We start from the raw sequence: 72,089 nt of genomic DNA, 5'->3' as shown, positions 1-72,089 counted from the left end.
GAAAGTAAGACATAGTCTGTAACCAATGCTCCTTAAGATTAACACAAAATGATTGAGCAGAAAGTTGTGTCACAGTACAACTAGCAACTTGAAAGCACAGTACAGAACTATTGAGGCCAGTATCTATCTAACCTCCCACTTCTTCATCCTTGCTCTAACATTAGTGGGAGTTTAAGGAACAAATTCTACGAGCACTATGGACTTCCATTACAGTCGACTATGACAGTGCACCAGTCTTATTCTTCTTCTTCTCTCTTGTTTAGGAAAATTGGTACATTATCTTATGCAAGCCGGCATAATGCCAGCGCAGTGAAGTTGCACCCGAGAAAAACAGGCGCACACCATGATGAGTGAGACAGACTTGCGTTACTGTACCGGTCCAGTACATGCAGGTGGTGAAGCTCTTACTTTTCTATTACGGGTGGCACTGAGAATACTCTGTTAAAAGGGCTACTGCTTAATTAATTTAACTTTCACCCTACAGTGCAAATGAGTACTAGAAAAGGAAAATGAAGAAGCTAAATCTGATTATCTATCACTTCACATGGGATGTATTTGATTACATATGGGATGACTTTAGGTGCTTTGCTTTTTATTGAGTGAACAGTGATACACCCACACATGAATGACGTACTACTACTAAACTAAAGTTATTAAGAGAGGTAGGGAGTGTCCACCGTAATAACCGGATGTATGCTGTGCTTGCAGTTGCAATACAAACTACTGCTACTGCTATTCATGGTAGTATTTGGACAAAATTACAACTTCTTTTTCTTGCCTTTCCTACACTGGAAATGATGTGCGGGTGTGGTGTTACATGCTCTTCAAAGTAACACTTAGTTCATTCAGTGACCGTCTACTCTCTCTAGATACACATATGCTATCTAAGAGTCAGATAGTACCATGATCCAGGCATCCATCCATTCAAAGTATATGCGCACATACAGTTTCTGTTTCACCCACCCAGGCTGTTCTCCTTCCACCCATCCTTGCTTCATCATTCACCCAGCCATGCACCATACCATATTCTTTCCTTCCCAGCCACCTCAGGGACCAAGCAAACACATATCATTCTTCTTTGCCAGTCATCATTACATTTCTCCTCCTTCCACACTTACTTACACCCTTCTTTCGCTTTTCATTCATATCATCCATCAAGTTCATCTCAGATCTGATTGGGATTCTTCTCGCCAAAAACTTCACAGCTAACTCGAAGTACATTTAGAGGAGGCTACTACCTGGTTGATTTATAATACACCCGTGCAGAAAGCACACTCTGCAGTCTTCAATCTCAATAAGTAAGGAATATATAGCTTACCTCTGCCCGCCACCACCGTGTGAACCCTTAAAGGCACATTCGTGTCGTCCGGCACTTGCATCGCCACCTCCTCCCCAGAAGTGTTCTCCTCATCCACCACCACCACCTCCGAGCTGGCCCCGCCACCAGATGTTCCACCTACAAAGTACATTTAAGAATGTTAGAATACACCACTCACTACTATATAATATTTGGTCTAGGAATAAAGAAATGTGAAAAAAAACAGAAAACAATGTCATAATTTGTGGCTGTCTACTCTAAAGTAAAAAAATCCCTTTTTCCAGGGAAGGCCGTTGTCTTGCTGCACTTTTTGGCACAACTGATGAATGCTTGCTTTTTATTTTTAACATGCACCACTTTTTCTCATAACAGACAGAAGCTTGACTTCTAAGAACACGAGCAAGATCAAGTTCAAACCAGACGAGAGCTCGGCTCGACCAGAAGAAATGTGTTCAATTAATCGTCAGCACTAAGCACTTTTCCATTTTCAGTTAAACGTTTAGTTTTATGACAAACTTGATTTTAATAAATGTGTTTACTTTTAATAAAGCTTTTAAACTTAAATAGACTCTGTGGTTTTGGGTCCTCCAGACTAGAGTGGCTGAGCTAAAGGTTTTGCAATTTTTGCAAGCATGAGTCCGTGCCTCTGACACTTCTTGACTCTGACTCCGTACTCTTGTCCTGCGTTGGATAATCATCATTGGAGATCAATCATCGGTGACTTTGGGAGCTAAATGACTCTGCCACACTATCTAGTCAGTAAGGAGATTGGGGGTTCAACTACAAAGTCTGTTATCACTGAGGTATGTGGAAAGTCTAACAGCGCCTATTATAATTGATAAGCTAAGCAATGCATTATTTAGTGTCCATAGTTCTGTTTGTGCAGATTTGTCCCTGCAACAGTAGTAGAAAGGATTGTCCTCCTATCCAAACCAAAAGTAAAGTAGTATCCTATTCTTTCTTGGTGGTCATTCACCTTTTTATTGTTGGCAATTGTCAAAGCATAAACATTTAGAAGACTTGAAAAGACATCATGGACAATCCCAGAGGACTGCACTCAGTGCATAGAGCTATTGCTGAGTAGAATGGGAGTCCAATGGAATTGCCAAATGTGCAATCTTAGTTAGCTACACAGTCAGACTAATAAGAATAATCTAATAATACCACAGGGAGTCATAGTCGAGGCAGGATAAGAATTTAGATACAGTCTACAAGAAGATCAAAGACGATTTAGAAAAAATCGAATGAGGAACGCTAGGAAAAAATAGGCACTCTATATTAAAATTAAAACTTAACGGGGCCAGCAAAGGAGCCCTCACCTGCCCGATCCTGGCCTGCATCCTGTTGAACAGCAGCCTCCTCCTCCTGTGTCCTCTTGCCCCTGGGGGGAGCTGATGTACAACATGAAAGAAAGAAAGACCAGAAAACATGGATGATATTTGTCAACCAAATCAAACATTTCAAAACAACAATAACAAAATATTTTGGAGAAATAGCAAATAGACAACTATTCCACTGGATATATTGACCGATCTCATGTGGTCTACTATGTTATTAGTATTGCTTGATTTGCACGCGAAGTGACAGACAAAGTCCATCGTGATTGCAGATCAGTGACAACACTAAAAGGTTTCCTACTACATTAACCAGTTATTAAAATACTCAAACTATCAATCCACCACCACTATTTCTTCTTATCACCATGTGTACAAAGGAAGGACTGGACTTCAGTCTGTAGGGGCTGATTTAGAAGCCCCTTGCGGCTCTTTTGCTCCATTGTTGCATGACTTTTGTGACGCAGCGGCAGAACAAAAGAGGCGCCATGGTGTGGCATATATTAACAACGTGACGCATATGGGAGATGCATCACGTTGTAAAGCCCTGCGCCATCAGGGGGTGTTCCGGTGCAAGGGAGGGCGTTCCTGCGCAGGAACGCATCCTAAAAGTGGCTGAGGGAAATCTACAAGATTTCAATCAGTCACTTTGAGGACAATGATGCGTGACTCAAACCCTGCGCCTGCTTGAAGCAGACGTACGGCTTGACGCAGCATTGGGGAGATAGGGCACCCCAGAGCATTGCTAGAGCTGCGCCATCGTTGCGACGCAACTCCAGCAATGCGCCGCCTTTATGGCACAGATGCGTAACGCTTTGATGACGTTTTGGGCCCATGGTGCGCCGCATTGTAAATACGGCGCACCATGGGTGGTGGTGGCGTGGCGCACAATTACTGGCGCATCCCTGCTACTTTGCAGGGATGCGCCGGTAAATAAAAATCTGACCCTTAGTGTCTAGCATAACGCAGTTCTTTAAACTACACTCATACATAATTTCAAAGGCCAATGAAATGAACACAAAAATCGAAAACAAATAAGCATAGTAGCAACGCTACTGAGAAGGAGAGCAGTGCACCTGAAATGCACAGAACATTTTGAAATATAATTTACCTACAATGTAATCAGCAGCATTAATGCTCTTGGTAAAAAACAAAAAATTGCAATATAATAGCACACAGAGCAGGAGAAAACAGAGTAGTAAAGAAATAGCTACTACTACTCACCAAGCCCGGGGATCTCAAGGCCGAGCAGGTTGAACAGATCGCGTTCCCGGTCCAGGAGATCCGTCCAACGGTGGGTGGCCTGGTTGTAGGTGCGCCGGACCCGAGAGTGTTGGTACATGGCCCGGCACACCTTCTCCCACCGCTTCCGGCGCTCCTGGATCCCGTACCCCCGAGCGACCTTACCGCATGCCATGATGGTCCTGGGGAGGCGGCGCTGAACATAAAAAATTAGTGCAGCCACCTCATCCGGGCTGAAGATCTACCGGGGTGCGACCTGCTCCCCCCTCAAACGCCCGCATGGGAGCCGGGCACGGGGTGCGGGACCCTTCTCCTTCTCGGGATGCTTCTCGGCTCCCTTTACCATGGTCTGGGCAGAAAGGAAGCTAAATGTTGTGTCACAGTACAACTAGCAACTTGAAAGCACAGTACATAACTATTGAGGCCAGTATCTATCTAACCTCTCACTTCTTCATCCTTGCTCTAACATTAGTGGGAGTTTAAGGAACAAATTCTACGAGCACTATGGACTTCCATTACAGTCGACTATGACAGTGCACCAGTCTTATTCTTCTTCTTCTCTCTTGTTTAGGAAAATTGGTATATTATCTTATGCAAGCCGGCATAATGCCAGCGCAGTTAAGTTGCACCCGAGAAAAAAAGACGCACACCATGATGAGTGAGACAGACTTGCGTTACTGTACCAGTCCAGTACATGCAGGTGGTGAAGCTCTTACTTTTCTATTATGGGTGGCACTGAGAATAATCTGTTAAAAAGGCTACTGCTTAATTAATTTAACTTTCACCCTACAGTGCAAATGAGTACTAGAAAAGGAAAATGAAGAAGCTAAATCTGATTATCTATCACTTCACATGGGATGTATTTGATTACATATGGGATGACTTTAGGTGCTTTGCTTTTTATTGAGTGAACAGTGATACACCAACACATGAATGACGTACTACTACTAAACTAAACGTATTAAGAGAGGTAGGGAGTGTCCACCGTAATAACCGGATATATGCTGTGCTTGCAGTTGCAACACAAACTACTGCTACTATTCATGGTAGTATTTGGACAAAATTACAACTTCTTTTCCTTGCCTTTCCTACACTGGAACGGACGTGCGGGTGCGGTGTTACATGCTCTTCAAAGTAACACTTAGTTCATCCAGCGACCGTCTACTCTCTCTAGATACACATATGCTATCTAAGAGTCAGATAGTACCATGATCCAGGCATCCATCCATTCAAAGTATATGCACACATACAGTTTCAGTTTCACCCACCCAGGCTGTTCTCCTTCCACCCATCCTTGCTTCATCATTCACCCAGCCATGCACCATACCATATTCTTTCCTTCCCAGCCACCTCGGGGTCCAAGCAAACACATATCATTCTTCTTTGCCAGTCATCATTAAATTTCTCGTCCTTCCACACTTACTTACACCCTTCTTTCGCTTTTCATTCATCCCATCCATCAAGTTCATCTCAGATCTGATTGGGATTCTTCTCGCCAAAAACTTCACAGATAACTCGAAGTACATTTAGAGGAGGCTACTACCTGGTTGATTTATAATACACCTGTGCAGAAAGCACACTCTTCAGTCTTCAATCTCAATAAGTAAGGAATATATAGCTTACCTCTGCCCGCCTCCACCGTGTGAACCCTTACAGGCACATTCGTGTCGTCCGGCACTTACATCGCCGCGTCCTCCCCAGAAGTGTTCTCCTCATCCACCACCACCACCTCCGAGCTGGCCCCGCCACCAGATGTTCCACCTACAACGTACATTTAAGAATGTTAGAATACACCACTCACTACTATATAATATTTGGTCTAGGAATAAAGAAATGTGAAAAAAACAGAAAACAATGTAATAATTTGTGACTGTCTACTCTAAAGTTAAAATGTCCCTTTTTCCAGGGAAGGCTGTTGTCTTGCTGCATTTTTTGGCACAACTGATGAATGCTTGCTTTTTATTTTTAACACGCACCACTTTTTCTCCTAACAGACAGAAGCTTGACTTCTAAGAACATGAGCAAGATCAAGTTCAAACCAGGCGAGAGCTCGGCTCAACCACAAGAAATGTGTTCAATTAATCGTCCGCACTAAGCACTTTTCCATTTTCAGTTAAACGTTTAGTTTTATGACAAACTTGATTTTAATAAATGTGTTTGCTTTTAATAAAGTTTTTAAACTTAAATAGACTCTGTGGTTTTTGGTCCTCCAGACTAGAGTGGCTGAGCTAAAGGTTTTGCAATTTTTGCAAGCATGAGTCCGTGCCTCTGACACTTCTTGACTCTAACTCCGTACTCTTGTCCTGCGTTGGATAATCATCATTGGGGATCAATCATCGGTGACTTTGGGAGCTAAATGACTCTGCCACACTATCGAGTCAGTAAGGAGATTGGGGGTTCAACTACAAAGTCTGTTATCACTGAGGTATGTGGAAAGTCTAACAGCGCCTATTATAATTGATAAGCTAAGCAATGCATTATTTAGTGTCCATAGTTCTGTTTGTGCAGATTTGTCCCTGCAACAGTAGTAGAATGGATTGTCCTCCAATCCAAACCAAAAGTAAAGTACTATCCTATTCTTTCTTGGTGGTCATTCACCTTTTTATTGTTGGCAATTGTCAAAGCATAAACATTCAGAAGACTTCAAAAGACATCATGGACAATCCCAGAGGACTGCACTCAGTGCATAGAGCTATTGCTGACTAGAATGGGAGTCCAATGGAATTGCCAAATGTGCAATCTTAGTTAGCTACACAGACAGACTAATAAGAATAATCTAGTAATACCACAGGGAGTCATAGTCGAGGCAGGATAAGAATTTAGATACAGTCTACAAGAAGATCAAAGACGATTTAGAAAAAATCGAATGAGGAACGCTAGGAAAAAATAGGCACTCTATATTAAAATTAAAACTTAACGGGGCCAGCAAAGGAGCCCTCACCTGCCCGATCCTGGCCTGCATCCTGTTGAACAGCATCCTCCTCCTCCTGTGTCCTTTTGCCCCTGGGGGGAGCTGATGTACAATATGAAAGAAAGAAAGGAAGACCAGAAAACATGGATGATATTTGTCAACCAAATCAAACATTTCAAAACAACAATAACAAAATATTTTGGTGAAATAGCAAATAGACAACTATTCCACAGGATATATTGACCGATCTCATGTGGTCTACTACGTTATTAGTATTGCTTGATTTGCACGTGAAGTGACAGACAAAGTCCATCGTGATTGCAGATCAGCGACAACACTAAAAGGTTTCCTACTACATTAACCAGTCATTAAATTACTCAAACTATCAATCCACCGCCATTATTTCTTCTTATCGCCATGTGTACAAAGGAAGGACTGGACTTCAGTCTGTAGGGGCTGATTTAGAAGCCCCTTGCGGCTCATTTGCTCCATTGTTGCGTGACTTTTGTGACGCAGCGGCAGAACAAAAGAGGCGCCATGGTGTGGCATATATTAACAACGTGACGCATATGGGAAATGCATCACGTTGTAAAGCCCTGCGCCATCAGGGGGTGTTCCGGCGCAAGGGAGGGCGTTCCTGCGCAGGAACGCATCCAAAAAGTGGCTGAGGGAAATCTACAAGATTTCAATCAGTCACTTAGAGGACAATGATGCGTGACTCAAACCCTGCGCCTGCTTGAAGCAGACGTATGGCTTGATGCAGCATTGGGGAGATAGGGCACCCCAGAGCATTGCTGGAGCTGCGCCATCGTTGCGACGCAACTCCAGCAATGCGCCGCCTTTATGGCACAGATGCGTAACGCTTTGGTGACGTTTTGGGCCCATGGTGCGCCGCATTGTAAATACGGCGCACCATGGGTGGTGGTGGCGTGGCGCACAATTACTGGCGCATCCCTGCTACTTTGCAGGGATGCGCCGGTACTTAAAAATCTGATCCTTAGTGTCTAGCAATATGCAGTTCTTTAAACTACACTCATACATAATTTCACAGGCCAATGAAATGAACACAAAAATCGAAAACAAATGAGCATAGTAGCAACGCTACTGAAAAGGAGAGCAGTGCACCTGAAATGCACAGAACATTTTGAAATATAATTTACCTACAATGTAATCAGCAGCATTAATGCTCTTGGTAAAAAACAAAAATTTGCAATATAATAACACACAGAGCAGGAGAAAACAGAGTAGTAAAGAAATAGCTACTACTACTCACCAAGCCCGGGGATCTCAAGGACGAGCAGGTTGAACAGATCGCGTTCCCGGTCCAGGAGATCCGTCCAACGGTGGGTGGCCTGGTTGTAGGTGCGCCGGACCCGAGAGTGTTGGTACATGGCCCGGCACACCTTCTCCCACCGCTTCCGGCGCTCCTGAATCCCGTACCCGTGAGCGATCTTGCCGCCTGCCATGATGGGAGGCGGCGCTGAACATAAAAAATTAGTGCAGCCACCTCCTCGGGGCTGAAGATCTCCCGGGGTGCGACCTGCTCCCCCCTCAAACGCCCGCACGGGAGCCGGGCACGGGGTGCGGGACCCTTTCCCTTCTCGGGATGCTTCCCGGCTCCCTTTACCATGGTCTGGGCAGAAAGGAAGCTAAATAATAACGAAAATAGAATAGGGAAGAAGAAAGGAAAAGAGTTTAAAAAAGTAGTTTAAAATTAACTAAAAGTAGCAGAAAACACAAAAATATAGAGCTAGAAAAAAAGAGGGATAGATAATAAGTAAAATAGATTAAAATAAACTTCAAACAAGCAAAGGATGGCAGAGATTCAGAGAGGATAGAAAAAGCATGCCCAGTACCATAGCAATGAATGAGAAACAAGATGTTCACGACCGCGTGGGTAAGTTCGCGGGAGATTTTCCTCGCGAACACACGCAAAATTGTACTAGCAAGCCGCACAATTTGCGAGATTACACATTGCGCCCGGAAACCGAAATACGCCATGCAAACAAGATGGCCGCGCCCGTGAACGACCGTGAGGGTAGCTTTGCGCCGTTGCGCTACAAGCTGCTCGCTAAAACGCACAAAACCTTGCGAACTAACACGCCGTAAAAAAACAAATCGCATATTCGCACGAATTCGTGACTTCCGAATTCTATCTCGCGCACGTTCGTGCCCCGCGAATCCCACAAAATTGCAGAAAAACGAGTTTTGCAAAACTGAAAGCACTCAGCAGGTGCAAAAGTTCAAACTCATCATTAGTAACCATTCACTGTAGTGCTTCCTGACTGAGCCCCTCCAGAGTTCAGTTGCTAGTTGCAACAATTGTATGACCCTCACAGAAGGCTCATAGAATAGCTACAAGTAGGCCACAAAGGTCCTGGAAAAATAATTGCACTGCAACAGAAAGCAAATTACAGATAAGGAAGCAGGTGTCAGACTGGAATTTTAAAACAGTGACACATTAATAAATCAACCCCAAATTAATTCATGTCAGTTGAAGCAGGGCAGGTGTGCATGCTTTTCCCCCCCATAATCTACAGTGATGATGAACCAGAGGGTGGCATGGGTGAAACAGAGGGTGGCAGTGGTGAAACAGAGGGTGCTGGGAACCTGTGATGATGAACCAGACATAGAAACAACATAGTCGTGACCGTTGCGAGCCGACAAGTAAATTCGCAATTGCGAACTGGTACAAAACCCTCGCGCACTTGCAGAAACCCTTGCGAACACGTAAAAAAAAATCCACAAGTTCGCGAGAATTCGCGGATTTTGCGGATTGCGAGTTCGCAAATATGCAAATTCACGAACGCCAGATTCGCAAAATTCACCCATGCTTAGTAATGGTACCTACTGTGAATGTCTCTGTTAATCTAGGGGTCTTGAAAACCTTGAGTTAGAATGTGGCAGGATTAGCTAACAAACTGTCAAATGATAATTGGTTGGACTATGTTAGGGAGTTTGATATAATCTTACTTCAAGAAACGTGGTCCATGAGGAGATTTGTTTGTGGTGGCTATTGCTGCTTTTCAGGAGTTGCTATATGTTGTGACTTTATTGTTGCCATTCGCCCCTAGTTACACCTTTCCTATTGCTCAGCCAGGAGCTGGAGTGCTTGGTGATGTAGTGGAATGCCAAATGCTTGGTGATGTCATGGAATGCCTCTGTGTCTGGTGAGGTGCTGAGTGTCTGTTAGAGTGTGCAGGCTGAGCAGAAGGGTGGGTGCTCCTGGTGGGGCTATACTTCCTAACTTATAAATACGTGCTTACTTACCTGAAACTTGCCAACTGGATAACTAGTAACTGAATCTTAATAAACCAGCTTCTACAATGGCATGCATCACTCACAAAGCGCTTCACCACAATACGCCCCAGTACCTATCACAAAAATGTACTCTTACCCTATCTGGAGGACTCAGACATTCTAGGAGTGTTGATAACCTACTCCTGAAACCATCATGTTTCAGCAAGAAAAAAACATTGAACCGGCATTCTCTGGACCAGCACCAAGAATGTGGAACTCACTCCCTCCTTACATCAGAAAAATCTCTTCTATCATCCTGTTGAAAAGAGAAGCAAAATCATTCCTGATGTGTAAATTCCTCCCGTAAACTCACACAGGATCTATTCCAGCGCTACATCCATATTCTTGCCTCCTTTCCCCTTCCAAGGAACCCCTCGCTCCTATTACCTGTTGCTCAGATTATCCTTGTCGCCTGTGCCCTTCCGATCTTTTGACTAAACACGTTGATATTATGTACTGCCTTATTTATCTTGCGACTTGTTTTTATTCATTATGTGTACTCTCTGTAAAGCGCTCTGATACCCTACCCTGGGCCTGGTCCACGCTATAGAAAACTCTAAAAATAAATAAATACATAAAGGCAATCTACTATACGACTATACTTTTTATATATTATTACACAATGCCCAGATCGTTGACATGCACACAGGCAGTACTTGATAATTGGTTTAAAACAACCTTGGGTTGTAGTATTAAGCTGCTAAATTCTGTCTCCAATCTGATCCAGGCCTTTCATCTGGTATGTGATAGCATCTTCGATTTAACCCTCATACATTCTTATAATAATGATTTCCTAAGTCCATCTAACCCCAATTTCATCGAGCATTTTGATTTTCTTGAGCAAAGTATTGAGGGAAATCGGCCAAGGATGAGGCGGTTAAATGTTATACTTGCAGGGAATTTCAATGCCAAGCTAGGAAGTGATATCAGTGTTTATGATATGAGTTTGTTTGATGGAGGGGTGTGGGGGTCAGCCAACCTGGGGCAGGGTCATTGGGGCACAGTCTGTATCTTCATATCTCTGGGTATGATTTCTGTAATGCTGTGGAGCTCAAAGGTGCGGACCCTAAGAACATCCCAACCTCCATTATTGGTCATCGCCAATCGACTATATTCTTGTCTCCAAACCTCTTTTACTGTGGGTCATCAATAGAGCAATTGAGCATAAACGTGTTTATTGTTCATAGCCCATTAACGATCGTGTGGGCAAGTGGCAATCCTCCTAGAGAAACAGGTCATCTCGGAGTGTAGCCACAGTGTTTTAGGGTTATAGAAAATGGTCGAATATTAGTGTCGGGTGGGATAAACATGGCAAAGGCTTTTTCCAAGCTATGTGTAACTCATTTGTTATTAATTGTTTGATATTTATCTCCTAATCTCAATGATGGTTAAGGAACTTGTTGATCTGGGCTTAGCAGTCAGAGATCTCTTGTTGAAACCAGCCAATTGGCAAGAGGCAGTGTCCCAGCCCTAGTTTAGTAGAAGTTGTAGAAGAGCATCTGTCCAACTTCATCGAGCCCTTCAGGCTAAGCCCAGAGACCATGCATCTGCATCAAGGCTTAGATCTAAGTATAAGCTTGCACTGAAGCATAGGAAATTAGAAATCCAGCAGGATGCTTGGCCCAGTTTAGTTATTGCCTGTAAGATGAAACATACAAAGTTTTTTTTAGCTCACCACTAATGGTATTAGATGGAGTAAAGATAGTCAAAATGTACTTTGCTTAAATATCAGTCCGGAACAATGGGTCAGCCATTTCAGTAGGATTTATAAACCTGGTGCGCCCAATAATACCTCTTGTATCTTATCTTCCCTTCCCCCAGAGATTTTTCACTGAATATTAGTTTCTCATTGGCTTAAGTAACTGAGGTTATTTCTGTGAGCCTCATTAACAAGGCACCTGAGCCTGACGGCATCCCAATGGATCTATATAAACTATGACTGGGCATAGCAGGCGGAGTTGCTCTACGTGGAACACCATGGAGTTGGCCAAAAACTGTGCTATGCACCTCCCACCCCCACAATAAATATTTTCTAAATGTAATCTACAATTAATGTAAAATAAAACCGCACTTACCTTAGCACAGCGTCTCTGGCTGCCCTCCTCTTCCTTGCCGTAATTCATTTATTTATTTATTTATTATTGCTATTTATTAAGCGCGAACGAATACCCGTAGGCGTCTCGGCGCTAGTGACTGATTACGGAGTCTCAGGATGGTAACGCTGAGGCGTTATTGGGTGAAGAGCCATGTTTTTAACTGTTTACGGAAAAGCCTGAGTGTGGGACTTGTCCTGATTGATTGTGGTAATGTGTCCATGACTTAGGGGCGGACACCAAGAAGCGTCGATCGCCCCAGGAGACTGTTTTTGTGCGGGGGACCACTAATTGATTCAAGGTGGTGGAACAGAGTTGTCTGGAAGGGATATAGGGAATCAGTTGGTTCTTCAAAAACTGCAGTCCTTCATTTTGGAGTGCCTTGTAGACTATACATAGGGTCTTGAACTTAATCCGATTACGGATCGTCAGCCAGTGGTAGTTCCTTATTATGTCTGAAATGGGTTGAAATTTAGGAGTTCTGGAAAGGATTCTGGCAGCCACATTTTGTATAGTTTGCAGTTTAGTGGTCACACGGATCTGAGCATTTACAAAAAGGCCATTACAATAATCCAAGGAAGAAAGGACTAAGGAGCTTACTAGAGTTTTTCCGGCTGAGTCAGGTAGAAAAGGAAGAACTTTTCTTACTAATTTTAATTTGTGACAGGCTGCGGCTTCAGTTTTATTTGCATGGGCCATAAAATTAAGGCCTGCATCAAAGACCACTCCCAAGTTTCTTACTCTGGGAACCGGTTTAGGAGGAGCACCAAAGGCTGAGGGCCACCAGACTGAGGACCAGACTGTCGAGAGTGGTCCAAAAATGACCACCTCCATTTTGTTGGAGTTGAGCTTTAGACAATTAGAAGCCATCCACTCTCCAATTGCTAGCATACCTCCCTGAAAAAGTTCTGCCACCCTCTCTCTGTCACTGTTTATGGCTAGAACCAGCTGCGTATCATCTGCGTAGGAGGTTAGGCTCATCCCATGGGCCAAGATGACTTTAGCCAGGTCCGACACATAGATATTAAACAGTGTCGGACTTAGGCATGAGCCTTGAGGAACCCCACACGGCAAAGACAGCTGAGGTGATTGAAAAGACCCCAGGGTGACCGCTTGAGTTCGCCCCGCCAAAAATGAGGCCAACAGATCTTTTGCAACTCGTTGGATACCTATTTTTCCGACACGGTCGACCAAGATCTTATGATCGACCGTGTCGAAAGCAGCGGATAGGTCGAGCATCACCAGGACAGCTGTAACTCCTTGGTCCCGGATAACTCAAATGTCATCGGCTGCTTTTATTAGTGCTGTTTCTGTACCATGGAATATATGGAAACAAAATTGGGTACTATCCAGCTGATGGTGTTTCTCGATGAAGTCAGAAAGCTGTTGGTTCATGGCTTTTTCAGCTACTTTTGCTAAGAATGGGAGGCTCGCTATGGGTCGATAGTTTTTTAATTCGTCCTTATCCAAAAGTGTTTTTTTTTAAAGTGGTTTTAAGAGGGTCTTTTTCAGTATGTCAGGGTAAATCCCCGATCTAAACATAGAGTTACAGATTTGTGTAATAACTGTGACAAGAGAATCCATCACTGGGGGCAATACTTTAAAAGGACAGGGGTTCATGGTAGGACTGCGCATGTGCAGTCTTACCATGGCGTATGTCCAACCTTAGGAGATTACTGCGAGGAGGAGGGCAGCCCGGGATGCCGCAATAAGGTAAGTGAGGTTTTATTTTACATTAATTGTAGTTTGCATTTAGAAAATATTTATTGTGGGGGTGGGAGGTGGGAGGGAATGGGGTTGAACTCCGCTCCGCTGCAGAGTCAGACATTTTGCAGAAACTTTGCGTTCTCCGCAGAATGTGGAGTATGCAAAAATCTGCAAACTCCACCAGCGGAGCGGAGTTCAGTGCCCAGAGTTAATATAAACTCAATATTGAGGACAGAGAAAGGCAGCACGGCTCAAAAAACGGCACCACCCAGTATAGTCACTCATGTATGACAACACGTGTATTGCTCACCTCAAACGACTAGCTGCCAGCCACATGGTCGCTAATTAAATCCAATTTCAACAGAAAGATGAGAGGAAATTGTATCTTTATGGGATGTTTCAATGTTCAATAATATTCCCTTCACTGTGTTCTTGTGTACAAAGAAAGATTCTTTATTTCGTTAACCTCAGTCACAGATAGACACAGCCAATGGATTTCGCGCTGTAAAGGGCTTCTTCAGGGCACGTACTGTGTTAGCACTATATCATCAGTAGTCATCCATGACTACTTTCTGGACGTGGGACTAACCCGTTATACACTTCAACGAACATTGGACTTGGAAACGCTGGGAACTATATGGATAACGTGATTTGATTTGTCCTTCAACCCAATATCCTAAGGTATTTCTGTGCATACATGATGAATTACTAATTTCCATGAGGGACCAAGGAGCAGTCTAAGTGCAATTTAATGCTGTCGTTTCTGAATTGGATTTTGAGATAGTGCTAACAAAGTACGTTGCCCTGAAGAAGCCCTTTGCAGGGAGAAATGCGTTGGCTGTGCCTATTTGTCACTGAGGTTAACTATATAAACTCAATCCTGATTTTTGGGCCCCCTTGATTACTAATTGCATTAACGAGGCATGCAAAGTTAGCTTGCTGCAGTCTTTGAAATCAGCTGTGATATACCAGTCTTTAAAAAGGGGTAACAGGATGATCAGAGGTGCTATGGGCCAATCTCCCTTTTGGATTCCACGGTTAAGATAGGAAGGAGGATTGTTCTTGATAGACTAGTGGCCTGGGCTGGAAATAGGAGCATTCTTTATACATTACAGTGTGGGTTTCAAACCGGTCTGGGGACTCTGGAACATTGTCTTAACCTTCATTTACTGCCAAGTAAATACAATATTGATAAGCAGGGGTCCAACACTTCCAACTCCCCCACTCAATGCTTGTAACTCAGTAGAATTTACCACCCATAAATATAAATTTCCTATTCTGCTAAACCTCGAGAATTTGGGAGGTAAGTAAGGAGCGCACTGCTCTCCTTTGCAGCCTCTGAACCATCCGAATAAAAGATACATTGAAAATTAACAAGACCACAGCATGCACCATTTAGAGCAATATGGCCAGATACAATACTATTCAATAGGAGGCCAATTCGTTAGTGATCACGTGTCTGATGCACTGTTGCTGTCCTTGTGTTAGACATGGGATTCAAGTGCAGATTCAGCCCTCCTCTGTGTTTTCACCAGATTAGGGCCCAGATATACTAATGTTTTGTAACATGTTTGTGTCACTTTTGCCACATCTGCAATCTGTTACTGTAACCGAACATTTTTGCGTAATTTTGTTCTATTGTTTAATTTTGCTTTGCAAAAAATTAGACCACTCTATTGTGCAGCAGAATTGTAATTTGGTGATTGTACATGTCCTGCAGAAATAAATATGATGAAAGTTGGTCTGTGTGCATACCATCCCACTTCCTCATAGATTTGTTCCTTTCAAGGACAAGGGCAAGATGGGAGCATGTCACATATCAGACATGTGCTTAACTCAGCCTGGCCCTACTAGTCCTTCAAAGGTACAAGCCTTTTTGTCAACTTCCAATTGTACGTGAGTGCGTACAGCTCTCTGTTGCTGCTTCCTGTAAACCCACTGAAAACAGACACTTCCTTGTGTGGTTTTACTTTAAGGGCTTGGTTGACTAGGCCTATTTAATGCAGATTGTACTACTGAATAGCGACACGAAAAACATCATGATACAAGAATATTAAGGACAGAATATTAAAGGAATACATATTGAAAGTTAAATGCAGTTAGGGAAGTATAGGTTTATTGCTCTTAACTTCATATCTATGTACTTTAAAGATATATGTACTGCATAGGGACATAGAAGTGGTGTTAAACATGGAAAATGTAGGTTGACTGACCTGTCGATGTTTTTTTTTTTCCTTGGTATTCTGCCCCAACAATATTGTGGGTTCATATTTAGGGTGCACACATTTAATGCTATGGGGTATAAATTATGAACCACCAACACAGCAGATCGTTGGAACGAGGATCTACATTGATGCATGCAGAGCCACCCTAGCCAGACCTCACAGTATATCTGGTATTATGAGCAGCTTCTTTAGAACACTGCTGGCCTATTCTTTCCGAAATATATCAGCTACTCACTTTTCTGTCTCTTTTAGTATCATTAGCATTGATCCTCTCTTTAATCTAAACTCTGTATCTCCCTTCCGAGGTGCTTATGCACACTGTGCAGGAGGTCAGAGCTAATACCATAATTATAAGCTCTAGTACATAAAATCAATGCAATGTGAAAGAAACCATTAAAGTCAAGCATGTGTGCACTTAATAAAAAAGCCTATTCTTACCCACGGATCACATCATTTAAATTGTAAATAGTTACTCCAAATGGTTACTAATCCTGTACCTCCAGTGTTTCACGTAATATGATTTTTATTGCCTGGAACTGACTTACAGTAAACACATTCATCAGATAGATGCAGAAATAAATGGAAAACCATTACGCTTTATTTGATGTCTGCACAGTCAATGTTATTTCCACAGCTTTTCAAAGAGAAATCGAATTAGAAATAAACAACATTCTGTTTGATATAGCGTTTACTACTACACATTTTACTGCTTCTAATTATAGTAAAATACTACCCAACCGACTGCTACTCTTATTAACAGCATCAGAAGGATGAATGGATGAGTCAGCACGCCGGGATTTCAAGCTGTGATTTACAGATAGCATTCAGATCTTAGTTCAATGGGATAGCTTACTGGCTTTCAAAATTATGTAGGGAAAGCACACACATCAAAAGACACTTCTTGTAGACTGCAGACATCTTGCAGATAGGTTCACCATCTCTAGTGGCTTTCGCAGCTAGGACTATCAATGTCGATTCACCAAAACGCCATGGGTATCGAAAGTGACATCATATACCCTCTTACCTTAATGATGTCATGGGAAGTGACATCATATGACCTTTGACCCTGTCTCGTCCCAAGAGGTGATGTCACATAAACTTAATCCTGATGCCATCACTATAATTACCATGGCTGAAGTTACATAATTGCATAATTAAATTATTCTAGAGGAGAACAAAGGGTGGGGCTTTCTCTTCCCTGAGATTTTTTTTAGCTAAATTAGCTTTAATATTGCATTTTAATTTAAAAAAACACTCACTAAATATTTGTATTTTGTATTTGTATTTAATTTATTTATAAAGCGCTAACAATCATCCAAGGTAGGATATCACGGCGCTGAGGTTTGGTGCTGAGGGGTACGGTAACCGCATTGATTACTGATTATTCTGGTTTAGGGAAGAGTAGTGTCTTTAATTGTTTCCTAAATGATAAGAGACATTCTGTCAGTCTGAGATTGGGAGGTAGTTCATTCCACTTGGTTGCAGCTAGATAAGAGAAAGCCCGCTCTCCCATCCTGACAGTCTTCACGTGGGTAGTGTTTGCTCTTCCTGAAGTTCTGGATCGAAGGTTCCTCGATGGTCTATGGAATTTGACTTTATTGTGTAGAATGGTAGGGCCTGTATTGTAAAGTACCTTGTGTGTGATACACAGTAATTTGAAGTTGGCTCTTTGTCGCATTGGGAGCCAATGTAGTTCTCGCATGCAACTTTTGGCCGAATCATATCTCTTCTTATTGCATACAGCCTTTGCCGCGGCATTTTGCACTTTCTGCAGTTTAGAGAAAAGATAGTCTGCCATTCCAACAAACAGAGAGTTGCCGTAGTCCAGTCTGCTCATCAGCAGCGACTGGACCAGGGTCTTCCTACACTCAGTCGGAATCCAGGGGAAGACTCGTCTGAGCATTTCCAATAATGCAAAGCCTCTGCCACAGACAGTGGAGACATGTGATTTCATGGACAGAGCACTGTCCAATACCACACCCAAGTTTTTCGCTTTTATGGTAGGATTTGGGGGCAAGCCCAGGTTACTTGGCCACCAGCTGTTGTCCCAGAGCTGGGGATTTTTGCCAAACAGGAGGATTTCGGACTTGTCTGCATTTAATCTCAGACAGTGCTCTTGCATCCAATTGGCCAGCTCAGTCAGGCATTTTAGTAGTCGAGTTTTAGGATCATCTTTCTCATCAATGGTGACCATCAGCTGGGTGTCGTCAGCATAAGAACACATTTCAACACCCCACTTTCTTCCAATGGCTGCCAATGAGGAAACAAATACATTAAACAGGGTTGGGCTTAATGAAGCCCCCTGAGGAACCCCATATTTAATGTTTCGCGGGGGAGAAATGAAATCACCCAGACACACTGATTGTGTTCGATCCGCCAAAAAGGATTGTAGCCATCCCAATGCCTTGTCTCGAATACCTTTCCCTTCCAGGGCTTTCAGTAGTTGGTCGTGTGGTACAGTATCAAAAGCCGCCGATAAATCCAAGAGTATCAGGACGACTGTCTTACCCTGATCCACCTGGGCCCTGATATTATCCGTCACCGCTAAAAGTGTTGTTTCAGTACTGTTGTTTGCCCTGAAACCTGTCTGAGAGACATCCAACAGTTCATTGGCTTCCAAATAAGTGGATAGCCGTCTATTGACCAGTTTCTCCAGCACTTTTGAGAGGTAAGGTTACTGGGATATTGGTCGATAGTTGGCAGGGTTGTTTACATCTAATCCTGCTTTTTTTACTAGTGGGGTGACTAGGGCCTGCTTCCAAGATCTTGGAAATTTAGCAGAGCATAAGGAAAGATTGAGTGCTTTCGTTACGGCAGGGCAAATTACAGGGGTTAGCTGAGAAAAAATGTGGTGCGGACATGGATCTAGTGAGGATCCTGAATTAACTTCGAGCATGACTTTGCCTACCTCGACTTCTGAAAAAGAGCCAAAACTTGAACAGGTAACTTGAGTTGTGGTTGGCATACTGCGCTCAATAGTTTCTGGCCTACAATTAGGAAAAGAGGCATAAATGATATCAATTTTCTCACAGAAAAAATCATTTAGTTTATTGCAGTTCTCTTGTGATGGAGTAAGTTTTACTGAAAGATTTGTTGGGTTACATAATTCCCCGACAATTTTAAAAAGTTCCTTTGAGGAATTTTTATTCTCAGTGATTCTACGTGTAAAATACTCAATATATATCAATATATCAAGTCCTTTCATGGTGTGCCAAGCTACTGAAATCTGACAGTCCCATGAGTTCACTCAATTATGTTTTTAAAATATCCCATGGGTGCTCTCTATGTAGAAAATGACCTCCATGTATAGAACCACCATTTTGCCATGGTGTCCCTTTTTGCCCAAACACTACATACAATATGCCAGTGCCAGAAATGTTCTAATACTACTTCTCTTGCACTATGGAGGTCACTTATGTCAACGGTTATGTCTAATATGTCAAGGGGGTACAAAAGGGAGCAGTGATGGCTGTTCGGGCTGGACTGTTCCCAAGAGGCACAGGGTCAGACTGATTTGCATATCAGTCCGGTATATTTACCGAATCGGAAGAGTTACCGAATCGGTAAAATACCGAATCGGAAAATAAGAAGTGGTAAAAACGATGATTGAGATGTAGGTAAGCACAGAAATACCGAATTAGCCTCAAAATCGGTATTTAAGAGTCGGTATTTACCATGGATTGGAATCAGGTGGTAACCAACTGCAACCCATAAAAAAGGACCCAAAATGCAATTCTACTTGCACAATGGCGGCATTTTATGTCATTGCACGACGGCTACGGCGACAGCAGGAAGGAGAGAGGGAATGGCAGAGAGAGGAGCAGGTCTACAGACAGAGGATCACCCTGTTCATGCTCACAGAGGCAGAGATCCTCCAGAGGTACAGGCTGGACTCAGACACCATTTTGGACCTCATCAGGGACCTCCAACCACTGTTGGAGCACACCACCCCAAGGGCACACGCTATCCCACCGCACGTGCAGGTGCTATGCAGCCTACACCTGCTTGCGTCTGGCAGCTATCAGAGTGTGGTTGCTGCGGTAGGTGGGGTGACCCAGAGCAGCTTGTCAAGGTTTTTCCACAAATTCCTTGACGCCATGTTACAGAGGATGGACCAATACATTTCATTTCCGGCAACCCATGCGGAATTGGTACAAACAAAAGCAGACTTCTACCAGATGGCACGATTCCCCCATATCATTGGCTGCATTGATGGCAATAACCATCTTTATGGTTAGCCAAGGGGACTCTTCTTGTTCCTCTTCATTGATGGCACGCACATTCCCATTTGCCCCCCTGCTGACACAGAATACATATACCGGAATCGGAAGTCAACACACACCATCAATGTGCAGGTGATTTTCAATGCAAAGTGCGCCATCACTGACCTTGTGGCAAAATTCCCTGGGAGTACCCATGACTCCTACATATTTCAAAACAGCGGCATCTATGCACGGCTGACTGCAGGGGAATTTGGTGAAGGATACCTCCTAGGTGAGACACAGTGTCAGACCCCCATATTACCAATTGCAGTGTGAAGTACATGTATGCATGTGAGTAATGTTACCCCTTATCCTTCTAGGAGACAGTGCATATGCCCTCTGCTCATTCATACTGACCCCCTACCTCAACCCCTCAACACCCAGACAGAGGAGGTATAACCGGGCCCACAAAAGCACAAGGAATGTAGTTGATTGGACCTTTGGCATATGGAAAAGCAGATTCAGATGCTTGCACAAGAGTGGAGGTGCAAGGCAGTATACCCCCATCACCTGCTGTAAGATCATTGATGCCTGTGCCATGTTGCACAACCTTGCGGTGAAGAAGGGCACTGAGGTGGAGTTGTCAGACTGCGAGGATCATGACAACGACATTGCTGTGCCAGAAACCCAACCTGCTGGAGTGTCAACTCCAAGTGATGGCAGATACAGACGTGAGGAGATTACAGACAACTATTTCTGAGTGAGTAAAGATACACAGACAGGTTGTGAATGTGAAAAACTGAATTTTATGTTGCCACAACGTTCATGCACTGATGTGCAACAAAAAAAATTATTATTTAAACGTGGGGACTGGTAATGTCCCGGGTTGCCTCACCCACACTGTCAATGTCATTTTCAGCCGCGCTTCCCAGAGCCACTGGGATGTTGCTCACTCCTTCTGCATGGCCTGCAGGCTCAGCTGAGCGCCTGGTGCTCCTGCGTGGCTCTACAACAGCGCTAGCCAGGCTGCTAGGGCTACTGCTGTTGTCTGCCTCAGCCACGTCCAGGGCAGGATTAACAGCAGTATGAGAGATGATCATAGCCTCCAGGGCACTGGTGATCCTAGCCATCCCCCTGGTTACCTCCGCTGTGTTTTGCGCGAGGCTCTCCTGCATGTTGACGCCTCTGCCGCATAGCTGGGAAGTTGCCGTGGCCAGCCGGTTCATAGCCCTGTTGTGCACACGCGCATCCCTGCGCCTTGTGTGCTCCAGGGTTTCCATTTTTGCACACAGCTGGTTGATGGCGGTGGTCATGTGAAGCATTCCCGATGCAATGTCACTGTTGGTCTTTGGAACCTCCCTGTTGCTTTCCACTAACTCACCGATGACCTTGCCCATGTCTCCCATTTGCTGATTTAGGATCCGGAATTGGCGGTGGCAGGACTGAATAGATTTACCCTGCATGCGCTGGATGCGCACCATGCTCCCCTCAAGGCCACGGAACACAGTGCCCTCTCCAGGTGGACCTGCACTGCTGGGAGTGCGTTGGCGGTAGCAAGTGGTGCTGGACTGATGGGTGGACTGCTGTGCAGCAGGAGTGACTTGTGTGGGTGCTGGAGCCTCACCCTCAGCTCCCGCCATGACTCTTAGTGGGGCCACAATGCTCCTCCAGGCTGATGAGGTAGCAGGTGCTGGCAGGGACTATGATGGGTAGTTCTCAGGTGAGAACACCAATGGGGGGGATTGAGAAAGGTGTGGGGAGTGGGGAAACACGAGGGGATGAACAGTGTCATCCTCATGGAAGATGGCAGTGGTGTCTTCCTCCTCCTGTGAGGCATCTACGGTGCTTGGCCCTGCCTCCACACTCTCCTCCCTCGCTGGTGCAGTCCCTTGTGATATAGATGGTCCACTGCCTGATGTTGCCCCTAGGTATAAAGAAGCGTATGTAAACTGAGTGCTAATGTGTTACAGTCACTTCAATAAATGCATTGCACATTTCACTTTCATTACTCTCATTTGCTTTCAGTGCCTTGCTGATTTCTGTGCACTTACATATGGTCCTACATTTGCTGACTACATTTCCCATAATGCATTGCTCATGTATAGTGCTAGCAGTACTGGACTGGGGTTGGCCTGTACACAAAGGCTAAAGGGAAGCTGTTTGCTTGGGGGTGTCATGCTGCGCAAGCCTCTTACCTTTTGTAGTTGCTCTGGCTGAGCTGTCCACATCTCCTACTCCCACAACACTGTCAGGCTTGATGGTTGAGGCCACCAGTTCCTCCAGGTCAGTCAGGGGGGGCGCTGGGTTCCTGCCTCCACCGGTGACACCAGCCTGCTTGTGGATCTCTGCCATTTTTTTTTGGTGAAGCTCCTGATGTTGTAAAACCTTTTCTTCATGTCCTCTATGCTCCTGGGGGTCACACCCACAGCATTCACCTTCTCTCCTATGGCAGTCCACAGTTTTCCGTTGGCTGACTCTGGTACAGTGAGGGACTACCTGCCAAAGAGCTGTTTGTGGACCCTCAGCACTTCCTCCACCAGTACCTGCAGCTCCATGCTGCTGAACTTGCCAATATTACTGTCTTTCACTACAAACAGAACTCTCCCTGCTGCTCTGCCTCTCTGCTCAGCTCTGACTGCCTCTCCAGAACCTTCTAATGAGTTGCAGCTGCCTGGGTAGCCACTCCCTGGTAGGGTGGGGGAGGGTGGTGTCACCTGATTGGCTGTTTTCATTAGTTTCACTTTTACTTGCTTGCCGATTCGGTATTTACCGAATCGGTATTTACCGATTCGGTATTTCCAATGCATTCCTATGGGCCTTTTGGCCCATAGGGTTGTATGGCCATTACCGATTCGGTAATTACCGATTCGGTAACTACCGAAAGTCCGATACAGAATTTTTCCGATTCGGTATTTTATACCGATTTTTTCCTACATTTCATTTACCGATTCTTGAATACCGATTCGGTAAAATTCGGTATTTAAGAATCGGTAAATGACTTTTACCTACATATGGCCCTAAAAGTGTAAAAGAAAAACAGGCAGAAAGCCTATTCCATCGATGCACCGTGGATCTGCAACAAAATCCTTAGAGCCATCGGACTGCCCGAACACTGCTCTAACTTAGAATAAAGTTGAAGATGAACCTCTTTCATGAAAACGTCATCACAATGCAGTCATACACTTCTTCTCCTAGAGCTCACTCATCTCTCCTGTGGCTCGTTGACTGTATGCTTCCCTTTGACCCTGTACAGTGCTCCGCTGCCTTCTGGTTAGGTTTGTCCATATACAGTGGTGGGCGGTATTTAAGCAGGGAGGAGGGCGGGGGGCCACAGATACACACTCGCTCCCACACATGCATTCACACACATGCACACACACACACACACTCACACACATCCCAACACACATTCACAGCACTCACTCAAAAATACACACATACACACATGCACGCACAAAACATCAAAAAACATAAAACCTACCTTCACAATAGCTCTCCGGGAGGGAAGCCTTCAAGGTCCCAAGGGGGTTTCAGATTGCTGCCTGACCCTAGGTCAGCCAATGTGGAAGGCAGCAGACCCCCACTCATCACAGTTAAGATGGGGTCAGTGAGACTGCTAACGCCACCCCACTCTGTGTCATCAATTGACACTTGTCCTGGGCACTTCAGAGCTTAAATCTGAAGTGCCAAGGTCCATGGCAATCAGTGATGCTCTCCTTTGTCATGAAGGGGAAGGCCTTGAGACACTTTTGCCAGGCTGAGGAGGTCACACCTAGAGGGCGATGAAATCTTCAGCACAGCAAATTTGTGCTCAGGCAGCCAGGCACCTGTGCATTTAGTGCATGTACAGCTCTTGGCTGCCTGACCTGACCAAGAAGAACATCTTTCAGGCTGACCTTTGTTCAGCCTGAAAGACACTCTTCCTGCTGGGAAAATGGTGGGGGGCATGGCCCCTCTACCCGTACAAATGGGGCAAAGCTGTCCATTTCAAATACCGCACACATATATACGTGCATTAATATATACATATGCTTTGAACCCAGCTAAACTTGATTAAGTTACTTTGAATTAATCTTCTCTGACGGTTTACAAAAGAAAAGAAAGAACACCTCCCCTAGTCATCAGCACCTTCTGTGTGTGACTTAGGCCTTCAAAGAGATCACGTTGCTGCTACTGTCTCTGCAACTAGGGAAAGGAGACAATGTAGTTGTTACAAAACTGTAATCCTCCATAACCACATACCTTTGTCCAGTCTTTCACACAGGTGTCTATGAGGATGGTGGGCAGTGGCACCCCCGCGGTGCTGGCGGTGCGGAAAAATTTATTTTACCGCCCACGAGCAGCGGACCTATGGCCAAACATAGCCCATTTCCCGTACGTCACTGTGCGACGCGAACCACCATCAAAGTGCGATCGCTACCGCAGCAGTGTGAGCCAATGAAAGAACACTGCTGAGCGGAATGACGTCCGCCCTGTTCTACAAATTAGGATGCCCCAAACAACCAGTCGCACCGCAGCGGAGAAACTGCCCAATCATGGATGGCGGAATTTCGGCAGCAGAGCGCGAAACCCGAGTCCCGGTCCACACCACCCGGACACATCCGCAATGGACCCAGCCCTACACGTTTTTCCGGCAACTCATGGACCGCCTGGATGCTGCCACAGGTACACAATAACACAACCGCAACATACAACTCATGGGCTGATACAGGGTCCAAATCCCTATCAGACACCCTGGTGGGGACATGAACACATCCACAAGTGTACCCACACATTACCGACCTGCCACCAAGTCACCCTTCTGCATCCAGGACACATATTTTCCACGATCATGCAGCAATGACCCGGTCACATCACCGCTGCGTGAATACAAGGGAACATGTGCGCACAATGCAGAAGGCAAGGCCAGCTAAAGGCATAGGCAGGGCACAAAGACCACAGGGCCACACCTCCACCCTCCACACACTAGCCCCCCCTAAAGGGACACGCCATGTGCCCCTCCTGTGCAACCCCATGTACAACAACAAGCCAGGTCAATCCACACCCTGCACCGCACACCAAACAACCAGGGAGCCAGCCACAGCAGGAGTGGCTGCAGAGGAAGACACAGCACAGAAGCAAAGGGCCAGGGCAACACACACACCAAAACTCAAGTAATTTGAGTACAAGCACTAAATGAACACACACACATACAAGGAACAAACATCTTACTGGACACACAGCCTGCCAAGTCACTCACACATACCCCACACTGACACACAGACACATACACAGACCACATGCCACCAGCAATGGAGCACAACAAACAGATAAGCCAAAGTTAGGTGCGTACAAATGGAAGGTCATGGAGACAACCAGCAAGCATGTGTACATCACATGCAAGACAAGGAACATAGAACAACACCCTCAGCCCATCAAAGCACACATGGCTGGCACAGTGAATGAAGTCAAACCACAGACAGCGCAACAGTCCAGGGATACAGCAAGGCAACCCATGTATAGGTACAAGGATGAAAGGAAGGCCCTGAAGTCAAACTGTGAACAGCCACACATATGTATACAACTACTTCACAAGAGTATGCCAGCAGCACAACATACAGGGCTCATTGACACTCTGTAGTGATGGCTACTCATCCTGTTTTGCTCTTCCTCTGATGTCACCATGTGGAATGTTATATTCATGAGTACACATTAGAATGTTGGGTTCCCAGCTCTGTGAATTCAGTTGGGAGCTTGGGGCTGAGCTGTAAGGAGACAGCTCCTGGTGTGGTTTTTATTCCTTCTTAATATCTTATACCAACTACTACCATCTTGTACCATCATATCAATAAATACCTATTCCTACAAGAACCTACGTGGACCTGATCTTCATTTTACTTCACTACACGCTCCATGACTGTCACACGCTAGTAGGAATCTACACATATATGGCCCTTACATCAGCAGCACACAACACCAGTGTCAAACGCACTAAAGGGTGGCAATAGTCTCCAGTCAATACACAGACAACAACCACACACCCCGGGAGTAGCAACAAACATCACACACACACACACACAGGGATGCCAGAACAAATGTATGCACAAAAACAACAGACAAACACATTACCGAACAGAAACACACACATAACCACAACAACAACAGACATGTCCTGTTCAGCTAAACTGTGGAAAGGCAATGGGAGCACAGACACAACAGGAGTGCACAACCTCATCAGTCAGGAACAATGCACAGACAACATACCACAACACAGACACGAAGTGCACCATCATGGAAAAACACAGCCACATCAAACAAACAACAGATGCACAGGCACTGAAAACACATAATAAACACAGCAGGACATCAGGGGATGAACACCAGGCAATGACAAGGCAACATACACCCACAACACTGCATGCACAACAAGCAGTGTGTGCACACCAAGCATACTAGCCCCACACAGCTATGAGTGACATAACAGTAACCCGCACAATGCCAATCAGCACAACACAAAGACAACATCACACCCAGGAAGTGAGCAGTACCACAGCAAACACACATACATCCAACACAAAAGCAACAGATGCACAAGTCTTGGACAGAAAGGTGGAAACAACTGGACCAGAGGACTGGGCTGCACACAGAATTGATGTGCATATGAGCAACCATGACTGTCAAACAGCACATGGACATCACATATAACCAATTGGGGAAATGTCCTGAGTGACACATTGCTCCTGGCCAAAGAACTGCACCACAAAGCACAGTGTCACAAATGAAGTGATGGGGAGGCACACACACATGTAAACCAAGGGGACACCTGACATCAAAGTGAAGTGGTCTGTCTGCATGTCAGTAGGGGACATGGCAGGAGCGTACCATACACAAATAGAGGGAATGCAGACTCACAATGGGTAGGCATTGGAAGCACAGATAGGGAATGGAATGACATCACACACAACATGCCATACTGGAGGCAAAAAGGTACCATGTGACAGCAATGCGTGAGAAAACACAGCCACAATGGCAGTGTGGAGCAGCAGGTCTGCAGTCTCCACAAACAGAATCAAGACACATGGATGATCAACAGTATCAAGACACATGGATGATCAACAAAACACAACAGTGACTTGCCAGTGACATACTCTGCATACTCACAAGTAACAAAATCAACAAGTAGGAGTCAGCCAGTACACACCAACACTCTGCAAAGTGCACAACATACAACTCACCCATGTGCATACAACCATATCCACAGGGCTGAGCAATGCAAACAACAGGCACTCAACTCCTGGGTGACACATGTCTGTAGCTGATAATGCAAGGGCACACACACATCAACACTCCCGACAAAGTCACCCCTTCACACTGCACACTTCTTGACCACCCAAGAGCACACATTCAAAGTAAGCCATGGGACTAGGATGACTGGCCATCACAAGATGACCACACACATACACGACTGGGCACTCATAAAGAAGGAATACACATGCATGATGACCCTAGCCAGCCTGCATGCAATCCTGTGGACAGAATCCCACTTTGTGCTGGCAGTGCCCCCCAACCTGATATGTGTACAAACATAGCCAACATGAACAAATTAAGAAAATGACAACTGCATACCATTTACAATTGACAGCATTGCCCCCCACAAGTATCAGGTTTGTAAAGAACTGAAGTCCCCGACACCCCTGTAAAAAATAGAGTAAGTGAGCCAAGACATTGGCCGCGTTGAAGTGGCAAACAGAGCATGTGGCACAGTAAACCATATACACACAGCAAAATAACTTTATTCAGTAAGGACACTGACAAAGCAGACAACAGGAGCAACTGTCTTTATTCACATATTGCACAGATAGGCACCAAGAGTAGACAAAAGCAAGGCACAAAATGCAGAGTATGTCCATGAGAAGCTGCACAGGCAAGAGCAAAACAGCAAGGCCAGTGGCCAGTCCAGGGTGCAGAGTATGTCCATGAGAAGCTGCACAGGAAATAGTTGAACACAGCAAAGAGCAACAAGGCCAGTGGTCAAAACGAAGTGCAGAGTATGTCCATGAGAAGCTGCACAGGGAATAGTTGAACACAGCAAAGAGCAACAAGGCCAGTGGCCAAAACGAAGTGCAGAGTATGTCCATGAGAAGCTGCACATGAAAGGGCAGAACAGCAGTGAAGGACAAGGCCAGTGTCCAGGGCAAAGTGCAGAGTGAGTACATGAGAAGCTGCACAGGTTTGGGGCACACAGCAGTGAAGGGCAAGGCCAGTGGGCAGGGCAAAGTGCAGAGTATGTACATGAGAAGCTACACTAGCAAGGGCAAAATAGCAAGGCCAGTGGCCAGTCCAGGGTGCAGAGTGAGGACATGAGAAGCTGCACAGGCAAGGGGCACACAGCAGTGAAGTACAGGCCAGTGGGCAGGGGAAAGTGCAGAGTATGTCCATGAGAAGCTGCACAGGCAAGGGCAAAACAGCAGTGAAAGACAAGTCCAGTGTCCAGGGCAAAGTGCAGAGTGAGTACATGAGAAGCTGCACAGGCAAGGGACACACAGAAGTGAAGACAAGGCCAGTGGCCAGGGCGAATTGCAGACTGAGTACATGTGAAACTGCACAGGGAATGTGTGTGACTGTACCTTTCTATGGTCAGGAACACAGTTAGGGGGTAACAATGGGCAGTACAGGCCCACCTGTGTGAGAGGCAGGTGTGTGAGGGTCACTACCACTCAAACTTGGCTGTCAGGTGGACTGGGAGCTGGCTTTTTGTCAGGGACAGTCGGAGCACTTGACCGGGGAGAGAGCGGCCCAGCTGAGGTAGAGCTATCAGTGGCTTGGCAAGCCGAAGGGCTGCTTGGACTACGTGGTGTAGTGGCACGTGGAGGTAGAGTCATGCTGACGTGAGGCACAGTGTGGCTGGGAGATTGTGGAGGGGTGCCTTTCCACTTCTTGGGGATCCTGACTGGCTTCCCTGCCTTGGGGTCAATTACAAGTGGTGTGGACACAACAGGCACACTCAACACCAAAGCTGCATCGGGTGCAGATGCTGGCACTCCCTCTGGGGATGTGCTGGATCCAGCGGAATGCTTCGCCTGGCTTTGCCTTTGCCCCTCCATCCCATGTTTATTAGGTATTACACCTTTAGTGCCCTCCTTTCCCTGCTTCACTGGGCTAGGAATGGGAGCCGAGGTGGTGGGTGAATCTGTCTTGGAGCCCTTCTTAGGTGTACCCTTGGCATGCACCACCTTCTAGGTGGGCACAGAAACTGTATGCTTCTCTTTGCGAGATGCTTTAGGGACAGGAGGGTCCTTGGCTGGGGATGCCTCTGAGGCATGTGAGACTGAGGTCAGCTTCTTTGATTTTTGGCCCTTCGTGTCGCCTGATAGGCTTTTGTCTTTGCGCTTGGGCTGGCTTTGGTCTTCTGTGGGGATGGTGTCTGTGGCCGTGTCTGCTTGGGTTGTTGCTGGTGTGTGCTGTATCGTGACTTTGAGGAGGTGGCAATTGCCAAGAGGGTGGACAAAGGGACCGGAGCTGGACTGTGAGTATGTGCCTGTTAAAGGGCTGCCGTCACTGTGGAGGACAAAGACTGGACAGTCCGGTGCAGCCCACCCACATCTGAATGTATGCCCTCCATGAAAGCAACCACCTGTGCCAATTTTTTGTCATAGTCAATGAAGCCATTGAGGAGAGCTGTCTGGCTTACACACAGCTGGCGCAAAAGGTTCACAGACTCAGCACTGATGGCAGCAGGGGGGGCAGGGGCAGGGGTATCTGGGGTAAAGGACACTCTTCTCTTACTGGGGCGAACATGGGCAGCACCAGAGAAAGTGGCTGGGAGGGTGGGCACTGGCCGTTATGTGGTGGGAGATGATGCAGAGTTCCCGTTCCCTGTGCCCGCCAACATGGATGCATCACCGCTGGCATCAGAAGACGTGGAACTTTGCATTTTAGGTTGGGATTCCTCCAGCAGACTCCTGTTCCCCTCCGAGGTGCTGGTGACATCTGTGTCACTTGGCTCCTGTGCAGCTGTTGTACTTGTTTCACCCCCACTGGCATCCGTCTCTTGTTCCTCTGTGACCACAGGAGGTGCTGCGCGAGAGAGAGAGATGTAGGGTCAGTTCAGTGGCAACAGCATAACCAATAGATGCAAGCCAAGGATCACAAAAAATGACTAAATCTAGATGTTGCACAACACCCTGTGCTATCACATTGTGCTAACACACTATATTGACTCAAACAGTACGTGGAAACGTGGTGACCACACAGCCCTACACCCTGCTAGTGGTTCCGTTCAACCAGACACACAAATAGATGTGAGCACACCTAGGGCCATGATGGTGGCACACTACTAGTTTCCACTGACAGCACTGGATGGAGCAGGAGTGGGCAACACAAACACAGACTATAACATGACATGCCACAATGGCCAGGAGCCCGTGCCACCCACCATGTTGTACTCTGGGGCCCAACGCCTGGTGCCGCATTGGTGTCAGATGTCTAAGTCTCCCAAATCGGAGTCCAGGCAATCGACGCATTGATGAAGGCCACACTCAGATCGGGCACACTGCCGTTCCCTCCTATGGGATTCCCCAGACTACCACAATGCTAGCTGAAGACCACGACTCAGAATGGAATAGGAATGCACAGTACTCAAATTACCTTAATAAGTACAGGTAGGGCAAATGCATAACACTTGCACCCAACCCAGCAGCCACTTACAAGCCACTGAATCACACCACCAACATCACATAGGCCAGCGCTGGCACAGGCTCTGTACACATGCAGCCACTCCCATCAAAGTCACCCTTCCCAGTATACTCACCCCTGGCTTGCTGCTGATGCTCCTTCAAACGTGCATCAATCTCAGGCTGTGTCACGGCGTCCCATTAGTGGTGTCATGCTGCGCCGTGCCAACCGCTCAGAGCAAGAAAGCAGCCCCAAGGTTATCTCCGCCACGTTCTTTGCCAAGCGGCTGATGTTGTCCCACCTCTTGTGGCAGTGTGTGCGCCGTCGGTTTGAGACACCCAAAGCCCGCACTTTGGCCGCAATGGCCCTCCACACTGCCTTATGCTGGCGTATCTTGAGCTGCAGGCATGAGAGACAGGAGAGGGAATTGATCAGTGACACAGTGTTATGTAACTGCATCTATCAGTACAGTAGCATGATACAAACTCATCCCAAATCCACAGATATGTCTAACAGAGACAAGAATACATCTCACATGGTACATCTGCCTGGGAAAGGATGATGTAAATGCATGCAGGTGTGAGGGGGAACACAGTCCCTGCACATCTTACACACATGCAGGATGCCAGCACTGAAAGCCCCGTGTAGCCTGCCTACATCTCCAGTCCATTGTTAATCTGAGCAAGACATACATCACATATCAACATGTGTTTGGGGGTAGACTCACTGTGTCCAAGACTGTGCAGCCCTCAATGTCCCTGCCCCGTGAATGGGTAACTGTGTCATGAAGGTCACATTGAGGGATATGATCTCACAAATCAATAATCCTCACAAGGCCAGTCGTGTGCAATCTACAGTGCAGAGATGGCTCATAGCTCGAGCGCAATGAGAAAAGACTGATGTAATACTCTGTAAGTGAAGTGATGTGTCCTTGTCTTTTTGTCCGGGGACTGTGTAGGCCAGCTGGGCTCACACTGAGATGGACAACAGGGGCACACACAACCATTCAGCCAAGCAATTACTGTCCTGACTCCTGCATGGACAACTCGCTGCGTCACTGTATGGCTGACAACACAGCACATGTCACTCAAACATACATGTGCAGGCAGGGAAACCTGTGGCATAGGGTCTACCCACCTTCCCCCTGGAGACAGCATGTTAGGCAGGGCATGACACAACCCCACACTCTCAGGCACATACTGCATCTGTCCAACTACATGTGTGCCCCCTGCACGCCCCCCCCCACCCACTATTGAGGACTTACCACGACATTTGGGGCAGCAAATAGCCTTGGGTACTGTGTGAGCACCTCGTCCACCAGGACCTCCAGCTCCTCGCTTGTGAACGGACTGGCACAGATCTTCTCAGTCCTTGCCTCACTGTGGACATGTGACAACAGTGGCTGAATTGGGTGGTGAGGGATTTTTGGCAGCAGTCCCTGGAGGCAGCAGCAGGTGAGGGGTGTCTGGCAGTGGTCCCTGGGGGCAGCAGCAGTGAGGGGTCTCTGGCAGCAGCCCTTGGAGGCAGCAGCAGATGAAGGGTATCTGGCAGCAATCCCTGGAGGCAGCAACAGATGAGGGGTGTCTGGCAGCAGTCCCTGGAGACAGCAGCAGGTGAGGGATGTCTGGCAGCTGTCCCTGGAGGCAGCAGCAGGTGAGGGGTCTCTGGCAGCAGGCTATGTGAGCAGTGGGAATGTGAAGCTCCCTCCCACACATATATAGACCCCTGGGGTCGTTTCAAAGGTGCTAGTAGCAGCAATTGGTGTTCCAGGTCTGCCTATTTCAAATGCATCCAATGACTGTCTCCACGATGGCGGAGCATGCCTACTGCGATTTTCAAAATTGCATTATGCTACTGCAATTAAGGTTCCCGTTGGCTGTATGGGCATGCTCCATGGCTGTGACACACCGCAGGGGACAGGCGGGCGGTACCGCAGTGGCGCATCTTCTTTCAATTACATCCAATGACCAGCTCCCCAGTGGTGGAGCACGCCTACCGCAGTTTTCAAAATTGCATCATACTACAGCGATTAAGGTTGCCATTGGATGTATGGGCAGGCTCCATTGTGGTGATACACCGCAGGGGAAAGGCGGGCGTACCGCGGTGGTGCATCTTTCAATTTCATCCAATGAATGGCTCCGCTGTGGCGGAGCACGACTACCGGGATTTTTAAAATTGCATCATGCTACCGCGATTAAGGTTCCCATAGGCTGTCAGGGCATGCTCCATGGCGTTGACACACCGCTGGGACCAGGTGGTAGCTACCGCGATTTGGGTGCCATACATTCACATGAGGCACCGCGATTTAGGTGAGGGAGCATGCCAACCACCATTTGGGCATGTCTCTATGGCTATCACTACTGCACTTATGTCTTGGGGATTGGTGGTGACACGTCGCTGGGGCCAGGCTATAGCTACAAGGATTTGGGTGCCTTACATTCACATGACTAATAACAAATGGGGTTGGCTCTAATCAGTAAGGCTGAGCCTGATTAACTAAATAACAAAAAGGAAATGCCAGTACTGATACTCAATTTGAAACAAGTATTTAAAACCTGAGTACAGACGACAGTTCAATACTCAGGACTGCTATTAAATAGCGGTTTATTCAAAAATATTTTGATGATGCACGATTTTGAATTAGTGCTCAAGTTTAAACACATTTGTTTAACAAAAAAGGACATAAGGACACAAAAAGTGGAAATAAAACCTCATCCATACTATCACTCGTTAATCATCAAGCATATCACATTCAAACCGCTTACATTCAAACATTCAAGCTGGATACCTCACACAATCTGGAAGGTCAATGAACCAGTTGGTGAAGTAATAGGTCTGCTACCAAATCTAAAGCATTCTATAATGTTCTAAATCATACACTATTGATAATTCGATTAAATCAAAAGATTTTCATCATAATTTACAACATTGAGTGTATAAACACGAATCAAGATGCAAAACTAATAAGCACCAAGATGCAATTAGCAGACAGCGTGGAAGCACGCATTCCTAGTACCCATCCTAAAAAAAGCTAAAGCAGACCCAGAGGCCCCTTGTAACTACAGGCCCATCTCCCTACTACCTGCGCTGGCCAAGATTCTGGAGAAGCTGGTCCATCAACAACTGGCCAGTTTTATTGAGTCCAGAGATCTCCTTCACGACTCTCAATATGGGTTTCCCTCCGGTTACAGTACAGAGTCAGCCCTTATTGAAATGGCTGATTACAATACGATGGGCTTTAGATGATGGCTCCAAGGCGGTGTTAGTGCTGTTAGACTTGTCTGCAGCATTCAACACCGTCTCCCATCCCATCGTTCTGAACCGCCTGAAGTCCGTAGGAATCCAGGGCACAGTATTGATTTGGTTATCTTCCTTCGTTTCAGACCACAAACAACAGGTTCGAACCCATCCCTACACGTCCACTATAAGACCCCTTAAATGGCTCAGCATTAAGTCCGCTTCTTTTTAATATATACCTCACCCCGTTGGCCGCAATGATTTCGAAATCGGGAATCAAAATAACATCCTACGCTGATGATACACAGCTTTTATTCACCTTTAATGATGTATCCGTTGCCACCTTTGATCCCCTCAAAAAATGTCTCAGGGATATTGCGACCTGGATGGACCGCAATTTCCTAAAACTCAACGCGGATAAGACTGAGGTCTTATTCTTCAACCAACCATCTCCCCTTGCCTCCAACTTATGGTAGCTGGAAGAATTGAGCGTTGCCCCTCTTCCCAAAGAGTCGGTCAGGAACTTGGGAGTCAGCCTGTCCTTTGCCACTCAGACAGTCTCTGCTGCCTGTTTTAGAAAAATCAAAATGATTAAAAAAATCATTGATTATTAGCTCAGCGATACACGCAAAACTGTGGTCCATGCATGTATTACGTCACATTTGGACTATGCAAATGGACTTTACCTGGGTCTGTCGTCAGAGGGACTGTGCCACAGACTCCAGACGGTCCAAAATGCTGCAGCCTGCCTGATCTGCAGCAACCCGCTCAGACAACACATATCCCCCTTTCTGCGGAAACTGCATTGACTACCCATAACCAAAAGAATCGAGTTCAAAGCACTGACACTGACCTTCCAGGCAGCCAAAGGTCTAGGACCAGCCTACCTTAGAAAAAGACTCCGCCCATACAATCATGTTAGAGCTCTACGATCTAATACCAAACATCTGCTTGTCACCCCCAGATTAAAAAAACTTGATCAGGAGGCAAAACCTTATAGGTGGATGCCACCAGACGATGGAACAAACTTCCACTTCACCTCTGCCTGATCCAGTCGGAACTTGAGTTTCGTAAGTCCCTCAAGACCTGGTTATTCTGCCGCCAGGGTTAGGTCTGCCCTTGACCTGCGCCAAGTGCTGTCTACATAATTAGCGCCGGAATACCCCGTTGGGGTAGCTGCGCACTCAATAAATACCTAAAATAAATAAATACATTCACATGAGGCATCGCGATTTGGGTGGCGGAGCATGCCAACCGCAATTTGCAAATACATATATATCTATCACTACAGCACTTGTGTCTTGGGGATTGGTGGAGACACACCGCTGGGGCCAGGCGGTAGCTACTGCACTTTGGGTGCCATACATATTCACTTGAGGCACCACAATTTGGGTGGCGGAACATGCCAACCCCCATTTGGGCATGTCTCTATGGCTATCACTACCTCAATTGTGTCTTGGGGATTGGTGATGACACACCGCTGTGGCCATGCTGTAGCTACCGCGATTTGGGTGCCATACATTCACATGAGGCACGGCGATTTGGGTGGCGGAACGTACCAACCGCCATTTTCCAATACATAGATATCTATCACTACTGCACTTGTGTCTTGGGATTGGTGGAGACACACCGCTGGGGCCAGGAGGTAGCCACCGTGATTTGGGTGCCATACATTCACACGAGGCACCGTGATTTGGGCGAGGGAGCATGCCAACCGCCATTTGGGCATGTCTTTATGGTTGTCACTACCGCATTTGTGTCTTGGGGATTAGTGGTGACACACCGTATCTACTGCAATTTGGGTGCCATACAGTGACATGGGTGTGCAGGATTGTGTTGGCAGATTACTTTTACAACAACAATGACCCCATCATGTTGTGTCAATGGGTATCTGGCAAACAGCAACAGTACACAGTGGCCACATGGTTAATGGCACATCGTTGTGCACACAATGCCAATGTTCCATTTACTTCACTGGTAACTACACAGTTACCAGTGATATTGATGGGCCTGTACACAGGACAGTGTTGTTATGCACTCTCCAATGTGTAAACATGTCAAAGTGTTGAGGTGCAGTGACAATCACAGCACTGTTTGTCTCATTGAATGTAGTTGGGTTTTGCATGTCCTCTTAGGTTTGATCATGCACACACTCATCATGTATTCTCAGACTGTGGTCATTGTGTTGTTGATGTGTGCCAGGTTCAGATGACGCATGACAGCGTGTCAGGTACAGCAGCTAGGTATGAGACGGTGGGGTTGCTTTGTTACACATATGCTGGATGCTATACTCCCAGGCGTGCTCATGGTAAATTTGGCCATCTCCCTATGTGCATTGACTTTGACCGAGGTGTGTTTGAGGTACTTGCTGTGTGTAACTTGACAAGTGTGCAATAAGTGTAGCTGAAGGTGTCCCTACATGTAAGCTGGTCTGTGACTCAAATTTGATGACAGTCATTGTTGGCATTGTGTCAGCCATAACGCAAGATGCTGTACCCATCTTATGATGTCTTGCATTGACATGGTTCCACTTTCATCTCAACTAGGAGGAGACCAAATCTGCTTTGTCACTTGACAGTGCTGGCAGACATGGAGGTTGAGGCGATCATCCAGAAATGCCGTCTGGATAGAGCCACCCTACAAATTGTTTGTGAGATGTTGGAGCCCTACCTGCAGCATCGCAGAACGTATACAACAGCTTTCACCCAGACGTATAAGGTGATGGTGGGTCTGCATTTTTTTGCCACTGGATAAATTCAGCATACAGTTTCCAGCGCAGGTGGGATGTCACAAGATATTTTCAGCTTGGTGCCGAGTGATGTTCTGTCCACTATGATGATCTACAAGGACAGATATATCCATTCCCCCAGGGGTCTGAATTGACAGCTGTGAAGGGAGGTTTATATCCCCTCGAACACATCCCCCATGTTGTGCCACAACAGGTACGTGAGCACATCTACAGGAATCGTAAACATTACCACTCCATAAATGTCCAAGTGGTGTGCCAGGCAGATATGATCATCTCACACGTGTGTGCCAAAGTCCCAGACTCAGCCCATGACTCATACATCCTGTGTAACAGCATTGTACCCCAGCTGATGGCTTCCAGAGCGTGCATGGATTATGGGTGAGTATGCCTAGTCATATGGTGTGCTGTGTGTGTGACCTGCTGTCCTCTGCCTCAGCAACATTGCAATGTTGATCTGTGTTTGTCACACCTAGGTGATTCTGCATATCCCAAACGTCTTTGTTTGCTGAGCCCACTGCGGAATCCCAGGACCCTGGCTGAAGTCCGCTACAGTGATGCCCATGGGAGGACACATTGTTTGGTGTAGCGTACTTTTGGTCCGCTGAAGTCACGTTTTCGCTGCCTGGACCGGAGATGCACTGATGTACTCTCCCAGGAAGGTGTGTCAGCTTGTAGTGGCATGCTGCATGCTCCACAACCTAGCCATTGACAAGAAAATTCCCCTGATCCTGGATGATGATGAGTAGCCAAGGCCCCCACCTGCAAACCAACCTGTGCCTAGTGATGAGGACAGTGGAGAGGAGGAGGGTGTTGACCTGCGTCAACAGCTCATCACCCGCTACTTCCCTTGAAGGTGGGTGAGAATGTACAACGTACCCAATGTCTGATGATGTTGCTGTTGTTGTGAAGGTGTATGTGAGATTTGTGACAGCAGCCGGTTGTAGACTCAATGTTGGCTGATAATGTTTCTGGGACAGTTCAATTAGGAACATCTACAGGATGTGTATGTTGGTACTAGTTGCCCATTGTGATGTGTTCATGTGGGATTTTCTTGTTGTGAAGTGCTGTGTCATGTCTTTTATGCCACACCCAGACTAGTGAATGTTGTTCTGTTGTGTTTTCCTAGGTGCCTTCAACCCTCCTTGCCTGCACACACTCCAGACTCCTGATACATTTTAATCATGGTGAACTCTGTACATCATAGAATAAAGACGGAGCAGGTACTACAACATGTGTGTAAGGAGTTGTTTATTTGCAATGGTAACATGTGAAGGGGTGAACATTTACAGTGAGGTGATTAGTGCAGCAGTGAGTTAACAGTTATGGTACATGAGATAATCGAGTAGTCATCACATAGATGTGGTGACCCAGTCCAACACACAGATGACATTCAGAAGGCAGTGTGGGGAAGGACAGTCCAAAAAGTCAATGCAGTGGGGAAGAGGGTTGCCATCATGGCTGGCTCAGTGGCTGGCGTTTGGCAGGTACTTTGCCAACAGATACTCCTAGGGTTTTCTTCAGACAGCCTCTTCGTCACTTTGTAGGTGGGGCTACTGCTGGGGGGCAAGTGGGGTCTGAGGACTCGTCCCTCTCTGTGGCCGCAGAGGAGAATGGTGAACTGTCTTCCTGTGGACCACCAGTGGGAGAGGGAGGTGTTGGTTGTGGCGCAGGCCTGTCCCTCAGTACGGCCACTAGTTGTCCCAAAAGGTCCACGATTTGTCCCATGCGGGTGTCCATGGACCTCATCAGCAGAAAGAGCTCACAGGAATCTTGTTCTGACCGGCTCTGTTGTCCCTGGGCCCGTTCATATGCCCCAAGGACTCTGTATATGTGTTCTAGGGACTCGGTCCCAGGCTCTGGTCGTCTGTGGGTGACCCTGCCCCTCCCACCTGCCCTGCTGCCATGGACCTGTTGCCTCTCCACTATTGGCACCCGCATCCTCTCCCTGCCCTCTTCAGTCGATGGGGTGGGGTGGTCATCCTGTAGGACAGGGAGAGTGTTGCAGGCAGCTCTGGTAGTGGTGGTGGTGGTGGAGGACGCACCAGCCATATCAGCAAGGGTCTGCATGGTGGTTGTTGTAGCAGCAGATGTGGTGGGGGGACGATGGGGTCCTGGGACCTGTTGTGTCCTGGAACACCAGTTGGGCCTGCTTTGAGCTCCATGTCCAAAGTATCCTGGGAGTCAACATCCGAGAGTTGATGTTCAGGGGGAGACTGGTTCTGCAGGTTCCTGGTGCTGTCCTCTGCATTCAGTTCTTGGTCACCTGTGGGTCATATTGGAAATGATCATTGTAGTGCACTCTGCAAGCTTTTCGTTAGCTCTGTGTCATTCACTACTTGTACACTACACAGTTGACTGATCATCACAATGTTTTCTATGTGCACGACTGTGCCTCCTGACGTGAAACTGTGGTACATGCATTACTTGTCCATGGTGTCACTACATACTATGGGCTATATGCATAATTTGTGATTACAGTGACATGTTGCCATTTAGGGACTAGCACAACCTATTATTTCAGTGAGGAATCTTTGTTGATTTGTCTGACCTGGCAGACGTCACATCTGGGCATGGACTGGCCATTATCATCTCCTGCATACCTTTTTTCTTGTCATGTTCATATCTGGATGTGTACCACCAACCATGCTTTCTTATTTTTCAAATGGTCCTTGTTGCTCTGGCCCCATGGCACTGCACATGTCAATCAGTGCTGTGCATGATTGTGCATAGACTTTCTTCTACATGTGCATTGGTGTGTCACACTTTGGTTGCTGTGGCAGTTTCCTTTGCTTAGCCATGTGCACACCGTGCGTGGCAATATGATTCTTGTGCATATTTGTGCAATGAGAGGGCTGGTGTCATATGGCACCATTTTTTTGTGACGAATGGCTGGGTGCACGTACTAGCTACTTAACTGTTATGTTTTCACATTTGACTTTGTTATGTGACACATCTGTGTGTGTGTGGCGGAGGATTACATCATGCTCAGCGGTGGCACAAGACAGAATAATATGTCTACCTACCTGTTAGTTTTCTTGTAGTGTCCATTAGATCCCACGTGCATCTGGGTGGCATAGAGATCTCTATCTTGATGCACTGGGGGACAAGGATATATGGTGGGGTTAGTGGTGCAGGCCTCCCACAAACACCCTCCCTGGGAAGATGGCTATCTACCAGTAAATTTGTTTGGTGTACTGCAATGGCTTCCAACTGCTTCTGGGTGGGGGAGTGCTCCATCATGCTCCGGTGGGCATGGTCGGAGTAGTAGTGCAGGCCTCCCACCCCCAAACAACTCTCCATGGGAAGATGGCTTCCTACCTGGAAGTTTGTTTGGTGTACAGCAATGGCTTCCAACTGTTTCTGGGTGGGGAGTGCTCCATCCTGCTCAGGTATGGGACAGGGGGCATGGTGGAATTACCAGTGCAGGTCTCCCACCCCCAACCAGCCCTCCATGGCAAGATGGCTACCTACCTGTACGTTTGTTTGGTGTACTGCAATGGCTTCCAAATGCTTCTGGGTAGGGGAGTGCTCCATCCTGCTCAGGTGTGGGACAGGGGGCATGGTGGGAGTAGTGGTGCAGTCCTCCCACCCCCAAACAGCCCTCCCAGGGAAGATGGCTACCTACCTTTAAGTTTGATGAGGGTGATGTATTGGCTGACACATGATTTTGGGTGGAGTGGGGTGAGGGCTCCATCTTGCTAATGCTGTGGGACAAGGGGGCCTGGTGGGAGTTGTAGTGCTGACTGCCTGTACACATGCCCCATGGTAATGTTACTAGCTGCGTTTGGGGAGAATGGGAGGGAGTGAATGTTAGATCTGTGAGACTTGTTTTTGGGAGTGTGTGGTACAGATGAATGGGACTTGTCCTAGGTTGTTTAGCTTTGTAGTTGTGCAAAACAGTACATAGCAGTGTGGTGGTAGTCATTTGTTTGTACTTACCAGCCTCCACTCCCCCGGGTACTTCTGTGAGACTCTCTGGATGCAGTATGACAAGCACCTTCCCCTCCCTTGGGGTGAATGATTTTGGTGGAATGGGAGGGCCACCACCAGTCCTGTCAGCCAGCTCACGGTTCTTGCTCCGCCTCTCAATGAAAACCCTCTTAAAGTCATGCCATCGCTTCATGATTTCCTTTCTTGATTGCATGGTGTTCCCTACTGCATAGACCTTCTCGACTATCCTTGCCCACATTTATGCTCTTGTGTCTAATGGGACCAGGCAACCAAACAATTGTGGTTCCACTCTGACTATCTCACCTACCATAACCTTCAACTCACTCTCTGTGAAGTTGGGCATTTTAAGTGTTGCTATGGTGTGTGGTGTGCTTAGTGATTGTGGGTGCAGGGGTGTGAGTGGTGGCTGTGGTAGCGATGTGTATGGTGTGTGATGTGCAGGGGGTTAGTAGTACAGGTGTGGAATTGGTGGTAGTGCTGTGTGTGGTGTGGCTGGTGATGTTGTGTTCTTTGCCTCTCCTTTCAACTGTGGTGCATGTCCCTTCTTTTCTGGAGTATTGCAAGGGATTCTGGTCAGGGAAGGGACTGGTTTTATACTCAGCTATGTGGGTATATCCAAAGGGGGAGTGCTGTCAGGTGTGTTGTGTGGATTGTCCTGGGATTTGTATTTTTCTTTTTGCCATGTGGTTGTGTCATTGGGGTGTGTTTTGCGTTTATTAGTGCATGGATAGTTTGCTGTGTGCACTTTGTGGCCTCATTGTGGGTTGTTTCATTCAGCCGCCATATTTGCCACGAAGCGCCTACAGCGGTGGCTATGCTGCAGCTCTTCCGTCGGCATTCCCATTCTTGACTGTTTGCGACGCAGCGGTCAGAAACTGCGGAACGTACCACGGGACCATCGGGGATATCCTAATTTCCGGTGCGGTGTCTCCGCTATACTTGCAGCGGGTTGCTGTTTTTCAACCACGATTCCGATCACTGCCGACGGGTTTTGGCCATCTCCGCCCGCTACAGGCGATTTTTCTTGGCCCCGTTCCGCCGGGGTCGGAGTTTTTAGGCGGTTGTTCCTAATTTGACTGCCGTTTTTTCCACGGTACCGGTGGGCGGTAGTTTTCTGCTTCCATGGGGGTCGGGTAGTTTTCCGACTGTCATCCTAATAGGCCCCGTAGTGCCTTCTTCACCATTCATGATTGGGGCAGATTTATTAAAAGGTTGAGCAATACAGTGCAATAAGTAACATTGCTGCAATGAATTGGGCTATACAAAGGGTTCCATGTTTAAATATCGCCGTAAAAAATATAGTTTACAAAAATATTGATGTAAAAATATTGAATACAAAAATATCGACTCCTCATACTCAAACAGGTAGGTACAATAATATTGAATCAAAAATATAGATGTAAAAAATATCGACTTAAAAAATATATATAACTTAAACAAAATATATTAAATAACATTAATATTTTTAACAAAATAAGTTACATTTATTATATATTTTAACTGAATATAACAAATAAAATTATTTAAAAAATATAAACACACACGTGTATGTATATGTATATATATATATATATATATTCACAGAAAAAACCATAGGTTATACTCCATATATAGTTAGGAATTTGCATTTACAAAACCTTGAAAATTCAATGAAAAAACCATTGGTTTTAGGCCATATATAGTTAGGGATTTGCATTTAGAAAACCTTATTTTACTCGCATAAAACCATTGAAATTCCATATATAGTTATAAGCGCTAACTATATATCGCGCACCCGCAATCCACTGCTGATGATGTCACATATTACATCATTCATGACATGGTTAGTGACATCACTGATGACATCACTGATGACATCTCAAATGACATCACTGATGACATCACTGATTACAACATCCAGTGACTGTATGTTTCTGTAAAGTTAAAATATGTTTTACATATTGAAGAATGAGTAGATATATAAGTGTCTGGATGAAGGATTTAGTAGGTGCATGACTGACTGTATGAGTGAGTGATTAAATGTGTCTCACTGAGGGCATGAGTTAGTGACTAAACTGTCTTAATTTGTACATCATTATATCTGTTGTTCTACAAACTGCTGCATATGTTGATCAGTAGCTATATGAGTAACTGTATGGGTTATTGATTGGTTGTCCAAGTATTTGTATGGGAAACTGAGTGTGTGTGTATGGGTGGCTGGGAGGTGTGTGACTCTGTACATAGATGTGTGAGTAGTTGATTCACTATATGTATAGATTCAAAACTGCATGTGGAAACAGCTGTATGGGCGGTTGACTGTGCATGAGTGTATTAGTGAGTGAATGGATATCTCAGTGCTACATGTCAAATTAAGTACATATGTAAAACACAGTACATGTGAGAGTTGACATCTATAAATAACTGTGCATAAGAGCTAGTGAATGTGTGAGTGGCTGTATGGATCATTGTGAACATGTATCAGAGATTGTATAAGAGAGTAAAGTAAATATGTGTTAGTATATGTTTGAATAAGTAAGGTGTGTATAACTGTATAGTTGAGAAAATGGAGGTGTGATTGATTTTTGGCATAACTGACTAGGTGTGTGAGTAACTCCATGGATGAGTGACTGTCTGTTTACACTGATTGTATCTAAGGTTATATTAGAGTCTGAAGAGATTCATGGTATTATCACATGAATGATATCATCAGTGATGTGATCAGTCATGTCAAATGAGATGTTATCAGTGATGTCATCAGTGATGTCATTTGAGATGTCATCAGTGATGTCATCAGTGATGTCACTAACCATGTCATGAATGATGTAATATGTGACATCATCAGCAGTGGATTGCGGGTGCGCGATATATAGTTAGCGCTTATAACTATATATGGAATTTCAATGGTTTTATGCGAGTAAAATAAGGTTTTCTAAATGCAAATCCCTAACTATATATGGCCTAAAACCAATGGTTTTTTCATTGAATTTTCAAGGTTTTGTAAATGCAAATTCCTAACTATATATGGAGTATAACCTATGGTTTTTTCTGTGAATTTCAATGGTTTTTTAATAGCAAACATCAAAAGCTGTCAAATGTCAAGTACGTGATAGGTAAAAACGTTTTCGTGTTTATGCACGCTGATGTGCTTTGAACGCTGCCCCCCCTCCCCACTCCCCTCTTTTCTCTTAGTAGTACTCTCTCTTTGCAGATAGTGAACGGTAGTTAACGCAGACCTTTACCCCTGTTGTAATCCGTCGTACCTGCTTGTCTCTCCATTTGATTGATTATTATCCAAGCATTTACTGTTTTACAATTGGTTCTCTTTGGATCATTCTCTATTTACAAACAAGCACAAAGTCGCAATACTCTGTTTAGTCTTTGCAGATAGTGAAAAATCGTGTAAAAAAATAAAAGTAATCGAGCAAAATCAGTAGGCCACTAATTGGATCTCTTTTTAACCTCGGTAAAATACAAACATTAGGAATAACCCTTCATGAGAAATACGAAAATAGTGAAATGAATTGAGCTCCACACCATGAGGGCTGCAAAACAGCTCGACTCCGCCACCCACACCGCCCAAAATAACGGCAAACCCTATGCAAATATTATAAATATACACAACACACCACCAAAGAAACAGAATAAAACATTTTATTAAATAACTATTTACATAACTATTTTATACTTTTTATTGCCCGATCCGGCTAGCTCAATCGATCGAGCATGAAACTCATGCACTGATAACAAGCGTTGAGAGTTTGTAGAATGATGGCTTCAGATTTTCCACATACGGTGTAGTGGCGCGAACTGGCAGGGGCCGTTTGGATTCTACCCCTTCTCCAAATAAGATTTTCATACGTGAATGTTCGTTCATGCTTTTTGTCCCTGAGTTGCTTCCATGTCACTGCCTTACATAAATGGCATAAGTCTTGGTTATTGAGTGCCATACTTCAGAATTCTAAGCAGGTCTTGTAACACTGTTTAAACCTTATTGGCACCTGCTGCAGCTTCACTATTCAAAGTAAGTGGGGTCCATTTGTGGACCTGACTGCATTGGAAAACAATGTGATACGGTGCCTCCCTAAACCGCTTGACGGAGGCCCCCGAGGGGCGGTGAGATGGCGCGGACTGAGAGGGGGCGCTTGGCTCCTGCCCCCTCCCCAAGTCGTGTTGCCCTGGTGAGGCCTGAGATCGCCCCCGGCATAGGCGGCCGGCTCCCGGGGTCCGGCGGAATTTTTTCCCTTTTGAAGAATCTTTCATTCTGGACCTTGTCCCACAATCCGTTTCACCTGAAGACACGCTGTCGTAGGGCGCCCCTTTACCGTTTTAGTTGCCATTCCGCCCGCTTTTGGTACTCTGTGCCTCTTCCGCCATTCAGCTGTTTACCGCTCGCTCTTGCGACTACAACGTCTCGCTCACCATGTAGTTGAGTTGCTCCCGCTCTTAAGATTTGACCGAACTTTTTGGACTGCTGAAAGCGGTGGAATTCCGACCGCTGGTTGGTGGAGACATTTTGACTATATTCTGCACCTGCATTGTCGCGTAATGCGTCATATGACGCGACGCGTTAGCGCACCCGGAAGTGCTCCGGTGCGCAAGGCGCAGCTTCCCGGAAACGATCCAGAGCGCGCCGCGCAGCGCGTAACGTAAGCATAACAGGTCATGTGACTTGTTAATAAAACTTTTCATTGGTTCATTTTACTTTTCTTTTCCTAATTATGTAAGACTAGGTCATGTGACCTAAAAATAACACTTTTCATTGGATTAAAACATTTTTTTTCCCCAAACGATGAAAGCCCCACCTTGTTTCTGGATGTTTCAGACTGAAGCTGGCGTCACCATGAGAGCACCACCATCTCGTAGCTCCGTCGTGGCCATTCCGCAAGAAATCATGGCAGCCGCTCCCCACCGGAAGCCTGCGGGAGTCGAGGGCCCCCAAGACTTTTGTACAATCTTCAAGGCTGAGGGGACGCTTTCGAGAATGGAACCCAAGCCCTGGCAGACAAGCGTCCGAGTTCCAAGGTGTCCCAGGGCCATTTTACTGGACCAGGCCCAAATCCGAAGAGCCGGCCGCCATTTTAAGAGTCCTGTGGCAGCCGCCTACCGCTGCACCGCAAGAGTGGGAACAACTCAACTACATGGTGAGCGAGACGCTGTAGCCGTAAGAGCGGGCGGTAAACAGCTGAATGGCGGATGAGGCACAGTGTAGCAAAAGCGGGCGGAATGGCGACTGAAACGATAAAGGGACGCCCCACTACAGCAGACAAGCCTCCGCCATGTGCTTCAAAACTGCATATGTATCTCGTGATATCAAGGTTGGGCAACCAGTACAGAACAAGCAGTTACGAGTCCCATTTACACCGGCGCCATTTTGGGCGCGGCCGGGCAGGTCCAGGATCTACTGAAACATAAAAAATGAGGCTGACGTCTCTGAAGCAGTTCACGAACAGCAGGACATAGCAAATAAACATGAACTCTCTAAAGCTGTTAACTCACTGCAGAACAAAACAAGTGAACCTGAAACCTCTGGAATAATTGTCGCTCAAAAGAACAACACACAAAACTCTGTAGAGCCTGAAGAAAAAAAAACAGAAGGGCACTGTAGTTTCAGACACACTTAACACTAATGACGAAACAAAGATATCGTCTGTTTATAAAGCAGTTATCATCTTGACAGAATTGACAAAGAAGTGTACAGACACCAATGCATCAGCATTCTCGGAGATAACATCTTAAGGAACAAAGAAAGACCTGTTCACTCTTGACACCCCAGGTGCTGTGTATATTGCACTATAGTGCTGCATCGAGAAAACGGGCAACCCTATTGATGTGGATTTTTCATTATTGATTATTGTAAAGAAATGGCGACTCCCCCCTTTAGCAGATTAGCTAAATGTTTGCGTAATTTAGGCATAAAAGTTATATTATTGTTGTTGTTGTTGTTATCGTTATAGTTCTGGTTAATTTCAAAAAATGGTTAAATATATTTACAGTTTTTGTTGCGTTCGTTATATTTAAATATTAATAAAGTTTTAAAATGTAACTGTCTTGGAGTACTATATTTTTTTTAAAAATCGGGAGAATGGGGCCTTGAATCGGGTTATTGTCATGTGTGGGCTTTGCAAGTGTACTACTACAAGATCGGACATTTCAAACTCAAATGCACGTTCTTTTTCTTACCTTTCCGAAGAATGGAGCGCAATAGCAGGCAGAGAAAAGGTGATGCACGTGTTGAACACTGCCTGGCCTGCAAATTGCTGCCAGTGCCCCCCCGCCCGCTCCTGAAAGAGGACACACACACACCGCCGCCCCGAGTACTTCACAAATCTTTAAAAGACCATGCGCTTGTTCAATGGGAAGTGGATAACATGGCTAAGAGCATTTGCTGACTAATGCATGAATATCGCTGACTTTTCAGCGATATTCATGCATTGCGGCCGTTTTTTATCGCATTTGCGATAAACCTTGCTAATAGCAAGGTTTATGTGCGATAAAATTCGCCGAAGTGCGGCGATAATTATTGTCTCTAAACAAGTTAGAGACAAAAATTACCGCTAGCTGTTGGAAATATGCCCCCGGGTTTTTCCTTGCAGGAATCGGGAAGCGAAAGACTAGCACTGAAATCAGTAGTCTCACACCTGAATCGGGAGGGTTGGCATGTCTGGATACTCTACAGCTGGAGCCATAAACTACATCCGCAGGGCTAGGTGATAGCCTAGGTCCGGCCTGGACAATCGGACACAGAGGAAGAGAAGTGTCAGAGGGTGCGGTAGTGAATAGGGTGAAAGGGAGGTGTCGAGCGGGCACAGGGTGTGATTCTCAGAGAAGAGCAGCGCAGATGGGGGGAAGTATATGGCCCATGCATGAGAGAGAGAGCGGGGTGACCAGTGCGTGGGGGAGATTCTTGCGAGGGTGGGGAGCCATGCTGAGAATCGACGGCGTGCAGAGAGTGGCCCTGGTCAAGGCATCTAAAATGGCTGCCGTGCACGACAAAATTGTGGCATTGGACAAAAACGCAAGATGGCGCAGACAATGTTTATCAATAAGGATTCATTTATAACAAAATATTTACTCGCAGTGACAAAATGGTGTTCAACACTTCCTGATTTCCATCGAATCGAACGTTAACAAACGTCACGCAGCAAAAAAAAAAAAAAAAAAAAGCTCACGCACAGAGCGGTTTTTAGCCATGTTATCCAATGGAAGGTGGATAACATGGCTAAGAGCATTTGCTGGATAATGCATGAATATCGCTGACTTTTCAGCGATATTCATGCATTGTGGGCGATGTGCGGCGATAATTTTTGTCTCTAAACAATTAAAACGAAGCACAAAATGGCGAATTCCCGTTTCGCTACCAGTTTGCGGCCCAGTTCGCGGCCCGTGAAGCGCTTCTACCGTGAAAAATCAATTTTTTTTTATTTTCCCCACGGGACCCTTTAATAATCCCAACAACATTCCTAGGGGGTCAAGAGGGGTATACCTTGCCCCCTTTCAATAAATTCCCCCTTTGTTTTTCACCTCTTCTTCTCTCTCAATCCTACCGAGAGATAAGATGGCGGCCGCTCCGGACTATTTAGAATGTTGACAGACACCGGAGAGCCAATCAGCTTTCTGTTATCCAATGGAAGGTGGATAACATGGCTAAGAGCATTTGCTGGATAATGCATGAATATCGCTGACTTTTCAACGATATTCATGCATTGTGGCCGATGTGCGGCGATAATTTTTGTCTCTAAACAATTAAAACGAAGCACAAAATGGCGAATTCCCGTTTCGCTAGAGCGGGGTGACCAGTGCGTGGGGGAGATTCTTGCGAGGGTGGGGAGCCATGCTGAGAATCGACGGCGTGCAGAGAGTGGCCCTGGTCAAGGCATCTAAAATGGCTGCCGTGCACGACAAAATTGTGGCATTGGACAAAAACGCAAGATGGCGCAGACAATGTTTATCAATAAGGATTCATTTATAACAAAATATTTACTCGCAGTGACAAAATGGTGTTCAACACTTCCTGATTTCCATCGAATCGAACGTTAACAAACGTCACGCAGCAAAAAAAAAAAAAAAAAAAAGCTCACGCACAGAGCGGTTTTTAGCCATGTTATCCAATGGAAGGTGGATAACATGGCTAAGAGCATTTGCTGGATAATGCATGAATATCGCTGACTTTTCAGCGATATTCATGCATTGTGGCCGATGTGCGGCGATAATTTTTGTCTCTAAACAATTAAAACGAAGCACAAAATGGCGAATTCCCGTTTCGCTACCAGTTTGCGGCCCAGTTCGCGGCCCGTGAAGCGCTTCTACCGTGAAAAATCAATTTTTTTTTATTTTCCCCACGGGACCCTTTAATAACCCCAACAACATTCCTAGGGGGTCAAGAGGGGTATACCTTGCCCCCTTTCAATAAATTCCCCCTTCGTTTTTCACCTCTTCTTCTCTCTCAATCCTACCGAGAGATAAGATGGCGGCCGCTCCGGACTATTTAGAATGTTGACAGACACCGGAGAGCCAATCAGCTTTCTGTTATCCAATGGAAGGTGGATAACATGGCTAAGAGCATTTGCTGGATAATGCATGAATATCGCTGACTTTTCAACGATATTCATGCATTGTGGCCGATGTGCAGCGATAATTTTTGTCTCTAAACAATTAAAACGAAGCACAAAATGGCGAATTCCCGTTTCGCTACCAGTTTGCGGCCCAGTTCACGGCCCGGGAAACGCTTCTACCGTGAAAAATAATTTTTTTTTTATTTTCCCCACGGGACCCTTTAATAACCCCAACAACAATCCTAGGGGGTCAAGAGGGGTATACCTTGCACCCTTTCAATAAATTCCCTCTTCGTTTTTCACCTCTTCTCTCTCGATCCTACCGAGAGATAAGATGGCGGCCGCTTCGGACTGTTTAGAATGTTGACAGACACCGGAGAGCCAATCAGCTTTCTGCGCGCAAAGTTCCGTTTCGCGAAAAGTAAGCGGACCGGATCGCTGCCCGGAGCGCTGTTACAGATATATATCTTGTTTTGAACGTTAATTTCTCAAAAACTACTGGAGCACATATATTGAGACCTAGCAAAGGCACATCGGGCTAACAGTCCCTACAATTTTGCCAAGTTTCGTGCAAATCCATTCAGCCGTTCGGGCTAAAAGTGAGTCCAACCGCCCTATGGAAAACTCAATGTTAAAAACGCGTTTTGGGACCCCCCTTTTTTCCCAGCCCCCCCTTGACGAACCCCCCCCAAATTTCCAGGAGCTGCTCAGAAACAAAATGTGCCATTTTCCTGAAAATTTCAGCCGATTCCGTCCACAAACGCCAAAGTTATTAGGCATAGAATTTTCAGAAATCCCATAGGGAAAAAATCCTAACTATATATACCTACTGGCGATAGCCAGTAGGTAATATATATATATATATATATATATATATATATATATATATATATATATATATATATATATATATATATATACTTAAATACATTTTATTAACTATTATCTTTATTTAATTTATAAACTTTTTAAATTATATAAAAATAAAATATATACATATATCAATAATATAAAATTAAATAAAACATCCTATAAATAATTAACACATTAAACTATTTTTTAAAACAAAAAAAACATACATTTCACAACACAATAATTACAATAGCAGAGAAAATGTTGGGTAGCGGAGGGGTAAAAATTACTATTCCCACTTCAGTGAGTGCAACAGCAGCGAAAGTGCTGGATAGCAGAGGGGTACAAATTATTATTCCCACTCCAGTGAGTGCAAAAAATTCATCGATAAAAAATAAAGTACTTCCCACCCTTCCCATCATTTACATCTATAAACACCATAACACACCTAAATCTAATTAAACAATTACCATAATTAATAATAATTAATTAATTTATATTAACTAACAACTAATTATCAAAAAATTATTAATAAAATAATGTACACATTAAACTCAATAACATAACAACTATACAATTATGAATAAATATGAATATATGATCTGGTGTGGCGAAGTGAGCTAAAAAATGATAATGGATTAAACCCAGATAAATTGACTGGGGGTGAGTGCTTGCAATGTTCAACACTCCGTCCATCATCCCCTTTCATTTTGCTTTGTTCGCCCTAAGTTGGCAGGGTATGCCCAGAGGTGGGTCCCTTGCTCACTTTGCAACTGAATTTAAGCTAGCCTGGCTGATGACGGCTAATTAGCCAGAAACCGGTCCCAGGATGCTTGTTTCCGGTCCAGGGAAGACATGGCTTGGCAGTTCGGGCTGGACTATTCCCATGAGGCACAGGGTCAGACTGATTTTCATGTGGCCATGTCTGAACTGGGGTGGCGGAGTGAGCCAAAGAATGATGATGGATTAAACCCAGATCAGTTGACTGGGGGTGAGTGCTTGCAATGTTCAACACTCCGACCATCATCCATTTTTGTTTTGCTAAATATAAATTACTAAATACATTTCATATAATTAAATTACTTCCCACACTATTCCCCTATAATCCCACAACCCGCTACAGAACTAAAAACGCAAAATTGTATTTAAAAAAAATATGAACTACTAAAATTTTAACACATATACTAAAATTACAAACATTTCCCATACAAAATTTTAAAATACATAACATTAATAACAATTTGATATTTTTACAACTACGGGGCCCATTAGGATGTGGGCGGATTGCCCCCACCGGGCCGGCGGTAGTCACCGCTGGCCCAGCGGAAGTGTGGATGGCGGGGATGATCAGCCCACCATCCACACTTCAAAGACCCCCCGCCATATTAGGATGGCTGGGGGGGTCCGCGGCGGACGGAAAGACCATCCGCCGCTTTTCCACCAGGGGGCTCGTCAACCGGGCGGAAAACATGGTTAATATGGTGGCAGTGTCTGCAAGACATTGCAATCCATATTAGGACTACGGTGGAAATCAGCCTTAGATGGCGGCAGTGGCACCATGGAAAGGCATGCGGTCTTTGCCTTTGGGGGCCCGTAGCGGGTCCCCAGGAAGTTGGATAGGTGGGGGGTGCACATGGGGGTACCCCCCTGCATTGGCATGGACAAGGTGGCAGGCACCGCACAGTGCCTGTCACCTTGTGCATGCCAATGCACAACGTGCATTCCCAGCATTATGGCGGGCGGTGCTGTGAGCACCGCCCGCTACAATGCTGGGAATAGGGGATGCCACCGCCACGGGGCGGTGGCATCCTAATTGCAGGTGCGGGACCGCTGCACCCCTGGTGGACGGTCCTGTATTCCGTTACGGTGGCGGACAGATCGTAATGAACCCCTATATTTTTGTAAACGATATTTAACACTTCGATATTTTTGCAATCGATATTACTTACCTAACAATCAATATTCTTTACCACAATATTTTTTCCATCAATATTTCTATCCCACAATATTTTTACCTCAATATTTCTGTACATCAATATTTTTACATCGATATTCTAGCTCTGCACCAATCAAAGATATTGGCCAAAGTTTGGTCTTTTTCATGCTGCTCAACACAATAGACACACCTCAACACTATAGTGCAAAGCTGCATGCATGATGTCTAGCATATGTGTTGTACTGGAAGAATAGCCTTCCAGTACAACATAGTATGCTTAGACATACTTTCAAATGTTTCCACATTGTATGTGTGCTGTTTAGTGCAGCACCCATGCAATGTGAGAAAAGGTAGGAGAAATAAAAACATTTCTCCTTTGTAGCTCTGCCTCATAAAGGGATTATTTTATGGTGCAAAGTCTTGCCTACCATTAATAGTAGATATGACTATGCATCAAACCCTTGGGTGATAACATGGAAATCTGAATGTACCACCTATGGGAGTCTCTCTAAATGCAAAGTATTGCAAAGTGCTACTTGTGTTACTTTAAAGCTACTATTCAGTAAAAATAAAGTTTTGCTTTTGAAAGTAAAAACTTTATCAACACTTTGCTCTATTTTGCTTCACTTTGAGTGATATTCAGGCAACGCAAAATGGTCCCAAACCTGCCTTTTTGGTCTTACTTTACACCCGCACTCAGTGTTCTGTAACATCCCCCCTCTACATTCTCAAAGCACAGTTCTATTATCCATCCCACATTAGGGATCAGTGTTTGTCTCCAGTAGTAGTGTTCATGTTTTAGCACATCAGGCAAAATAGAATTTGGCCTGCTGAGCACTTCATACAGTTTCAGACTTTTTGCAATTATTTGGAACCATTATAAGGTGGCTCATGTCCTCATTCACTTTATGAAAGTGTGTGCCTTGACTCTCCCACTGATACCCAATCTAGTTTTCTAGATTCACCCACCTTCAGATTAAGCATTCTCTTTCATCATTAAGTACTCAAGGTGCATTCTGCATTGAAACCTCAGGAATCTGTTACACTCCTCCGGCTGTATTACACTTAGGGTGCACTGTTCCTGTTTGCAAACCATATTACATATAATGAGTTGGGTTCAAGGGGGCACCACATTAGTCAAAGGCTGTTTGAAGCAGTTTTTTCATCTTTCACAGTGGAGACGACAACTGACCTGCACTTCATAGGAAGTATAGAGAATCCTCTGCAGAGGGGATGTAGTGAGTGACTCTACTCACTACGACCCCATGCAGGGGGTAGTCTGGGGGGGTTTATGGACCCACTTTCCCCCATTTCTGAGTGCACTTTTGGGGCATCCGAACTGTGTGCCTTCTTTTTATGGTACACTATAAGTGCCCCTTCCGATGGTCTTTTAGCCTCTGCACCTACGTCCATAATATAACACAGGGAAGGGAACCCAGAATTGCCTGCTCCACACCTACCCTGAAACTACTCCACATGTATAGCTGAGAACCTTCCATAAACTGAGACAAGATTCTTCTCCTCTCACCTTGATGGTAAGGACCCTGTCCCTTAGCACTCACAGCTCACCCTCTTTCACTGGAATGAATATGTAGCCCCTCCAGTCACCGAGACTCAATTCAATGCTCCCCCCTTCGCCCGCCACACATTTGGCAGGCTTAGTGTCCTGGCTTGTTCACAGGCAACTCAAGGTTTTAGTTGCCAACGCACACAGTTAAAGCTTAGACTTAGGGGTCCATTAGGATGGCGGTGCTGGGACCGGCTGCCAGAGGTGGGGCAGTCGCGCACCGCCAATTAGGATGCAACCGCCACCCTGGTGGCCGCATTCCGCATATTCAACACTGTGGTGGGCGGTGCTGTCAGCAGCACCCGCAACAATGTTAAAAAGACATGTTGTGCGTTGGCATGCACAATGTGACAGGCACCACGCGGTGCCTGCCACCTTGTGGATGCTAATGTTCCCAAGTGCAGCCTCCACCCCCTTGGGGGCCCACAGAAGCGGAATCCACATGCCTTTCTATGGTGGAGTCTCCACCATGGAAAGGCATTAAAAATGCCCCATATTAAAATGGATGGCGTTGCCTGCAAGGCACCTCCACCATACCATGGGCCTATTCTGCCCGGTAGGCGATCGTGACAATTGCCTACCGGTGGAAAAGCGGTGGACGGTCTTTCTGTCTGCCGCGGTACCCCCCTGCCATGCTAATGTGGCGGGGGTAAAAGGGCATCCAGTGGGGTGTTTTGGCAGGCAGATCGCCACCACCGGTCGGGCAATGGAGATCCGCCCGCCATGCTAATGGGCCCTTAGTGTTCTGATTCACTGTAAACTCAGTCCTCAGGTCCCTACTACATAGCCGTAGGTTCAGAATGCCTGCTAATGCTACACTGCATCAGGTTCAAATCCAAGTTCAATAATCCTACCACCCGGGGGAGGAGCCAAGATGGCGGACGGGACGGACGTGTAAGCTCCCGGCTCCGCAAGTCGTCCGATCCTGTATCATTATCCTGCCTTTAATCCTCGCCTCCACCGCGTCAAAACGGAGACACACACGCGCTGAGGCTGCTGGCGTTCCTCTGAGGTCTCTGCCTGCTGTTTTGACGGTGAACTCGCACTGTTTGCCGACCTCCGATGCTGCCCCGGGAACCTGTGCCGATCGCCGCCGCTGGACGCGACTGGATGTAGTCGACGGGACGAGCTGGGAAGGTGCCGATTTTTGAGGGAACGCAGCTGATCGCGGAGGTGGATGACACCGACCCCTTCCATTGTGGTGAGACTCCCGGTTGGGACGAACTGGTTACTGGCGTGACGGGAGCCCTTCCTGCAGGGCTTCCCTCTGCTACGCTGAGTACGGCTGGACGGAGTCCATCTTGGAGCGCCTTCTCTGCCGCGGACCGCCCGCACCAACAGTAGGCGGGGGGGCTCTCATTTTGCACTGCCCCCGGACTGTGAGCCGCGCTTCCTTCGGGGGCTCACACTGCTAATTTTCTTGCCAGCGAAGTCGCCCCCCTCCCTCCGCTGTGGGCTCACTGCATGGGTAGTAATGGCACCTTCCTATCAAAAAGAGATGGTAGTTGTTCCCCTGTCCCCAGCACGCGATGCCCTGCCTGTCCTCATGCTGGAGGCTGATCTGAGGGCGCCGCCGAGCACTGTGAGCCGGCTGATATTGCGGAGGGACCTGACTTGTGGCGATATCCTGGCTGCCCTTGCCGATTTGAGGGAGACATGGCGGCGAAACGTCCGAGAGTTGGAGCGAAGGATTGAGGAAGCTGCACCGGATTTAGGGAGACCGCGGTCGACTGGTCCCCTGCTGCCGCTAATTACTCCTGACTTGGATGCAATGTTGCAGCATGAGAGTACAGAGGAACGACATGATTCTGGCTACAATGTTGGGTGTTTCTTTCCTTATGAGGCTACAGATACAAAGTCTCTTTCCACTTCGATAACTGGAACTTTGCCTACGCAGTCTTCACTATGGCTTCCCTTAACGACTTCCCAGTTGCTGACCTCCCTCGCTGTCCTTGCCTCCGTAGCCTCTTATCTACATTGGTGGAGTGTGTGTTATCATGCGATGGAAGGGGCGTCCGTCATTTTGGACACTGCACTTGCTGGTGACTGGGGGCGCTCATTTCCTCCTCCTCTGCGTCTTCTTTGTCGGGAGCGGCCATCTTGCTCCTTTGTTCTGCCTGAGGGATGCTCTCAGCGGTGGCCATGTTTGGAGGGATTTCGACGTTCAGGCCAGGGCTGATGGTGTTCCTTTCGTTGGTTTTACCCGATCGGCTGGCTGTGACCTGGACTGGAACGCTTTTTGATATATTGGATGCGTTGTGTGTGATGCTTTCCCCCATTTAAGGTCGCAATTGCTATGTTCTGATGTTTACTTTTGTTGTTGGGGGTAGCGGTTTTGTGCGGGGTGGGGGGTCCGGGTGTAAACAATTCTGACTCTCCTTTGATGCGATGTTTTCCAAATTTATTGCTACCTATGGCGTAGGAGAATTTGTAACGGCTGTAGAGTCCGGGAAGCCTGGTATTAGTTGGGCTCCTCCCCACCTTCCTTATTTCATGGGAGTCATAGATTAGTCTATTCTTTTCTTACTCCCTATATTTCAAGTGTTATAATTTTTCCTTTTCTTTTTTCCTTTCTTTCTTTCCTTGTTCTATATTTCGGGTTTATTGGGCGACAGACACACTGCTGGGGGGGGGGGGGGGGGGGGGGGGGTTTAGGCCAGAGCCTCTGCATGCGTGTAGGGTGGGGGGTTGGGGGATTTTTCGTTTTCTGTTTCAGTTCTATGGTGCCTTTATTTTCTTCGTTGTTCGTCTTTTTTTCTTTATTCTTTCTTGGGTCCGTGTCGGGGACAGATGAGGGTGGGTGGCGGTGGACACTGGGTGTTACGTTAGGTCTGATACTTCTGCTGTAGAAACTTTAAGCCGCCATTCCGCCTGGGGGAACTAGATTTTTGGGTAATCGGATTACTCGATACAATTGTTGGTATTGTCTATCTCGCCTACACGGGCTCCTTCACTTAGTTTGCTGTTTATGTAAAATTACAATGTCGGACTTTAATAGTTGCAACAAAATATAAAACAAACCTTCACTGATCCTGGACACGGTATTATGATGATATACAGTGTAACTGTTACATGTCTGCCTCATGTCATATTGTGTTACTGTGTCGCCGTATTGCATGCTTTGGTGCTACAAGTATTTTCGTGGCCGGCCTGACGGTTGTGGGCCTGTATTTGTTCTTTTGTTGATGCACAATAAAGGTTTACACAAATTTAAAAAAAAAATAATAATAATCCTACCACATTTGGTTTAATGCTCTGTCCTATTACCATTCGATTCACTTTGGACTTGGTGAAATACCCAACAGTCTGTCCCATAATGTCCTGCCCTATCTTCAGCAAATAAAGTTCCATTCATAGCTTTCTACCTTCTTCACTTCGGCCACTTACCTCAAAAATGTTAGGAACTGAGGCACTAAGACCTAATGTTTCAGTTCATTTAGTTTGCTAAATGCATACCTCAGAACATGCGAGTTTGTATAGTGACTTCAGCATGACGACCATGCTTAATCCTTCATTCTTTAGAAGGGACAACTTGTTTTTAGTTTCATGAGTTGCACTCCCTCTTTGTCAGAGCTCTGCTTCTCTTCTAAAGAAGAGCAAAGTTTCCTGCTGAAGCAACATTTCTATTTACTCTGAATAAATAGTGCTGCGTGTAGGAAAACGTTTAAACGAAAATATTGCACTGCAACTGTTCTAATATTGGTAGGAACCTTTTTTTTTAAATCTTTGTGCTTCATCTCAAAACAGCAGCTTGTCCAGACGCGTATTCTTAATTGTGGAAGCGAAATCGTGTGGAAGCTCATCTGCTCTGAGTGTGACAGAGAGGAGAAGCAAGTAAGTGGGAAGTGCTCTGGTGCATTCTTCCTCATATGGATTATACATATGTCCAAAATCTCTTTAACAAACCACTTGCAAAGAGACTCACATTCAAATCAACAAATAAAGGGGCATATTACCAAGGGCCTTGTCGACGCTTTAGCGGCACTTTTTGCCGCTAATGCGGCAAATTTTTTATCGTCCTATCAGCAAGCTGTCGCAAACAGGTGTTAGCGACAGCTTTCTGGCGATAGTGGTCCGTTTGGGTGCCGCTTTGCATGTCAGCGATATTCATCGCTAATGACATGCAAAGTAGGCGTCCCCGACCAACAGACCTGGTAAACAGCCACTAACAGGCCTATTGCCTATTAGCAAGGAGGCCCTGGCCCCGGTTAGCGATGGGAAAAGTCCCGCTAACTGGGGTCATCGCCGGGTTTTTAACACCTGCTATTTTCCTGACTTAACCATACCTGACATGGGGGGTGGATTATGCTGATACGACCACAGGGTTGTATCAGCAAGGTTTTCCCCCTTCCCCAAGCAACATTGCTGGTTTTATCGTGATGTTTGTCCTTTCCTCCCGCTATTGCTGGAATATATTTCGCCATAGCGCTAAGTGTGCTCTGCATTATTTATTGCAGTTTGTTGCTAATATGGCCCAAAGTTTTTGAAGCTAATCAACTCTGTACAGATGACTTCAATCGAAAGCTTCACCCACATATGGCTAATGAATGTATACCCCTAGCCTTAACTATGCACACCTTGTTATGCAGAGCAATGATAAATAACTTGAGTTACTTCGTCAGCATCAAAACGTTAGTCCTTGAGACACAATTAAATGTTATACACACTGGGCTGAAAATCAGAGAGGGAAACTGGAACATACTTCATCAAAGGTCTTGTTTCCCTACCAACGTGAAGAAGCTGACAAACTTCCTCGGACTATTACTGTTCTCAGATATGGCAACTCATACAAAACAGAGAAGTAATGTAGCAAATATTCTATCTGAGGCTCAGATAGAATATTTGCTACATTGCTTCATTCGTGTGGGAGAAGAAGGTTGAAAAAACACGTCTTTCCGCAATTACATTATTTAGATTGAACCTTTCATTTTACTTCTTCATACCCTCACCCATGCACTTTTGTAACATACATTAGCATTTCAAAAATTAAACTCATCAAAGCATTATGCACAATTATGGAAGTACAAATTATCTGAAATCACAATAACGTGTGCTACGGTAAAGTTTCAGCCTCCAATACCCAAGAAATATGGTCAATTAGAACTTAGGCTCTGCAAATATTTGTATTATGTGATAGCAGTTTGTGCAGTTTCTGCGTGCTAACCTTCAAGTAATTCAAATTCAAATTCAAATAAAGCTTTATTTCGATATAAATTTTTCATATCATAAAAGCATACATCGAAAGCACAATACAGATTTCACTATATATCACAAAAAGCCAGTATCATTACAGTTTTGGATGAAAAAAGTATTTTACCTGTTTTTTTAGTTTTACCTTTGTCTTTACCTACTATGGGTTCCAGCTTTACCTGTATTCACATGAACAAGTATTGTTCTGCCACAAGACTTTTTGTGGCAGAAACGTCCTAATGTGAAATCAGATGTGCACGAAGTGCACTATATCTGCACAGTTCCCCCAGTGATGTACATAATAAACCAGAGGGATGGACACATATTTTTTCACTGGGCAAAAGTCAACATATATTCGAGAAAGCTTATACACAGTGAAGCTCCTCCGGGAAGACATTGTCGGCTCTCCAAAATGGAAAGTTGACTTTATTTAAGACAAAGAAACGAGCTACTAGTTTTGGCTAGGCGCCTTGCGTACACCCACAAGTAATACAAACAAAGGTACTTCCTCTTAAACAATATTAGCAAAGATAGTTGAAAGGACCCTTAATTACATTTGGAAATAACAAAAATTAAACAACTTGATATGTCATTGTGCGTTAAATTCGTACTGGCAGCTTCAACTTTCATCGCATGAACAGAGTGGCAGCTTTACATTGTACAAACGCTGCAAAACTAAACTAAAACTTAGCAAGTAATGAACATTAAGGCAGAATGGGCATGACGACAGAATCCACTCAATCCTAATACCAAAGCAGAAAAAGACAAGTCTCAATCACTTCGTTTTAATTTTAATCAAGTAATAATCGGTCTTGTCAATGGAGTACATTGAGGATACCGGACCTAGGGGGCAACGTTTACTGCAGGCGTCAAAGCTAGTAATTACCAGGGCCCCACACTGATGATGCTAAATACACATCACTAAAGTGAATAGGGGATATACCCTGGTTTAAATCTATTAAGAATACCCTGTTTAGAATGGGCCTCCATCCGCTTTGGACAGAGCCGGGTAATCACATCTTCCCGTCAAAAAAAGACTTTAAACTTCTTTTCTGGTCCATAGTCAAAGAAGAACATGTAGCGCTTTCTGAGAAATCTAACTTGACAAGCGTGTTTTTGATCTATAAAGTAGTCCCACATACAGAGACCTATTGGGACACCATTCTTAAAAGTTCAGACAAGAAACTATATCATCAGTTTCGTGTAGGGACTTTGCCACTAAGAGAATTTACTAATAAATGGCATAACGAACAGTCCTTGTCCTGCCCCTGGTGTCATGAGCGAAAGGAATCCCTAGGGCACTTCCTGTTTGCATGCCCAGCTTACTGTGAACCGCGCCATACATGGCTTAAACCAATATGTAAAAGACTAAACACCCGGATGAGCAGTGAAGCAATGTCAATCCTGAGATATAATACAGCTGAATGGCTGTCTATAGGGGTGGCAAAATTTCTTGGGTGGGCCTGGATAATCAGAGCAAGGTGTATACGAAGAGATAATAGTTGAATGTCAAATATGTTGGACTTAACCTATTTTTCCTGGGTAGCATTCCTGAATTGCCTTTTTATACTTGTATTAACTTTGATATAAACGTCTTTCCATGCTATTTGATTTTTTAAACAAGATCCTTGTTAATTTTAATTGTTTGTATAAATTTGTACATATTTGTTGTGTGCTTTGTGTACGTATTTTATATGCTTGTCTTTTATGAAGAAAAACTTCGAAATAAAGAAGTTAAAAACTGAAACTGAACTGAATAGTGAATAACCAAAATGTTAATCGGTATTTACTTGTATGGTGTGCACTTACCATCTTTCTCTTTCTATCCTTCGGACTGCCTCCTTGTGTTTGGATTTCGATAGACGGTAACTATCGTACAGGAAAGTATTAATGCTCTATGTGCATCGTTTCTGGTATTATTCTGGAAAATCAAAGTAAGTTTCTGTTCATTTGTAACATAATTCAGTTTGGTGTGCTGATTATTTAGGCATTTATTTTGTTTCTCTTTTAGCATAATTTCTTCTCGGTTGTTGCTGGATTCATGTCAGGACTAGCCCATGTATATACGTTTAATGTCCATTGACATTCATTCAGTCAACTTCGTGTGTGTTTCTTCATAACTTCTTTGAATGTTCTACAAGTTTCTGTAATCCTTCTTCTACTGATGCTAGGGTGCTGGAGCACTATTCTCTTTCACTGATATTGTTTGTGATATTGTTTCCCCCCACATTGTTCACATTTGTCATCTTGTCTGTCAGCCATGCGTGTAGGCTACAAATATTATCCCTGAATTTGATATTTTTACAGTCTCTATGCAGCTGTCCTTGCAGTGCCGATGCATAGTGGAACCCACATAAATAATTCACAATTTTAGGGTAATGTTTCAAAAATCCCTGCATTGTACCTGGTGTGTTTTTCAGCCTTGTGCATGCTACAGAAGTTATTCCCAGTTTGTATGGATGTTTCATAGTCTTCATGCTGCTGTCTTGGGGGTGTAGGGGACAGCAGATGCTACTAAATATTATTCCAAATTTAAAGAGTTATTTTCTTTCCTGGGACATGCATGCTCTGTAACTCACTATGAATGGTGCTATGGTTCAAACAGGGTCACAGTTTTGGCAATGCTCACAGGGTTGAGTGTGGTACGTACCTCCTACTTTGTTGTTGCTGCCAGGCTATTGTATCTCTTTGTTTCATGTCTTTGATGGGTGTGGTGGGGGTAAGTGTCTGTCAGACTTATTGGACACACTTCAAAAGCTGTTATAGTACTAAAGAAGATACTTTTGAATACTTCCGTAATATCAGCTATCATCAAGGCTTCACATCTGTTACTGTAACTACCCGTGGAATTATGTGTTGTGTCATGCATTACATCACTACAAGATCAATGATCACGTTAAATAGCCTGGCTTCTTATTGGCTTTCATTTGCGGGAGACAAAAGAGAGCTGCAGTTCTACACATCATGAATTTTCTGACTCCATACTTAACTTCAAGTGTCAAAAGTCTGTAATCGCAAAGAAAGTCACCAGTGACAAGTCTTACACCTCCTGAAGAACCACCAGCAGTGCACACTCTGGAATGAATGCCACTGCATCCTTCAGGTGGAAATGCACAGCATAGTTTACCTGATGTAAAAAGTCCTATGTGGCAGCAAGATGTTGGAAGAGTTCTTGCATCCAAAATATGACTACCAATCACTGGGCCACCAGAAACAAAATCAGATGCTCTCAGTTCTGTAATAGAAGCAGCCATGACTCACACACGATTGTCACATTGACCAGAACAGAGGGTTGCACTGGCTTTATCATCAACAATATTATTTTCTTCTTCGCTATCTTCTGATTGAGAAGTCCCTAAGTGCTCCAGTTCCACCTCCTGATGATGGGGTCAAGGAGTAGGCCCTGAGCTTGGGCACCAAGCAAGACATGGCAGAATACAGTTTCAGGAAATCCTAGTTGGAAATGCATAAATTAGTAATAGTGAAGATGGCGAACCCTTTGAATGGTGAGAGTGACCGTGAGGGAATAGAAGGTGTTCTTCCAACTGCTGTATCTGCAATCCCTATTAGCTTCATTTTCCTTCCATAGAAATTGAAAAGAACTTCATCAGCAGAAATCTCCACCTTGATTCTGCCCTACCCTGATCCCTTCTGCCCCCGAGAAATTGAGTGTACATCACAACAACTTCTAGAAATGACAACAAAGAAAGGAAAATATCAACACATTACATGGTGCTCACTATGCAAGGCTGAAGTGCGTCGAGGGAGGCTGGTCAAAACATAAAGTACTGGGGACCACTTGACCCATTTGAGAGGCCGATATTCATGCAGATGGAGAGAAGACCAGCAATAGGCATCTTCTGTTTCAGATTCATAATACACAGAAGTGGCCCAATTCATAAAGGCATACAAAAGTCTACCTTTATGACCGAAAGAGATATTCAACACCATTCATGAGTTGGCGGCCTCCGATAGGGCGGTCTCTAAAATTCCCCCATCCCAAACACTTTGTAACTCCCTTAACTCTTTTTTCTTTGAGAAGATTGCCCTTATTAGGGCCAACATTCCTCCCCCACCCACGGTACCCTCTGCTATCCCCCCACCCCTCCCTCCCCCCTCCTTCACTCAGTTTCCTCCCCTCACCCGAGACTCTCTGCTTCCTCTTCTAGCTCGGATCAAATCAGGTTCCCCTCGGGACATTGGTCCTGCTTTTGTCCTAAAAGAGCTCTTTTCTAACTGCTATTCTCCACCACTCACTTTTATCAATCATTCCCTCAACTCGGGCATTGTTCCCCTTGCCCACAAATCTGCAGTCATCATTCCTATTTTGAAAAAGCCTGGCACCGATCCCTCTGCGCCCGCCAATTACCGCCCGATCTCTCTCCTTCCATACCTCGCAAAGGTCTCAGAGGCTCATATCACCAGGTCCCTGAGCTCCTTTGTGGAATCCACAGGCTGCCTGGCCGCTCGCCAAGCGGGCTTCCGCCCGCTGCACTCTACCGAGAAGGTAGTCGTGTCGGTGATGGATCAATTAAGAGAGGGGATCGATATTGGCCGGCCACAGGCTCTAGTCCTGTTAGATCTGTCCGCCGCGTTCGACACGGTGGACCATGACATCTTGTTGTCCCGTGTCGTGGCGGCGGGCATTGGGGGCTCGGCCTATGCTTGGCTCCGTTCCTTTTTGACGGACAGGGAACAGGCTGTCCAGCTTGCCAACTTCACCGCTCCTCCTAGGAGGGTGACTTGTGGAGTTCCCCAAGGCTCTTCCCTGTCCCCCTTGCTTTTCAATCTATACATTTCACCTCTCATTTTTACTTTACAGCAGATGGAGGTCTCGGTGTTTAACTACGCCGATGACCTCCAACTTGTTTTCAACCTTTCCTCCTCTCCTTCCTCAGCCTCTAATTTCCAGAAGGTTATGCTTTTTATCCAAGGGTGGATGAACTGCAACCACCTCAAACTGAACCCGGACAAGACCGAGTTGGTTCTGACGGGGGGTGGTTGCAGTCCCTGGTCTCCTTCCTTCTGGCCCTCTGCCCTTGGCCCTTCCCCTCTTCCTGTTTCCAAGGTTAAAACCTTGGGTATTTTCATTAATCCCATGCTTACCCTTCACACGCAGATCAATGCAGTTGTATCTGCTTGTTTTTTCTCTTTGCGGATTATTCGAAGGGTTGCCCGTTTCTTCTCAACTGCTGCACTCAAGCTCATTCTCATGGCCATGGTGCTTTCGCGCCTTGACTATGGGAACGTCATCTATAACGGTGCGCCGGCTTATCTGCTCTGCCGGCTTCAACAGATTCAGAATCAGGCGGCCCGCCTGATCTACGGTCTCCCCAGGTTTAATCATACGACCCCTCTGTTGCAATCTCTCCATTGGCTCCCAGTGAGGGAGAGGGCCCTTTTCAAGCTTGGGTGTATCACCTACCAGGCCAGAGCAGGGACCGCTCCCGTTTTCCTGTGTGAAGCCATTTCCCCTTACCTTCCTTCCCGAGAACTTCGTTCCACTCACTTGGCTTTTCTGTCAGTCCCTCGTTTCAGAAAACAGAAGTCCGGTGGGGCCAGATTTGCAGTGCTGGCTCCTTCCTTCTGGAACTCACTTCCATTTACTCTCAGGTCGTCATCTTCCTACCTGGAATTTCGCAAACATCTTAAAACATTTTTGTTCTCCAGATCTGTAGCTTTATAACCCTCCCTCCGTACCCACTGGTTTTTCTGCCTTCTAGCGCCATGAAACCGATTCTGGTATAAGTGCGCTCTATAAATATTTTAAAAATTCAAATTCAAATTCAAATTGGTATTCAGACAGGTCATTTACGAGTCATATCTTTGAGTCCGCCATCGGGCCAGAATCTCCAACTCAAACTGTACTCTACGGCTCAGGCCGCACAGTCCGGTTCAGGCCTGATGAAATGGAATCAATGGGCCAGAATGCAATTTTTACGAAAAGGAACATTAGGAATGTGAGATAAATGGCAGAGAAGGTCATGAACATCAGTTTGGGCAGGGAAAAGAGTGTGGCCAGATACCACATCACAGCCCAGAAAAGTTTGCTCTTTTGCATCATAGTACATGCAGTCCACAATTTGAGCTCCTCTCAGTGTTTTAGATGTTTGTTGTGGGGTTCATAGGGGTAAAGAGTGGGAAGTATTTTGTGTTTAATTATTTAATAATTATTTGGTAATTAATATTAATTAATTGATATTTAATTAGGGTAAGTGTTTATTTGTGTGGGTTTTACTTTTATAGGGGTAAAGGGTGGGGAGTAAATACATTTTACTTACTTTATTATTCGTTGTTTAATAGTAATAGTTTTTTGATTGAAAATATGTTTAAATTGTGTAATTAATTTGTTTACAGTATAATTTTTGCTGTTGGTTGTGGGGATTATATGGGTAAAGTGTGGGTAGCTAATTAATTTTTATTAGTTTAAATTTGTTTTTTATTTAATAATTTTAATTCGTAATTAATTAAGTTAATGATAGAAGTTTTTTTACATTTAAATGTGGGTTGGGATTTGTGTGGCATTATAGGGTAGGAAATAAAAAAAACTAAATTAAAGTAATAATTTATGTTTTTGTTTCTAAATATTTTCAGATTAAAATTATTTATTTGTTTGAATTTTAGTTTTTATTTTATTTAATATAATATTTCTAGGTATTTGTCATATGTAATTTAACATTATAATATGGGTTTATTTTTTCATTTTTAATAGTAAATATTTGTGTGTTTTAATTGTTTTACATATTTATATATTTAGTGCTTTTATATCTATTTGTTTTTGTTAAATATTTTGCTTGTTTTTAATTTTGAATTGACTGGGGTGAAAATAGTACATTTTATCCCTCTGCTATCCAACACTCTTCCTACTGTTGCACTTACTAGAGATGGATTAGTAAATGTTATCCCTACGCTATCGAACACTTTCCCTATTGTTGCACTCACCAAAGTGGGAATAGTACGTTTTTACCCCTACCCTATTCAACACTTTCCCTACTGTTGCACTCACTGGAGTAGGAATAGTAATTTTTACCCCTCCGCTATTTATTTAATTTATTTATATAGCGCCTGAATCACCCCCAAAGGGGTACCTCTGAAGGTGCTGGTGCTATGTTAGGCATCTGAAACAAAAATGTTTTCAGGGATTTTCTAAAATGAAGATGGTCCGAGCACTGCCTTAATGCATTCAGGAGTGAATTCCAGTTCCGTGGGGCAAGATACGAGTAAGTTTTCCCCCAGTCCTAGACTTATTCATTCGGGGGACTTTGAGAGGGCATTTGGAGTTGGATCGAAGGTCTCAAAGAGGGGTATACTGACAAAGTTTCTCCGCAAGATATGTTGGACCATTGTCAAACACCTCCTTATGTATGATGCAACAAACCTTGAATTTTATTAGTTTACGCACTGGCAGCCAATGCAGCTGCCGCAGCAGCGGACTCAAGGATGATCTTTGAGGGGCAATCAGTAGTAACTGTGCCACTGTATTTTTGACTATCTGTAAGCGGTCTAACGAAGCCTCATTAGCCAAAATCAATAGAGGATTACAGTAGTCTAAGCGACTCAGCACTAACGTCTAGATAAGAGTCTTCCGTGTATGTTCAGGCAGGAAGGGAAAAACTTGTCTCAACAGACTCAGCTCATGAAAACATGAGCTCACCGTATGGGTGGCCAGCTCCTTCATATTCAGATTCTGCTCAATGTGAACCCCCAGGATTTTTACTGAAGCCTTAGGGGCGGGAGAGACACCCAGCTCCCCTGGCCACCACTCTGGTGTCCACAACAATGTGGACTCTCCGAAGAGCATCATCTCTGCCTTTCCGGCATTTAATTGGAGGAAGTTGGTACACATCCACTGAGATATTGCTAGCATGCTGGAGGAGAAGGTGGTCTGGGCTGTTGTGGTTGATTTAATGAAAGAGAATGTAAGCTGGGTATCATCCGCATACAATATTGGCACGAACCCATATGTCCTCATGAGATCGGCCAAGGGAGCAACATAAATATTGAATAGGGTAGGATTAGACAAGATCCCCGCGGTACTCCCTTGGTCAGCTTCTTGATCTTAGACCTGTAAGGTCCGAGGTTAACTGTCTGGGAGCAGTCAAAAAGGAAGCTAGTCATCCACCGCAGGGCCTCTTCCTTTATCCCAGATTCCTCAAGTCTCCTAAGCATAGTCTGGTGGTCAACCATGTCGAAGGCCGCCAGGAGATCTAACAACACCAGTAGAGTGGATTGCCCTCTGTCTAACACTTTCCCTACTGTTGCACTCATTGGAGTGGGAATAGTAATTTTCACCCCTCCATGATCCAACACTTTTCCCTGCTGTTGCACTGACTGGAGTGGGAATAGTAAAGGTAATCCCTCCGCTATCTAACACTTTTCCTACTGTTGCACTCACTGGAGTTGGAGTAGTACATTTTACACCTTCGCTATCCAACACTTTGCCTACTGTTGCACTCATTGGAGTGGGAATAATTTAAGTTTAAAGATTTTTTAATAGTTTAACGCTTTAATATGTAATAGATTTTTTTTATTAGATTTTATGTTATTGGTATATTTATATATTTGTACATACATATATATATATTTGTGCATGTATATATATATGTAACCACCTCTCCATAAAATGAAGAATTTGGAGTCGCACATCACATTGCTCATGTGCACTTTATTTCCATTTATCTTTTGTTTGGCAATCCTGACGCGTTTCGTTGGTCCTCCAACTTTCTCAAAGGTATGCCGCACACTAGGTCCCTACTCCAATTCCTACAACAATTGCCATTTCAATTTTTATACCTTCGGTGGGTTGTCCCTCTGGTGGGCGGGTTTAAATTACGGCATGCTGGATCTTGTAGTTAAGTGCAGGGCATTTTGAAACCCTCCATTGGGTGGTGCATAACTTCATTTTAAAACAATGTCTCTTGTGCTTTTGAGTCAGAGTGCCCCATTTCAGCCCATTTTAAAGGTTGATGCAGGAGTTATACCGGAGCCGGTCTCCGGTGGCAGCCTCTTCCCTTGTCCGTTTTCGCGAGTCTTCTTGTTTGGTTCCTGTCGGGAAGGTGTGGCGCTCTTGCTAACTGTGCGCTGCTCCCACGGCTGAACCACGCCCTTGAAATATGTAACCACCTCTCCATAAAATGAAGAATTTGGAGTAGCACATCATATTGCTCATGTGCACTTTATTTCCATTTATCTTTTGTTTGGCAGTCCTGACACGTTTCGTTGGTCGTCCAACTTTCTCAAAAGTATGCCGCACACTAGGTCCCTGCTCCGATTCCTACAACAATTGCCATTTCAATTTTTATACCTTTGGTGGGTTGTCCCTCTGGTGGGCGGGTTTAAATTGCGGCATGCTGGATCTTGTAGTTAGGTGCAGAGCATTTTGAAACCCTCCATTGGGTGGTGCATAACTTCATTTTAAAACAATGTCTCTTGTGCTTTTGAGTCAGAGTGCCCAGTTTCAGCCCATTTTAAAGGTTGATGCAGGAGTTATACCGGAACCGGTCTCCGGTGGCAGCCTCTTCCCTTGTCCGTTTTCGCAAGTCATCTTGTTTGGTTCCTGTCGGGAAGGTGTGGCGCTCTTGCTAACTGTGCGCTGCTCCCACGGCTGAACCACGCCGTTGAAATATGTAACCACCTCTGCATAAAATGAAGAATTTGGAGTCGCACAAAACATTGCTCATGTGCACTTTATTTCCATTTATCTTTTGTTTGGCAGTCCTGACGCGTTTCGTTGGTCCTCCAACTTTCTCAAAGGTATGACACTAGGTCCCTGCTCCGATTCCTACAACAATTGCCATTTCAATTTTTCTACCTTTGGTATATATATATATATGTGTTTGTAAAAGTTTATATAATTTTAAAATTATAAAATAAATTACAATAGTTTATTAATGGTTTTAAAGTAAATATATGTAAATTAAATAATATGTATGTATGTATACACATTTTAAATTAAGTTCATTTGTTATATTTGTTGAAATGTATATTAAATTTAATTAATTAATGTTATTTAATATTTTTACTATTTATAATTTTATTTTATATATGTAAAAATCGATATTTTGTACAACTATATTTTTTACATCAATATTTTTTCGGATTCGTTTTGTACTTAACTTTTTAAGTAACCCTCCATCAACCACCCCAGCAAGAAAGCCGCCTGGTTCACCGAAGAACTCCAGATCTCCAAACGAACATGCTGGAAGCTGGAGAAGAAATGGCTCCATGACCATACAACAGACAGCCACGCAGCCCACAAGAACGCCATTCGCAGACATCACCACCTCATCAGAACAGCCAAGAGATTGTCCTTCAAAGCCCGACTGGATAACAATGCACACGCCAGCAAAGAACTTTTCAAAATGGTAAAGGAACTCTCCAACCCCAGCACCAACACCAACGACATCCCGCCCTCGCGGGATCTGTGCGGCTCACTGGCCACCTTCTTCCACCGCAAGATCGCCGACATCCACGACAGCTTCAACTCCTCATCCGCCCCGACCACAACGGACCACACACCGAACACCACCTGCACCAACTAGCTGACCTCCTGGTCCCACGTCAACGACGTAGAGACACACAAGGTCATGAACACCATCCACTTGGGAACCCCATCAGACCCTTGCCTACACCACGTTTTCAACAAAGCTGATGCAATCATCGCACCCCAACTGCGAAAGATCATCAACATCTCCTTCGACACAGCGACATTTCCGGAAAGCTGGAAACACGCCGAAATCAACGCCCTCCTCAAAAAGCTCATGGCGGACCCCAAAGACCTAAAGAACTTCTGACCCATCTCCCTGCTCCCTTTCCCAGTGAAGGTCATCGAGAAAATCGCCAATGTACAGCTGACTCGCCACCTGGAGGACAACAGCATCCTTGACCCATCCCAGTCGGGATTCAGATGCAACCACAGCACCGAGACTGCCCTTATCACCGCCACAGGTGACATCAGGCGCCAGATAGACAATGGCAAAACTTCAGCCCTCATCCTCCTGAATCTGTTAGCCGCTTTCGACACGGTCTGCCACCGCACACTAAGAACACACCTCCAAGAAACCGGAATCCAGAAGAAGGCCCTGGACTGGACCACGTCCTTCCTCTCCGACAGAACCCAGAGAGTCCATCTCCCACCCTTCCGATCCGAATTTACCGACATCATCTGTGGCGTACCCCAGGGCTCATCCCTCAGCCCGACCCTGTTCAATGTCTACATGGCCCCCCTCACACAAGTGGCGCCCCAAAACGACCTGAACATCATCTCCTATGCCGACGATACCCAGCTCATCCTCTCCCTCACCAAGGACCCGCACACCGCCAAAACCAACCTCCACGAGGGAATGAAGGCTGTCGCTGAGTGGATGAGGAGCAGCCGTCTGAAACTGAACTCGGACAAGATGGAGGTCCTCATCCTAGGTCCCACCCCCTCTGCCTGGGATGACTTCTGGTGGCCGACCTCACTGGGAGCAGCCCCGACACCCACGAACCACGCATGCAACCTAGGATTCATCCTCAACTCTTCACTCTCCATGTCGAAGCAGGTCAACACCATCTCCTCCTCCTGCTACAACACCCTCCGCATGCTTCGCAGGATCTACAAGTGGAACCCGACCGAATCAAGAAGAACAGTGACCCAAGCCCTCGTCAGCAGCAGGCTCGACTACGGCAACGTACTCTACTCAGGAATCTTGGCCAAACACCTGCAATGACTACAACGCATCCAAAACGCCTCAGACCGACTGATCCTCAACGTCCCCCGCCGCAGCCACATCTCCCCCCACCTTAGAGACCTGCACTGGCTCCCCATCAACAAGAGGATCACCTTCAAACTCCTCACCCATGCACTCAAAGCACTCCACAACACCGGACCAGCCTACCTGAATGACAGACTGAGCTTCTACACCCCCGCCTGCCAGCCCTGTTCCGTCAGCCTCGCCCTTGCCGCCGTCCCACGCATCCAACGAACGACCGCTGGCGGCAGATCCTTCTCCTTCCGCCAAGAACTGGAAAACCCTCCCCACCCATCTACGGCAGACCCAGGACCTGCTCATCTTCAGAAGGCTCCTCAAGAACTGGCTCTTCGAGCAGTAGCAGCATCCCCCCCCCCTCCTTCAGTGCCTTGAGACCCTCACGGGTAATTAGCATGTTTTACAAATTCACTGATTGATTGATTGATTGATTGAAGTATAGTGAGTCAATATTTTTGTATTCTAGATTTTTACATCAATAATTTTTACATCAATATTTTTGATGTTGACATTGTATCAGTGACCCTTAAAATATAAAGGGCAGAATTAAAACACTATCTCCATCTCTATTGAGCGCAGCAGGACCAGACAATGTACAAGCTCTAATGATAAAAATAATGTAGATTGGTGGAGTGAGATTCCCCCTCATCCTACTGCAGAGGTCGCACACCGAAGGGGCACTGCTACCCCTGAAATGTGTATTAAGGGGTACTAATTCGATCCCAAACCAAACCAAATCTGCGAAAATAACATCAAAGTCCACCTTTACAAGAGTGGTGGAATCTGATCCTGCACAGAGGCAAAAACAATTCATGACTCAAGGAAATCAGATGAATGGGCCTGAATCTCCGCAGCGCTGCATACAAACGGGAGGGCACAGTCCTAACATAGGAAATTAACTGACCCCTTACGAATATCAACATCTTCAGGCCTTGAGAGAAGCACAAACGACCCACATTGAAGGATTAGAATAATAAACTGGAATGTCACTGGGCTCAAAATGATTACAGCCAACAAACATGCTATGGAACTCCTCCAAACATGAGATACCCTATGCTTACAGGAAGCATGTCTGACAACACCAAGCTCGATTAATGGCTTTCAGGTGTTTCACACACTGGCCCACAAGAAAAACCATTTGGAAGACCCACTGGCGGTATTTTTATCCACATAAAACTAAACCTGCAAGTACGAGCAATCGCTGAGATTAGTTATAGTGACACCCAAACACTAATAAACAATATGAAAACAGGATCCCCTCTTGATTTGATACCAGCTAAGCTAACTGTTACCTTGAACAATATTCTTTGCCCCACAATTCAAAAGATTTTAAACCTCTCC

Source organism: Lissotriton vulgaris, chromosome 3_1 (genome assembly GCF_964263255.1).
Source record: "Lissotriton vulgaris chromosome 3_1, aLisVul1.2, whole genome shotgun sequence".
In the NCBI taxonomy this organism is placed as follows: domain Eukaryota; kingdom Metazoa; phylum Chordata; class Amphibia; order Caudata; family Salamandridae; genus Lissotriton; species Lissotriton vulgaris.
Note: the sequence above shows the minus strand (reverse complement) of the source record.